This window comes from Ischnura elegans, chromosome 8 (genome assembly GCF_921293095.1).
Source record: "Ischnura elegans chromosome 8, ioIscEleg1.1, whole genome shotgun sequence".
NCBI lineage: Eukaryota > Metazoa > Arthropoda > Insecta > Odonata > Coenagrionidae > Ischnura > Ischnura elegans.
In genome coordinates this window covers 73306530-73377174 of record NC_060253.1, presented here as the reverse complement: position 1 = coordinate 73377174, position 70645 = coordinate 73306530, and the positions used below count along the sequence as shown (strand labels likewise).

The 70645-nt window shown below is 37.9% G+C and overlaps 1 protein-coding gene and 1 non-coding gene across 3 annotated transcripts; both read left to right on the top strand.

The window, feature by feature from the left end:
- The first annotated feature begins 13086 nt into the window (after window positions 1-13086).
- Window positions 13087-13159, top strand: Trnas-gga. The gene has a single exon. It is a non-coding gene; the product is annotated as a tRNA-Ser (tRNA).
- Window positions 13160-27144: 13985 nt separating this feature from the next.
- Window positions 27145-48867, top strand: LOC124164152 (androgen-dependent TFPI-regulating protein-like). 2 transcript variants are annotated; one of them, XM_046541345.1, is made up of 5 exons: window positions 27145-27548; window positions 39503-39649; window positions 42257-42474; window positions 42881-43032; window positions 47966-48867. In XM_046541345.1, the coding sequence occupies exons 1-5, from the start codon at window positions 27381-27383 to the stop codon at window positions 48025-48027; spliced, it is 747 nt and encodes a 248-aa protein (XP_046397301.1). In that variant the 5' UTR covers window positions 27145-27380; the 3' UTR covers window positions 48028-48867. The 2 variants fall into 2 exon arrangements, with proteins under 2 accessions (XP_046397301.1, XP_046397300.1); XM_046541344.1 differs by having other exon boundaries at window positions 42881-43118.
- Window positions 48868-70645: the final 21778 nt, after the last annotated feature.

Below are 70645 nucleotides of genomic sequence, written 5' to 3'. Positions count from 1 at the left end.
TCTCACACCCATAACGAATTTTTGAGGGGGCTCAGGCCCCTTCAGGCTCCATGGAGTCGGCGCCACTGCATGATAATATCACTTAATTAATTTCTTGAATTATTGGGGGGGCTCCGCCCCCCCAAAAGAATTATTGAGGGGGCTCGAGCCCCCTCAGGCCCCATGGAGTCGGTGCCTATGATGATAATAAGTTTGAGAATATGTAACTAATATCAGAAACTGGTGAAAGACCAAACCAGATAGGAGAGCTCTGATGTTACTACCTAGAAATTCTGAATCAAAATATGATTGGGGGCCTTTATCTCTTCTTAAACTCTTATCAGAATTCTCATTTGCAAGGAGTGTATTCTTGATAATGCCTCATTGCTTGGTGATTAATCATAGGATCATTAAAGAGCCATGAATGGGTGGGTTATCTATTTTGGGTTTGGGTTTTGGGCGACCCACCATGGAAGATTTTGCTGGTGGACCAGTAGAATACAGGTGAGGAGGACCAACTAATTTCAAGTTACAAAATTGGGTGTTATTTCTCATGAAATTTCACTACAGTTAATTCTACATGCACAGCAATAACTGGGTATCTATTTAATACCTCCAAATGATGACATAGATATGCATTTGCAAAATATATTTATTGTTATCTAAAATATGAGAATATAGATTTAGGTAAAGGTTTATGTTATATGCTGGGAAAGTTCCTTCATGGTCTTGAATACATTGAACCATTTACGTGTAAGGAATGAATTGTAATTCCATCATTAGCCTTTTGAGAAAATGGTATCTATATTTATTGCTGGTTGCATCCTTGAGATGAGAAATTTCTGAATTATCTTGGAGACTGATGGCTAATTCAAATGATATTAGATACCTCCTATATAGCTCATGGGACATAACAGTGGCAGGATTCTGGAAAGCAGTGGTTATGTTTTTTAATGAAGATACTGTCAGTGCACTTGATTGTGTGGAATTTATTACCATAATTGTTTTTGTTAGGTACTATACATGGAGGTTGAAAAAATTGTACCTAATTATGATGATTCCAATCATCAAATATGCAACCATCTTGATGATACAAAAACTTGGTTTCAATTAATATGCTTATAAGGCTTATTTCTGGTGATTTATTTATTTGATAGTCCACATTTTTTTCCTGAAGTCACCTGTTCTAATATCACATGTTGTTGCGTCATTTTGAACATTTTCCTTTATTGTAACATGATCATGCTTAAAACAGATCAAAGTGTAATGTCCATACCTCATCTGACTCAAAGACCTCAAGTGATGAAGAGAGAACTTTGGTAAATCAGCTGTCCTACTAGTAACTTATAACTTTCAATCCAAAAATAATCAAACATAATGTTATATATGGGATAAATGGTTGGAAACTGTGGTGGAAGTGTTCCATCTAACATTATCCCATAATTAGAGATGATAAAATGTATGATGAAAAATGCAAATCTGCAATAGGTCATTGAATAATGTTTGCTTTTGAGACATAAACAATTAGTGTAACTTACAGAGTCAAAGACAAGTGAAAATTAAGGGGTCTGTATTTTTATATAAAATTATGAATTTAGTCATAGATTTTTCACTGTTGAAATTCCCTTCTGAAATTTTTTTTATATCAGGCCACCCAAAGACATTTTTGGTTCTTATGGGCTAAATTCTTCTTGAAGCCCTTTCCGTGCGGATGTAAATTTTTTTAACATCGATTCCTGTTCATTCATGGGAATTAACCTGGTCTACCATTGAACTATTATATTATGTATAATTATCTTTTGTTCTATGTACTCTGTATTTTGTGGCAGGGGAAATATATGTATTCTATTAAATTATTGAGATATCCAAACAGTTGTAATTTATACTCAAGCTTTTTACATAAAAGTCTAAATAATGCAGACTCTTATTGACGGGGTGAAATAAATTTATGGACAATGCTGAACTCTCGTCTTCAGATCATCTGCTAATACATACTTCATCTTTGTGTCAAATTTCCTCATATTAATGAAATTCTCTTGGAATATGCAATACGTTAAAGAGGTTTTATCTGTATATGCACCAGTTTATCCAACTATGGAGCCTGAGATAACTTCGTGAATACAATTTGTAGGGAAATAACTAAGCAGTGTTCATAACACTCCAGATATTTTCTCACTTTATTTTAAGCCCATTATATGTTATTTGACCCTCATAGTGCCACCAGACTGATTGATCAGCAGGGTTTTTTCACACTTCCACCTTTTAATTATGTATTGTGCTTCATGTAGCCTTTGTTAGTGTTTTTATAGTATCTTTTATGATTTGATATACCCGTAAGTATTAAACGGATATGAAAAAATTAGCTTCAAATATGCATGCTAGGCTTTATATAAATTTTTAAGGGCAAACCTACAAATTTGGCAAGAAAAACCCTGGCATTCTTCAATGCGCCATGCAAAATAGGCTGGCTCTGAAATGGTTAATGTGCACTTGTGCTAATTTAGGGATTTAAACCATAAATAATCAAGACCAAGTAGAATCTATCAATAGTTTATTCACCAGAGGAAAAGACAACTAAGTATACTAAGGAGTGATGGCCAAGAACTGCAGATGAGAGCAATGAGTATTGGCTGCGGTTGAGAAGAGTTGGTCCATAACTGGTCAGCACTTTGACCTTTGCACCTTCTGGTGTGCATCCACCCCACCTACTAGCAAGTGAAGTGTGAAATCCACTTACCATTTCCTGTGGGCACCTACATTTGGAAAACGTTTTCCATGCTACGAGTAGCATGAGAATATTTTTAAACCCTCTGCATGGAGCTCTTTTTTGGGGTGGACATACCATGGTATTTTCATCCCTCAGATTTGAGACCTTTCGCTCAATGCTCAATGCAGCTTAACTTCCTTACCACGGTCACTGAACTAGACCCTCTAACCCTATCATAGCATGAACCCATGGTCAACTTATTGCGTTGCCAGTGATTTTATCAACCAAACATTATATTTGATTTTCAATAATATAACGACAGAGTTAGTAAATACAAGGTAATAAGGATATAAGTCCAGAATTCCATTATTTTTAAAGCTAAGATTTCGTTTGAAAATTGCTTACGCACAGAACAAAGTAAAGAATTAATTTCAATGTATAAAAAATTGTAGTATGCAACAAAATTTATAATTGAAAAAACTATTGACAGTAAAATCACTTTGCAATGGATTCCTGCAGTAAGGATGAGCATAAATGGATGGGAGGGTCGAGCTTAATTGCCGAGGAGTGGACCTAAGGACTGCTAAGCTGGGTCTCAGGCCGGGCCTGAATACATCCGACAATTGCCGCCTCAGCGATCACTCGACTCCATCGCTCCCGTCGGCCAGAGCTGACATCTGGTCGTCTGCATTGAAAAATCTGCGACAGCTATGCCCGACGTCAGTTCTTCTGCATATGAAAATACCTTCAGCTCCACCCAACGTCCGGCACGAAAGGGTGAACATGAACTTGCTTATAAGTTTTCTTAAAGAGGGAGTGACATTTTACCATCAGGGGAGGAGGAATATTTGAGGGATTTTGGCACAGCATTTTTAGATTCAAGACTTGGCTCTTTCTTGGGAAAAATTTAAGTTACTTTTTAATTTCTTCACAAACTTACCTTCAAAAGGTTTGTTTAATTGGTCAGGGAAATGAGGCTCAGGAGAGGTCAGGTCCAGCACAGAAATCCTTCTGACCTGGATCCCTATAAGGCCACATACTTCACTTAGACAATAAAACATCCCCAGGTTGGTTGGAATAAGATGCTCAGGCTTCTAGACTCTCTTACACTCTAGACTTCTCTGCTGCTATCACCTTCATTTCCTTGCTCGCATAAAGAAACATGCTTGATTCATGGCATCTGATGAATTTTTTCCTCACTACTCTATAAGTATTTTCTGCTGTGTGTGGATTCTTATTTATTCAGAATGATTTCTTTGCCTGAGCTGTTCTCCATTTTATTCAAAACTCTTTTACCTCTTCAAGCTTCAGTTTTTCTAGTTTAATGCTTTCCTTGGTTTCTTCTCTTTTGCTGCATGCATCTTTGTTTTCTCATTATTGGATTTTGCTGTTCATTCTCTTTTCTGTATTTATTACAGTCTTCTTGAAATCCTTTATCTCTCCTACAGGTGTTATTTTGTCTGCAAATCAAGCAATACTAACCATTCCCTGTTAGATAATGACTCCTAATTTATCCTATTAATCTCATACATAAAATCTATAATCAAATTTGATTTCATTGATGGCTTTCCAACTTAAAAGTTATTAATGACTGCCAAGTTCTGGGTTATCTAGCTAAATCTGTTATTTATAGTTGACTACAGTTTCAAAAGCCATACTGCTTTCGTTTTCACTCGAAGGTGAGAAATGTTGATTTTTTGCCGCCTTATATAGCACTGGCTGTCCTCCCACTGTGCGCTGATTGGTCAGTACTCTCTTCCACACGTTGCTGATTGGGTAGCCATTGTCCCTGTTAACATTTGGTGTTTTTTTGGATTTCTAATGCTTACCTGATCTGCCTGGGGTAGTAGCGACTCTCTTTTGCCACTATCTTTGCTCTATCAAAATCAATTTTATGGCCCGCCTCACTCCATGCATGCTCTGCCATGGCTGAAAAGTGCAGTTGTTTTTGATTGGTGGCTCTTACATGCTCCTTCATCCTTGTCGCCATCCCTCGGCATGTTTCATCAACCAGGGGCGCAGCTAGGATTTAAGTATAGGGGGGGTTTAAGGCACAACTAATACTTAGGGGTGTGGGGGGTATTGCATAACTACCAGGGTAAGCAGGAGTTGCGGGGGCCCTCCTCCAGAAAATTTTTAAGAATAATGGTTCAAAATGGCGAGTTTTACGGCTTTCTGAGGGATATTTGATTAATACTGACACTATTCTATAAGTAATACTGATCCAAATAAGTAAAATGGATTAAACTTGAAAATTTCTCTGAGCTCTTGGGGGGGTTTTATCCCCCCCCAGAGCTCAGAGAAATCCTTTATCCCCTCGCTGCGCCACTGTCACCAACATATGATCTTCCGCAGGAACATGGCACTTTGTACATGCCTTCGCATAGTTCCTGCAGGATATGATCTTTTGGTACAGATACAATGCCATGCTTCCTTCCATGGCCACAAGATTCAATTGCGTGACCAAGATACAAAACATTGTACCCCACCAAATGATCGTATCCCACAGGAACTATGTGAAGGCATGTACAAAGTACACAAATATACAAATTGAGAGCCTCTATCTGGAAGAGAATGCAACGCACAATTTATTGATGACCTTTAGGCACAGCTTGGCTTCCAGGTTAATATCTAATGGGGAACTTGCATGAATTTTTTTTATTTCACAGGCGGACAGAAAATTATTTTCTGAATACAACAAAGAAAACCGCATGTATATCTGAGTTTTCCTTCGCGAGATATTTAATGATAAATATAACGAATTTTAAAGCGCGGGAAAAACTCCCTCACCCCCCAAGCCACTGCCGACGAAGCCTCGATGACGTCAAAGGTGCCTAAACATCACGCGAAGCTATTGTTGTGATTGTTTGTAATAGTTGCCAGCAGTTGTGAGAGCTTCGTTTGTTAGACGTGTTGATTCTTTTATATTTAAAGATAAATATCCGACGATAGAGGCTTGGAAGCCCTCGTATTTTGCATTATTTATAATATTAATATCTGAGTAAGGGCATAAAATATAAAACTGGAGCAGTTAAACCAAAAATTTTATAATACCTAAATAACATCGTTGCAGGAGTCTGAGCCACGGCCATTGGAAGGGGGATACGTTAATTGTAAGTTGATGTTATCGACGGCATATCATTCATTTAAGTATGTAATTAGAACGATTTTGATGTTTACTAATGTCCGCTTAGCTTTTATATACAATAACTTTATCCGTTTATTCGTAGGTACCGGAGAATTCGTCGTTTAGGACTGTCTGTGCTAGTATTATGGGGTGAATTCCAGTCAATGCAACTTTAGCTCGCTGATTGGAGACATCTAGCAACATTTTTGTGCCAAAATAGTGTTATTTTCAACGTGACGCTACTGCTAAAAATCATAGTGCCAGTGGTTGTAATGCACAAAGTTTGACAAGGTTGAAAAATATCGGCCAAGAGTTATCAGTGTTCCATCGTGATTGAATTGTAAAAAGTGCTATTACGCTATCGATAAATGCCTAACAGTGGTGTAAAAATTGTTAGTGGCGTGCTAATCTCCGTTGCTCACCGTAGATATATATGTCATATGACATTTCACGATCACGCTATTAAAATAAAAACTGTGTGTGAAGTTTGTTATTCCATTATTTCAACGAATAGTAGTGAGAAAAGTCACCTGTGTCACTTGTGTGGGCTAATTTAAGGGTTTAAATCAGTGAATAAATAGTTGTTTTCATCATAACGAGTTCTGCTATTGTAAGTTGTACGTGATGAATATAAGAATGTGACAGTGACATCCAGTTTTTGATAAGAGTATTTGCCTATTTCCCACTATAATTTTATGGTATATGCTAGTATATTGTTTATGGATTTACCTGTATTATTGAAATAGGTTTTAGCTTGTGTGTGTGTTGGCAGCGGAACCGATACGCGATTTCACATGTGGATTGTGTGCAGACTGTTTTGCTGTGAATTCGTACCGTAGGACGGATAGGACTACCTTCTCCGCTAATTCGGCGTTGCCAAATTCAACAGCACAGCTTACTCTAACGTCAACAGCACAGCATACGATCGTTATCCTCCAGTATTACTTACAAGTTTCTTTTACAACTCGATTTGCCGCCGACGTATAGCAATAATTTGTCTTAACAAATTCCATGAGGGTCGTGGCATCAATTTTTGGTGTCCTAAAAAAAGGCTGGTGTCCTAACACCCCATGCCACACGCCTTTTATGCGGCTTGCGGGGTATTATGTAGATGTAAATGAGTTTCAGGTGTACTAATCGAACGAGTGGCAACGTTATCATCCATTTTTCTGATAACTAAAACATACGAATTGAAACGCTTGTACTTCATCATCCCGATGCCGCATTATTAATGTCCCAAGTAATAATCTAGGCACAATAGCAATAGGAAAACTTGCCCAAGAATAACAGAACAAAATAAAGTGACGATGAGCGGCTAAATACTCCCTCAAAACAAATTTTACACCATGCGCTCAGCGTATTTCCCTACTCCCTACGGTTGTTTAGGCACCTATGACGTCACGCCTGGCCTCGGCAACGCTCGGGTGTCTTCGCGCAGTGGTCGGCTCAGAGAAATTTTTCTCGATTTTAAATGCAATTTTTTTATTTCTTTTGATGTTGAATGGAGAAACTGAAGGTATTTTTGCGAGCTAATGTATCCATTTGACTTATTCAAAATAGTTTTTAGAGCAATCTACGACCCATGCAAGTTCCTCATTGATAGCATTACATATTCATTCCTTTTACTAATAGATGCATTCCTTTTACTAATAATCTGCATTCCTTTTACTAATAATCTAATTCAACACCCTCATGGTCTTATTAACCCCATTATCTTCATGCTAAAGGGAAGCAAGTGAATGCATTCACGCAGTAGCGTAATTATAGGGGAGGGGATGACGGGATAGATCCCCCCCAAAGCCTCAGAAAATAAAAATATTATTTATAACTATTGCATAGTTTTGATATTTAATAACTGCGTCTGCTTAAAGCTAAATTTTTAGTGTAAAAATGATGTAAAATGATTTTTCAGGCATGTTGCTTTTTTAAAATTTTCCCCCGGTTGTCTGGGGTGTATGGGGAGTTTTGCCATACCAGGCCATCCCATCCCCCCCAAAGCATATTTCTAGTTACACCACTGCATTCACCGCTTATGGAATGGGAAATTATCATTTGATTGGAATTTTGGCAAAACCAGTGGCGAAACTAGGAGTATGATTTGGGGTGGGAGATTGGGGCCTTGGGGGGCGACCTCCCCCAGGAAGCATGAGACAGTCCTTGAAAAGTTTTGTAGAATTACATTCCTGGAAATACATTTTACATTATTTTGGCACTTAAAACTTAACTTTAAGCAGATGCAGTTATTATACGTCAAAACTAAACAATATTTTAAGTAATTTTTTTATTTCTCTGAGGCTTTGGGGGGGATCTATCTCCCTCATCCCTGCCCATACATCACTGGGAAAACTGTTGTCACAAAGATGAACCTACGCGGAGGACAACCCGGAAGTAAAGGACCGCCTACTGCAGCACTCCACAGAAGCCTCCATCAACATTTATAAATGGCTTTTATTCAATTGAAGTGTTAGATTACCGTAAATTACCAAATGACTATTACACTTAGGGGATGAGAAAAATCCATTTTTCCTCTCTTGCACTCACCCTCAAAAGACAGTACTTCTTATGATTTTGCGTATACATTCCCTTTACTCTTTTACAGGAATACAAAAACTATTAAACCGATAAAAATAAAAAATTTTTTGATAAAATTTGGGGTAAGTCATGACCCCTGTAACCACCCCCTAAATCCACCCCTTCTATCAGGCATGAAGATGTTATAAGTTTGCCGAAACGTCGGGATGGAATTAAATATTTATAGTTGTCCAACAATCCATTTAAATGAAACTATGTATGGAGGCAAGATAGCCATTGCCGGATGGAAAAGATATTCTCGTAGTCATAAGTAGTCTCGTAGTCATATAAGTGATGCAAAATCGGGAATAAGCAGGAAGGAAACTCGATTTAAATGCATTATCATTGACCGAACAATTAAAATTTAATGAGTTCTTACGTTTCTACTGTGATTTAAAAATGTCATTTAAAGTTATTAATCTGAAAAATTATGGGTCTTTCATAATTCACCAAATTTTTTTTTCAACTCTTTAATTATTATGAGCAGTCTTTGCTGAAATTATAACAATTTTAGACTGGACATTCCAAAAATCCATGAACTGTACAATGGGGGAAATGAAAAATTATTTCTGTAGGAACCATATTTTTTAATTCTCAGAATAAATGAAAAGATAAGTCACAATCAGTGGTGTAGCCAGGAATTTCATTCGGGGGGTCCAAAACCAAGGGGGAAATTTTTTGAAAAACAGGGTACTAAGCAGATGGTTTTAAACTAATTTCAGCACTTTTTATAATCGAAAAAACTTCATTTGCTAAAGAAATATTTTGTAAATTCATTATTTTTCAATATTTTGTTATCTTTTATGAAGGAAAATAATTGTGTTTTTATATTTCGGGGGGGGGGGGGGGGGGAGGTGTCCGGACCCCCCGAACCGGACCCCCCGAGCCGGACCCCCCGAACCGAACCCCCCGTCCGGACCCCCCCTGGCTACACTACTGGTCACGATATTTTTTGGAAGGGACGTGAAATATTTAGTTAACAACGTTATTTAATATTTTTTTGGTAATCAATATTAATTCAACGCGGTTATGGGGTTGCATAATCCATTATCTTCATGCTAAAGGCAAGCGTTTATATGCATTCACGGTTTATGTAAACGATTGGAAGCCGTACGAGATCAATTGGTGATTATTTTACGTATTCTAGATGAAGCGCGACTAAGGCTTTCGGTCATACCACTCGTAGCTGGTTTCGTATTGCGTAAGAACTAGCCCATTGAATTTTGCGTAAGAACCAGCCCACAAGCAGTTTTGGTCACCGCTGCGGTCCATTCATTAGGCACTGGGTATAGGTAATGCAATTATTACGTGTCAGAAGCCGTCAATGACAATGCCCGCGCAACGATTCATAAAATGTAACTGTCACTCTACGCTAAAAACGAACACTGTAGGTGTTTCTTTTTTCCATTGTGACTAGCATCCAGCTAAGATGTTATGCAATGATAAGATCGAGCATAAGAATATAACCGCCCTGAATAAAACGCCTATGCGTTTACGCCTAATAAGCTGAATGAAACATTGAAGCAATTCAAGTAAACATTATTTACTGGATAATATTTCAAGTGGATCCCTCTTGTAATTAGTGATTGTAGCCGAAACTCAATGAAAATGTGTTAATTAATTCAAAATTATAATTTTGTAACAAGAGCAGGTAAAATATTTCTTGGAAATTGCTTAAGCCTTTTCAAAAAAAGATACCATGTTCAGTTCAATTTTATGCGAAACGTGCAATTTGGTAAAATACAGGTATGAGGCCATGATTTTATTTTCGTGTGAATTATTTCATGAATTCTGAAGTATATTACAACCATTTTCGGTTTTTCTCAGTTGAACTCACTTGCCCAGAGATGCACAAAAAAGTTGTAGAATGCCTCACAAACATGACAATGTGCCTTTTATTATTTTGTATTTATTGGTTCGCGGAAAGAAGTGACAAAAATGAAATCACTTTAAATCAAGGGTTTTGGGATAAGGCATGTGTTGGATTTTGATAAAGTTATCAGCCGTAAAGAAGGAAATATATTTCAGAAAAGCCTACCGAGAATTAAATACATGTAATTAATTACCGTAAGGATAGCCGGAAGGATAATAGTACGTAAGGATACCCAGGTTGATTGGTAACCTCCACCTCCAAAAGATCGTCGTTTTCATCACTTTCACTGTCACTTACATTAGTGTTGACGTAATCGTCATCCAGATACTCAGACGCACTTTCATCTTTGCTCTCTTCTAAAATGTGAGCCATTTCGTCTGCACTAGGTTCAGATCGATTTCTTTTATTCGATGAAACCATAGTAGAAAACGTGAGCAAACTTGATAGAAATTATTCCTATTCCAAAAGCGAGAGAACTTCAAAACATTTATAAAACATTCACTTGTCATTCACACTCCAAATCCCCAAAACCGCGAAAAACCTTCCAATCCAATGCTCAAAGACATCTGAGGACTATTTAGGTAGCTAAAGATATCCAATTCAGTTACCCTGCTCATAGAGAATAACTGAGCAGACCACCATCGCCACCATCTGCGAAGGATTACAAGGGTAGAGAAACAATAATTCCTTTCGGAAAAAACACGCTGCTTGGTAGAAAAGAGTACGCGATAAAATGAGTCTTTCTTGTTACTCAAGCCGTCGAGATAGCATTCAATTTTCCTTGCCAAGGAAAGAGGCAGTATTTGTATACAAGTAAAGGATTTGTAACACGTTCCTTTCCGCCGTATTTTCGCCGAATTCACCCACTGGAGCGCCGCTTCAGTCATTATAACCAACGCGGAGGCTGCTTATCTTGAGAGAAGGTTAGATTACAATACTCAGTCTCTCAGTTTGGCAACTTCGTTCCCAGATGGTTGCGCAAGCTAATCGTATTCATAACACTTTATAGTTTATCCTGATCTACGGTATGCTACAAGTGGCAAAAAAAGTTCAATCAAAGCGACCAAAGCTGTGTGAAAAGAATGGGATCGGTAATTATGACCGAAGCAGCAAGGAGCGTTTACTAATAGCAAAGCTTTCAATAAAATACATGCAGGAGAGTGAAAATAATAGATACATTCGCATGAAAATCGGTGAAAATAAAGGTACATATAAAAATACGTCAAGGGGCAATTAGAATGCAACCCGCAATGCAGCGACAGAGCTATGCTACGAGACGCATAAGTACATAAAAAAATGTCTGAAGTATCATATGCCGGGCAGAAAGTGACCTCAATGGAGCCATCTACGAGTTGCAGTAGGTGTGTGATGGAATATCACAGCATATCCATTGTAAATGAACATTAAATCGGCGTGGCGTATATATACGGCATACCCAGATGAGTGGTTAATTGACCAACTCTCAAGAAAACATGAAAAATATATAATTCTAAGTAATAGAGAGTTAAAAATATTAAGTTTTAAGTCCTAATTTGGATTTAATTTAAATTAAAAGTTCCTTTTTAAGCATAAAGTATTGCTTTGATATGAACATTTACTTTTTCCCACTCGAAAGAACGCGCTCTAAGACTATGATATTACAATTCTCAGTCGCACAATATTGCGTATCAGTGATTACAAAATGAGTCGACTTCGATCGAAACGGAAAAAGAAAAATTTTAGCGTAATTTAGGAAAATTATTCTCCTTTATTCTCGTAAGGCAAGCAATGAATCATATGGATAATTTAAATACAACAAATTTCCTTAAGAGGTCACAAAAATGTATTTATCTCGTGGAGATAAATTCAAATCGATGGAAATACAAAAAATTATCAAGTATCTATTTAAAATTAAATTCTCACAGCTGCGGGAAAATAGTTAAAAATTATGCAAAATGTGTAGTTTAATCTACACATCGCGAGTATAGTGTATTTAACTAAATACATGGCGTACATTCATGTTTATAGCTGACAATATTCATGCTTCGGAAGATATTGTGGGGTAGTTATTCAGCCTTTTAATGTATTCAAAGTTCTAATAAAGTTTTTAAAAAGTAAAATCGGAAATTATTTCAAAATAATTCCATCACAATTCAAAATTACACAATTAAATCCAATTACACGAAAAGGATGTTGATTAAGTTTGTTACAAGTTTAACTTAAACGCTCCTTGCACATGATACCTTTTCGCCCGTGCGGGAAAAAACCGCACGGGACTTTTTCTAATAGTCCACTGAAGAAGCGTACGAGACCTTTCACATTGCACGGTTAAGACACGGGCACGATTTTTGGCCTCATTGTAGCCGTCCAATGCCAATGGGGCCACACGGCTACCGTATCGTCTTTATGCTTAGTGATCCACGTAAACCATTGCACACTTACACACTAGACGGTTTTAGTCGTGCGGGAGCTGTCTGCAGTACTGTTGAAAATTATCTTGTTGTACGGTTAATTTTTAAACTTTTTTTCCCGCACTTTTTACTGTTGAAAATAATCTTGTTGTACGGTTAATTTTTAAACTTTTTTTCGCGTGGAAGCGTGCAAGGAGCGAAAGAGTCTACTCAGGTCAATTGTTGAGGATTACCTATAAAGACTAAGCACTGCAGGAACAAGTGACTTAGTACGCAATCACGCGCACTGGTGCAAAGTTAAATACACCAACGGATGAAGTTCGCCATGAAAAAATATTTGACTCATCCGGGATTCGAACCCTTATCTCCCGATCGCTGGTCAGGCGTGTTAACCAGTTCCACCACCAAGCCATTTTCCCGACGTTCGCTCTGAGAAAATGGCTTGGTGGTGGAACTGGTTGACACGCCTGACCGGAAATCGGGAGATCCGGGTTCGAATCCCGGCTAAGTCAAATATTTTTTCATGGCGAACTTCATCCGTTGGTGTATTTATCTATGAAGACTAGCTGACCCGGCAAACGTTGTTTTGGCACATAAACTATTTCTAGTGAATATTTTGGTAGTGGGATAAAAAAAATAACTAACTTATTGTGTGTGGGGACGTGGTATAGGTACGACTGAAAGAGGAATGGCGCGGTTTGAACGAAGACGACCTGTATTAATAATAAAACACCAAGCATTTGTTAATTTCATTTTAATTTCATTATCTTTATCAATGAATTTCAAACTGCATGTATCACAAATTATGAAAATTAAAAAAATAAACATTGCCATTCTCCTAGTGCAATGGGATGTGCGATATTTTTTGCGAGTCCATCTTCAGCCGACAAAAACAAACTGGATGGCTTGCCCACGCGAGAACATGCCACATATAATTGTCCGTGTGAAAAACACGGTGTGCCCAAATCTATGCCACTAACAGACATCGTTTGGCCTCGTGACTTGTTGATTGTCATTGCGAATGCCAATCTAATAGGAAATTGAAGCCGTTGGAATGAAACTGGTACATTTGTTGGAATAATGGGGATTCGCGGTATTAATACATCTTCTCCTTGGAACTTTCCATTCAAAATGCTGGCTTCGACCACGTTTTTCATCAAGTTTTTAATTACTAACAGCCGTGGTGGGTTCAAATTGCGAAGCAAAAGGACTGGAGATCTAACCTTTAGTTGTGAATGGTGCGTTGGCGCATGCCCGGCAAATCTAATGAGTTCAAAAACTCTGCTGGATAATTTACAGCTTCGTTGGTATCGCAAACTGTATCGATAGATTTGTATGACACCGAGTCCCCTGGCAAAAACTGTTGTATTTTGAAATTCAAGTCGTCGACGGTCTTATTTTTTGCTGCCTAAATTGCTCTTTCCGCCAGCCACTGATGATTCAAGTGATGCACATGTATGTTGGCATGTATCTGGCCAATGAGAGCATTTTGCGAATTAACGATGGTACAGAAATCGGTCGGCAATTTTATGTATCCAGTATTTTCATGTAATTCTAATTTTCCTAACTTTTAATGTAGCTAATTTTCCATCGCCGATATCTAACAGTTGTTTTGAGAATGTTTCAGCGGATTGATCTTGATCAAGGCATTTGAACGCGCAATGCCTCGAGGCATTTGAACGCGCATATTAACTTTTAGCTGTACTATTTCAACATTGCACCAGAGTGGCGATAATTTCAAGCAAGCGTTGATCTCATCAGCGTACGTTGAACGTGGAATGACGGAAGTGTTTGTCTGAAATCACCTGAAAGTAATAACAGAGTGCCGCCAAGTAGTTTGCCGTTGTTTTTTATGTCTTTAAAGGTCCCGTTCATTGCCTCAAGCGAATGTTTGTGTGCCATAGTGAATTCATCCCAGACGATAATTTTACGCTGTTTCAGCACTGAGGCCATGGACGATTGTTTTTTTTTATTGCACGCTGCGTCTGGATTATTCAGAATTTTTAGAGGCAGCTTAAATGTTGAATGAGCTGTTTTGCCTCCATCCAATAAAGTTGCTGCAATACCAGATGATGCAATGGCCAATGCGATGCCATTATTTGATAGTATTTCGGCGAGAATGAGCGAAATGAGGTATGTTTTGCCAGTTCCACCTGGAGCATCAAAAAAAAAAAAAAAAAGAATCCACACTGTCCTGCCGAAACTGCGAGCATTACGCGGTCGTGAATGATTCTTTGTTCCTCAGTCAGTAGCGGGACATTGCGAGTAACAATCGCTGCCATTTCTGAAGTATTGAAATGCAGTTCACGATTCATTTCAGTATTCACTAAATCAGATGCACTTCCATTTGGTAAATTGGCAATGGCAATGGAAAGATCCTCGATTGCAATCAATGCCTCATTGTACATAGCGTCTCTGAATATTATAGTTAGATCGTTACACCGTGTACGATGTCTATGCAATATATATCATCAGTCATTGAATCTTTCTGATTATGCCACAACGTCTCTGCTCGGATTGGGAAACATGTAGTGAACACTAGCGAATAGTAGACGAAGTTGTATTACTTCATAGTTCTATGCTGCTTCAGTAAACATACAGTCCCACTGTTTGTCGTCTTCCAGCAAGCCTAGTGCAAGACATGCATCTTTATACGTTGGATACTGTTTTCCATTCACTTGACGTATATTTTGAAATGATAATGGGCCGGTGACATAACCAACAACAGTCGCAAATAAAAACATTCAGTCTGTCTTGGATTGACTGTAAATGCTCTCCCCAAGGTGTTTGATTTGAATAAACATGCATCAATCGGCAAGCCTTGCTTGCGGGGCATCCACTTTTTTCTTTGAGCCCATGTGAAATAGCGTGGTACTCATAGGCGGATCCAGGGGGGGGGGCACGGGGGCACGTGCCCCTCCCCAGACCCTTAAAAATATGCTAGATTTTTAATACGGTCCCATTATCAATTCGTTCGTTTTGTAAAACGAGGTATCCTTATGCCCCCCCCCCTGAACAAAATCATGGATACAGCCTTGCTTGTGCCCCTCCCAGAAAGAAATCCTAGATCCGCCCCTGGTGGTACTTCTGAATAGAGTAGTGTTCATGCAAAGACACCAAAAGCATCCGCACGATTACACAATTCAAAAAATTCGGTGAGTGTAGTTTTTGGTGGATTTATAGCACGATCAATCGCTGTCTCGTTCGTAACGCTGGCCGTTTTCAAGGTGGACGGCTAAATGAATAACTGCTGGATCCCGGTCATGAATTTGGATACCAAATAGATACGCCAAACAGCTTCATTTGAGCTGATGTACCGGCCAATTTGGTTGAGCGTATTTTCATCGTTGTTATTGACTTGAGGAGCATTAACATTCGTATTTTCAATACGAAATATAGCCATATCACTTCCTTTATTCGCATACTTGCAAATGTATTTTGATGCTCTTCACCGAACTGCAGAACTCAACATTAATATGAGCATTGAATGGTATACTCATTAGAGGCGAATATGGCACCACCCAACGATTGTCAATGTCAATTTCAATGTCAATTTCTGTGTTGCTGACATTTTTTGAAAATGATTGCCCACCAATGGCGACAATGTATTTCTTCGGCGACATATTGGTCATCCGTCGACATTTGTGATCGTATCGTTAGTGAAATTTTTAGGAAAACTCTTTGTACATTTTCCATCTGCCATGCAAGGCAATGAACCATTCAGGTTACCGCATTGGTCATGAATCATGTTTTTTGTATCAATATCAAACAGTAATTGATCAGCAGACGTATCTGAATTTCCGCGGAAAATATACTATCGATTTCTTCAGGTCGTATTTTGTCAATTAACCAAACCAAAATGTGGGCATGAGGTAATCCTCGTTTTTTCCATTCAACCGGATACATCCAGCAACGTGTGCGACCGAATATTTGTAATGAAGCTCATTAAAGACTTCAATTTTTGTTTGAACACACGTGCTGTAATATCATGACGATGTATTGTATTTTGTCCTGGAAATAGCAAAGATGTTATATCGGGCCATTTTGGATTACTAGTAAACGTAATAAATAAACACGGCCGTCCGGTGGGGGGGATCCAGGATTTCTTTCTGGGGGGCACAAGGATACCTCGTAATACAAAACAAACGCAATCATAATGGGACCGTGTTAAATATCTTGCATATTTTTAAGGATCTGGGGGGGGGGGGGGCACGGGGGCACGTCCGCCTATGGCCGCCCGTATTCGCGAACGAAAGTCATAGCATCCTGGATGTATTCTTGCATTTGATGAGGACTGCCTATGTACGATGATGGTAGAATTATAGAGTTACCAATTTCGGCGGTATTAGCGTTGCTCACAATGGCGTCTCGCAAGTGAATGTATTCTTCAGCACGCAGCTTTTGTTGATTATATCGTAAGCATCGTAGTCGTTCGCTCTCTATCTTCACGTACATGTCGACCATGAATTGTTGGCAAAGCTCACGGCACCGTTGCATGACGTTGTCCTGACCGCGTCTAATCATCAGACGATACGCATAATAATCCTTCGAGCTAACCTTCTTGTTTGTTTCGGCTCCTGTTTCGGGATCCCGTTATATAATATTTATGCAATATCCGTCTTGACCCTTTCAGAACATGAGGGGACATTGGAGAGCGTCGTACGAACGGTGTGTATCAGCAATGAACTCAAGATTATTATTCCTTCTTCGAATCACGATTTCTCGCGTAGCTGTACGGTCGCCAACCATGACTACAGCAACGTCATCAACAACAGGTGCATTGAATCTACGAATGCGCTCTCCAGCTGGTATTCCAGCAGGATTGATGACAATAGCGTGATTGTCACTTTGTAATTTTTTCACGTGTGGTTTAAATAATTTTAACAGTTCGTTAGGCTCAATCAACAAAGCGTCCAGCTTGGCTACTATGCGTCTGGCGGAAGGTGAGTTCAGGTTATTGTAGCTACAACGTGCATCCACGCGATTGGCGAGTGCGCTTTCGGAGTCCTCACCGCCCATAAAGTAAATTTGTAAAAAATTATGTGGTTCATTTGGCATTGGCAGCAATGAGCCCACTTTGTGATAAACTTGGCCTTTAATTTTGAATGTTGAATTCAATTGTTGACCATTTGCAGATTCATTTTTTTCTATTCCTGTTGCTCCGAACGATGTCATTTGGAAACATGAATTGAATGTTCGAATTGACTTCAGGAACAGGTTAGAATCGGGATCCGTACCGATAAGTAAACCGTTAAATGGTTCTAGTGGTGTTTCAGTTTCCGGTAGTTGCACTTTTTCTGATGCGCAGCACATCCTGGCTGGCTCATTTTTGAATTTCAGCGCATTACAATGCGGACAATCCTTGTCTATAGCACCAATCTCCACTTTCGAATGAGCGCAATATTTAATATCGGGCTCGTACTCGAATGCTAGACGACAGAATGAATCGTATGTAAATTCACGATGTAGTTGTTGGCGTTGTTGGATAATTATTCTACGTGTGTCAACTGCCAATTGACGCGCTTGACTTCGTTCTAATCGTCTTTGGTGATTTCGCGCAGCTCGTACCTATTGAGATTGTGATTCACCCTATTTCGCCAAGTTCACACGCGCATCTTACTTTTCCTGTTGGATTTGTTCGTCTGTTATTTGGACTCTTATATTTCGTATCCGAGTAGATTTAGTCGTTTGACAGCCCAAACCAGATCCTTTGCGTCTTATTGGCATTGTTCTCTGTAAAAAGCTCACAACCTAATTGAAGTACATATGCATTATTATACTGTTTTCTAGCATTATAATGCTAAAAAACAGTATGCTGATAATGCATTTGTTATTTTATTATTTTACCTACCTTCATATATTTATATTTTAATTGAAAATGATTCCCAAAACTTTTGCACGCACTATTAGAGTATTAATAATGGCCGAAAACGAATTAGGCCATTACTTTTAGCTGAAAGCGCTTGAACCTTTTAAAGACTACATCAAGGATTTATTTCGGGACTTAACTTTGTTATAAAGAGACTATCTGACCCGGAAAACGTTGTTCTGCCATATAGGTCATTTCTAGCGAATATTTTGGTAGTGAAATAAAAAATAACTGAGTTATTGTGTGTGGGCCTGTGGTATATGACCTAAAGAGGAATAGAGCGCTGTGAACAATGACGACCTATAAAAATAACAAAACACTAAACATTCATTTTTTGAATGCATTGCACTTTTATTATCTCAATCAATGAATTTCAAATCCTACTCTTCAACAAATGATGAAGCATATTCAACTGGAGATCCAACCTTGTTGTAAACGGTGCGATGGCAATCCTGGCAAATCCAAGAAATTCAAAAACTCAAGTGGATAACGTAAAGCTTCGGTGGTATCGCAAACTGCATCGATAAAAAAGGTGTCAAACTTCATAAACAATACTGACGGTCGTCAAGGGGACAGTAAGCCGAAAACGCTGAAATTTCAGCTTTTTTTGAATGTGTTTTTCTAAAGTCACCGTAAATCACGTGGAAAACTAAATTCGATTGCAAGAATAAGAATTTGCATAAATTTTTATTTCCAATGGTATATGTCTCAACTTAATGTGACCATTATCATTAATTTAAATATACTTACTCTTACTACTGTGGCCATTGTAAACCTAAGTGGTCTTTGGCCTCACCAACCATGCGCCTCCATGCACTTCTGTCTTCTGCCATCTCTATGTCTGCTCCCATTCTTCTCAAGTCCTTCGTCACCTCGTCAATCCATCGCATCCTTGGTCTTCCTAGCGGTCTCCCACCCTCTGGCTTGCCTCTACACTTGTCTTATCATTTCTCTCTCATTTCTGCGTTGAATGTGGCCCAGCCACCTCAACCTCCTACTTTTTACTACGCCCACAATATCTGGCTCCCTATACAATTCTTTCAATTCTCTATTCTTCCTTATCCTCCATGTATCTCCTTCCTTTATCGGTCCAAAAATCCTTCTCAATATCTTATTTTCGAAAGTACTGAGGCTCTTCTGAGATTTTTTGGTGAATGCCCACGTTTCTGATCCATATATAACTACAGGTTGTACTATGGTTTTATACATTCTTATTTTTGTGGTTTTTGATAGAATTTTACTTTTAAATAATTTGATTAGGCTCCAGTATGATCTTTCAGCAGCTGCGAGCCTGTTACGAATTTCAATGTCTTCTCTATTATTGTTAGCTATTGTTACTCCCAGATATTTAAAGGTATCAGTTCTCTGGAACCTGTAGTTTAAGACTTCTAAGTAGTCTTCTTCATCATCTTGTCTACTAATTTTCATGTAGTTGGTTTTACTTTCATTTATTTGTAAGCCTACTTTTGTTGCTTCCCTTATTAGTATTTCTGTCAGAGCTTGAAGATTATTTTTGTTTTCAGCTACAACGGCTACGTCATCTGCAAACGCTAGAAGGTTTATTTTATCAGGAATTCTTGCCCCTCCTTGACTATTTCTTGTTTTCTTAAGTGCTTCTTCTAGTGCTATATTGAATAGTAGTGGCGATAGACCATCGCCTTGTCTCACTCCAGTGTTTATATTGAATGTATCTGTATATTCCTTTCCTATTTTTACTTTACCTTTAGATTCATTCAGACACATTTTTGACAACTGAATTATTTTGTCAGGTACACCGTATCTTTTCATTATCTTCCAAAGTCTATGTCTGTCTATTGAGCCGTAAGCTTTACTAAAGTCAATGAACATTAAGAATATATCTTTGTCATATTCCCAGTATTTTGAGGTCAGTTGTTTTAGAATAAATATTTGGTCTGTTGTTGATCGCCCTTTCATAAAGCCTGCTTGATGGTCTCCTACTATTTCTTGTGCATGACCTTTGAGTCTATTTAAAACAATTTTAGATAGTATTTGTTTAATTAATTTAAATTAATTTTAATTATTAATTTAAATATGCAAAAGGAAAAAGGTCTGCAGTCACTAAAAACGAACTTTATGACAAGATCTGAAGTGTAATTTAAGAGATATCATGTTTTTCTATACAATTATTTATGCTGGTGATTTGGCAGAACTTTCAGATTTTTTTATTAGATGGAAATGTCTACTGGAGTGATATTAAGACTTTTGCTCATCCCAAATAATATTTCAAATACTTAAGCGCCAGGTACGGGTACGTTTTAGTAAGTAAGACTGGTCTATACGTAATTTTTCCTTGCATTTTGATTAGTTCAAGCGTAATAATAGCAGTTGTGTCAACGGCCTTATGTTTCACGGGCAATTATCATTAAAAAATCTTATTTAGTTAGGCTCTAGGGCAGGATTTTAAGCGTTTAAGCAAAAACTTAACGACATATATTTTATTTTCGGCGTAAATACTTCTTGCTTAACTTCCATAACAGAAGATACCGTGACAGGTCAATGAATCAGTTATAAAATATTTTCTGTTTTCTGGAGAACGGTGAGGTTATATAAAAAGTGGATTAGACGCAATATTAAGAATCATTTCAGTTTGAAAATATTTCTATTTATGCGTGTATTTCTTCGGAACCCGCAGACTATTTTCTTATTGACTGAGTTTAATAGGCATACATTATCTTTTCATTACGGTGACTGAACCAGCGTCGCAGACAGCACCACGGCCACTTGCTCTGGCGGTAGCACTACAATCAGTGACGTCACATGCCACCGATCGGGCCTTCTCTCTAGGTGGCTATGCTCAGGGCCTATTTCAGGGCGTCTTGGGCGCTGGAATAGAATGAAAAATAGTTTACAACATATTCTCAGTCCCACTGAACACACACACCAAATTTCATAGGAATTGGTCCAGCCGTTACGGAGGAGTTGGAAACAAAAAAGCGTGACACGAGAATTTTATTATTTTATTATTCATAAGAAGAAGTAAAAACAGTCGATATTCTTCACATGGCCTGCAGTTAATATCCTCGGTCAGCGAGAATATTGTGGCTAAATTATTGGAAGTTTTTTTGTTGCCCACATCCAAATATTGGAGTGAATTTTGTTGAGCCATAAGCTTACCGATCAGGTGTGGATTAAAACACCCTGCTTATCTTATCAGTGGTTGGAGAGTAACTTAGGTTATTACATGAACATTTAGTCTTATTTCTCATTCGAGGGCCTACTGCGTCTGGATTAGAGTTTTCGGTACTGGGGATTATGGGTAATGGAGAGGAATTGAAGTTCGCCCTATCAAGTTAAAACGCTCGTAAATCGTGAGCTGAATTGCATCAGCCACTCTAGAAGCGAAATTCCCCGTTGACGCAAATCCGGTATATTTTTACTCCTTTCGGAACTCACTAAAAGTCTTATGGCCTCCTAAACGTCACCCTTTAACGGACTTAGCGTTCCATATAACGAAGACTCGGGATTACGCATTTTGGAAACAGCGAAAAGCATCGGTTCAATCCTCACTTAGAGCTGACCATACTTTTCACAAGTTAAAGTCCTTTAACAAGTTACAAGTCTTTAATCTAGTTTAATTCGAGTAGAATGCTTGAATATAGAAGTCTCTCATATCATAATTAACTTTTTTAATGTCCTTGCTCTAGTTTAACCCATCATAACTCAATGTTGCTTCTAAGTAGCATCAAAAATGTACGTATTTTCAGTTCTATTCAGGAGAGATTTAAGTTACGTGTTATTTTGTGCTGTAAAGTTTAGTGAAATATGTAGCTGCCACAATAATTTTGATTGAGTAGATTATTTTCACTTAAAAAAATGAGAATTCTTCAAATTTGTGTTCTCCCAGAAGCAGCTCTGAGTCAGAAAGCGTTAATACGAGTTGAATATAGAAACGATTGATATCATGATTTTCATTTATACAATTACATGATTATTATTTCTTCAATTTATCTACTTGCACTGCATTTCTTCTTAGCTCAATGAATTACGGAATGAGAGTTTACCCATTTCCTTCACCCTTCACGTTAATATTTTAATGGTAGTATATCACTTTAATAGCCTTTAATTAAAATTTCCAAGTATTTTTTAATGTGATATTGATATGTATTTACTTGAACCGATCACTAAATTAAAGTTTCTTATCTACCCGTATCTTCATTATTGAATGCTATTTGGACGATTGTTGCTAAATGGGTGTGTAATCTCCGGAAAAGTAATTTTCATTTTTGGAATACTTATTAATGCCTAAAAAATTAGATTCATGACTGAAAATACGGAAATTGTTTCTCGAGTACCATATGGAGGCCGTCAAAATCGTTGTATCTCCGTTGGTTATGACCTTCGAGTCTTATTTACATTTTAAAATAATTACGGGTGTACTTTAAAATGTTTGATAGTAATATGACTATTTGAATGAACTCCAATGCGATGACTTCTAACTCTTTATGTTAGATAACGTTAAATAAGTTATTAAAAGGTATTCTACTTTTTTAATAAAATAGTACACCAGAATGTGTTTCCTCGACTAAGATAAAAGAATCACTACAATCGATCACCGAAAATTCGGTGTTAAGCACCATTCAAAAATATTTTTTAAAACAAGTATACTAAACTATTGGTTATATAATAAGTTTCATATTATTGTGGGTTGAAGTGAGTTTGAGGCCCGAGAGTCAAGCTTCCACCACCCAGTATCTAAGGTACATAACAAAATAATTACCTATTTGGAAGAATGCAAAGGACGACCTATGATTAGATGCATTTGCAGACGTGATCATGAGAGGAAAATAAAGGATAAACAGGTAGACCGCAAAACATAGAAATTTTAAACGCCATTCTTACTTCATATTATCAGGGATAGCAAAGGTGTCTCTCTAGATATAATTGATGGCGGCATTCGCTAGGACAGCTCATTTCATAGTTTTATTTTTCTATTGTTTTAACCTTACATTTATATTCATAGATTCAATATAGGAATAACTAACCGTTGGCAAGTTGTGTCTTTGCAAGAATATGCACCTGCTTGTTTACATCAGTGACATTTTTATGATCATGAGATGTTCGTGATTAGGGGGGATCGGGTTGGAGTGGAGGCTAGAGTGTTGGCTTCCCACCCGGGGGGCTCGGGTTCAAATCCCGGCAGCGGCAGAGAATTTTCATAGACTGCCCGATCCCTGCTTGAGTGTTGTGTGGAGGACATTTCAAGCGCAGCACTCCGTCCGTCGGATGGGACGTTAACCCTTTGACTACCAACGGGACATATATGTCCCACAAAGGAGTATTGAGATACCAATGGGGCAAAAGCTTTGGAAAAACCCATATGTTTTTGTCCCAATGGTTGTTTTGGTACCAATTGTTATTTAGGTTGAATTTCCGGCAACAGGTAGCAGCATCTACCTTACTTTAGTGAAATACCTTTTGGTCGTCACCCGTTAGCTCTCCAGTGAACTTACGCTCGTACTGAATATTCTTTATTTTGTAAAGTTATACTTCTCATTTTTATAGTATGCACATATCATAATCATTTGACAGCATTCATTTTACGTGAAGAATTATCAATTTCGCATCCACTGAAATTAGAGTGGCATTTATGAATATATTTTACTGTACAACATGTCATTATGGGAACTCTACATGTCAGTGTGCATCTGTATCTTCTAATCGAGTACCAGTGTGCAACTATATCTTCCTTCCCGACTCCTCTATCCATTTGGTAAGTAAGTTTCAGCAAATATATTGCAATAATTTCACAATATCCAATTTTATAATCAACAGAATTTTTTTATTTTTAGACGTGAAAAATGAGCAATAAAAGGAAATATTCTGAAGCAGAGCTTTGCCAAATACTGGATGAATCTGAAGAAGAATATTTTTCGGACGACTCATCAGATGGGGAATATCAGCCCGAACATGAAAGTAGTACAGAGAGTGATAGTGACTGCTCTGGAGTGAGTCAGGATGCTGAGGACAGTTCGTTAGAAGCTCATGGTGTCAATCTCCTGCACGGGGTGAGTGGCGATGAGGTTCCTTATCCGGCTTCATCTAAAAAAAAGGTTTCTAGTGAAATATGCTGGTCTCCACCGAAGGTATTATTTATTCCTAGACACACTGTGACATTACATCGTAGAACAGCCTCATTATGCAACTTGGATATGTCATCTGACGAAATGGCATACTTTCTAAAAGTGTTTCCTCGAAGTTTGATCATTTTTATCAGCCAGTGTACTAACAAACGTTTGGATATATTACGCAAGAAGAAAAATTTGGTCAATCTCTGTGAAACTGATCCAGGGGAGATATTGTTAGTTCTTGGATGCATGCTCGTGATGAGCTACAATAAAGTTCCAAGCATTTCGGACTATTGGTCGCATACTCCTTCCTTGGGAAATGAGGCAATCAAAGGAGCCATTTCACGAAACAGGTTTCAACTGCTTATATCAAAGCTCTACTTCACAGATCCTGAGCAACCTGCCAGCTCCTCAAAGACATACTATATTGATGAGGTAATATCTTGCCTAAAACATACATTTTCCAAGGCTAGAGATGAAAGCCCCTACCAGAGCATTGACGAATCTATGACGAAATTCAAGGGCAGGTCAGCTCTAAAGCAATATCTTCCCCTCAAGCCTATAAAACGAGGAATAAAAATTTGGGAGCGCTGTGATGCAATGACTGGATATGCATATGATTTGAATGTATACTCTGGCAAGGAATTGGGACAAGACCTACCGGAGAGTTCCACTCTGGGGGAAAGAGTTGTCTTATCTCTAACAAAAACAATCAGAAATCCAGATGTTACTCTTGTTTTTGATAGGTTTTTCACGAGCGTGCATCTACTAAATAGTATTCAATATCCAGCAGTAGGTACTGCTATTAGTACAAGAAAAAATATGCCGAAATTTCAAGGGAAATTGAAAAGAGGGGAATTCGAATTTCTTGCAAATCACCAACGAACAATGGCAGCCCGGTGGCAGGATAGCAAAGAAGTAACTGTTCTCAGTAATTGCCATGATGCAACAGTGAATACAGCAAACCGAAAGCAAAAGGATGGAAGAAAAGTAAAGGTAGACTGTCCAGAATTAATTTGCTTCTATAATAAATACATGGGAGGAGTAGATCTTTCAGACCAGAAGGTGGGCGTGTATGACTTCGATAGGCGATCTAATAAGTGGTGGAAAAAAGTATTTTATAAGGTACTTATGTTAGCAGTGGTAAATTCATGGATTTTGTATATGGACACAACCAAAAAGGATGTAAGGCTATTGCAGTTCATCGTGCCTTTGGCAGAAAAAATGATGGCAATGGGTAAGGAACAAAGCAAAGTAAAACGGAAGCGATGCAGAGGCAGACCATCAAAAATAGCAAAGCTTATGCTGAACGTCGGTGACCACCTTCCCGTTGAGGGAAATACAAGGAGACGGTGCATGAGATGTGCACAGAACAAAGTAGAAAAGAGAACAAAAACTCTGTGCACAATGTGTCAAGTGCCACTCTGTAGACAATGTTTCACTTCCTATCACACATAGCAATTGTATTCCCGGTTTACTCTGTCTTTTGAAACTTATAAATGTAATTCCCTTTTCAGTGACTACAATATAATTAGAACTGACATTGTCTGCTGAAACTATTGAGCATTTTTGGATATAATGAATATTTGTTTTATGTGTACCAGTATAATTACTTTCAATCATTTCCTCTTATTTGTAACAAAATTGTTATGTTGATATTTGAAAGAGATTTGTGGGAGTATCTTTCAGCTTTGAGTATCAATCTACAAAAAAAAACATCAAGATGTATAGCTAATAAATACTTTGAAAACATCATGGTGTTTTTGCTTTTAGAATGGATTGTTACGGGAATATACAGCCAAAAATCTAACGACCATTGGGACGCATGCATCCCACCCTCTAAGACCAGTGGGACACATATGTCCCACCCTGTAAGACCAGTGGGACACATATGTCCCACGCCGTAATACCAGTGGGACACATATGTCCCACCCCTCCATCTCCGCCCCCCCTGATCAAAAGTTCATAATATTGAATGAATATCTTCATTGGAGTAAACAAATCGAAAATATAATGAAAAAGAGCAAGAAATATAAAGGAAAAAAAAGGTAGTCAAAGGGTTAAGCCGCGGTCTCCTTGGCGCCTTTCGTCAAGAGTAGGCTAATGCCGACGCCGGGTTTCTCTCCACCCTTCCTCCCATACCCTTCTCTCGTGGCGCAAATGACCTCAGCTGTCGGTCGCCTTCTCCAAATACCTACCTGTTCGTGACTGGGATCCTCTTCCTGTTTATTTGTGCAGTTGAATAATATTTATTTTAAATTATTACATCATGATCACTGAGTATTCGGTGTCAAACACCGTTCAAACTTTTAAACTCTGAGGGGCGGTAAAAATGATCGTGTAATTCAGAGTTAAATGAGACCATGAAGAAGACGTCATGTAAATAAATCTGATGTGCTCATCGGTTTTATCGGATATCGTATCGTATCGGATGCATCCCCTCCAAATTGGACACGACGCTGCTCTCCGCATATCCTTATTCTTGTGTTTTTTACTCTTCGCGATTGTCACCCACGACACGGACACGTGACTTTCCGAAGCCCATCCTCCCCATTCGCGTTTTCCCACCCGAGCACCTCGGCAGCTATAAGGCTTCGCAACATATAGGTTCCCTCCATTGCCTCGCCTTTCGTTGCATTCACAAAACCTCCGAGTCTCGCAGCAGCAACAGCAGGTAAATACACTGCCGCAATCCTGTGGACCCAGGCCGTTCATGTCATCCGTATACTCCGTCGACACAACTTCTCGCCCTGGTGGTGTCCATCCGGTTGAAGAACCATGAGCCAAATCTCCGCAATGATTCCCAAGATCTTCCATGTGGTCACCTGGGGTTACTACGTGTTCGTCCTGTGCTACTGGCTTCAGATTCATGTTCCCGACAACATGAAGGTCAACATGCCTCACCTGAGATACCACTGGTGGCAGTACTTGACAGTTTGGAACTTGGTAAGGCGATTTCGTGGGTTTTATCATCTCACTTTGAATTTCCTCATTTCCATTTTAGTAGTAGGTATGACAATCAATGGAATATAGATAATTTTTAGATTACTTCTCATTTAAATTTAATATTTATTTTAGGCTAGATATTAGTGCGAAATGCTATTTTCTGTTGATTAAATTTAAATATTTTGTATCGTAAATATATAGTGACATCATGATTGAAATGTGATTATTAAATTTATTTCCTGAATTAAACCAAAATATATTTGCACGGCAAACGTCCCACGCCGTAAATTCAACGTCCAACATCATTGAAATTTAAAATTTAAAAGGTTTCATGCTAATATGCGTTAAAGAGTTTTCGCGGCCTGAAAATCTAGCTTCCAGTGTACTCCTAAATGACCGGATGGCTGATAAGCTAACGCCATTCTGCCGCAGCGCGGTAACAACTAACTCTACGTGATTCCGGAATAAGCTGAGGACGCTTAGGCAATATAAATGAAGTAGGTATTAATTGTGGGTTATTCTTCATACGAACTCCATCTACTCCACTAGCCTTATTCTTCAACTGCTTAACAATATTTTCTATTTCTGAGATGCTAGGCTCGGGAATAAATAGGCTATTTAATACTGACTTAGAGGATGAAGGCCCTAATTTCTTTGAGCATCGCAGTTTTAAATTCGTTACTCCATCAGTGAAATTATTGGCAAATTCATTGCATATGGTACTGATATCCATGTGATTACAAAGGTGTTTAATAGCAATATCATCATTGTCTTTTTTGCTATCTTTCCCCCTAATAACATTGATAACATTCCAAAGTTCCCTTCCATCATTGATTTTCCCAAGGATATTATGGTAGTAACTTCTCTTGGCATCATTAATTTCCTTTATACATTTATTTCTCAGAATTTTATATCTAAGATGATAAGTTTTGTTTGTTTTATTACTTTTCCATTTTTTATAAGCCTTATCTCTTTCCTGCATTTGCTGAAGGAATTTTTTAGATATCCATTTGTTTTCTGGTTTTCTTCCCAAGTTATTGATTTTTTTACTGCCCCTGCGGAATTTCTATATATTTGAGAAAACTCCCAACATATCTTTTCATATAATTTAATAGGGCAAGATTCTTTCAATAAACTATTCCAATTATGGTGCAATATCTCTCTTTTTACTCTTTTATTGTCTATTCTATATTCTACAGACACTTTCTCTACCTTTTCTAAGCTTACCTCACCAAGGATGTTCATGGCACATCCAACCATATGATGGTCGGCTATTTTAGCTTTTATTAACACTCCCTCAATATAGTCAGTATCTCCTCTATAGAAAACATGGTCAATACAAGTTTGGCTAAGTATACCATTTTGTATCTCTTCTCTTGTGTATCTATTAATTATTGAGGCAAAACCGCAACTGGAGAACATGTTAAGATATCTAATAGAAGTAACATCTTTCCCATCTTTAATATTAATATTCATGTCACCTATTACAATTGTACTAACAGACTTATCGCCATCCAGAACCTGTTCTAGTTCCTCTATAAAATGAGTTTAGTTGAAATCCGGTGGTCTGTAAATACCTATTACTCTTTAAGTAGTTTCTTTACTTGAAATTTTTGCTACAATTGATTCACATGACAACATGTTCACATCCTGTACAATCATTAACATATCACACTTAGCATATAAAATAATACCTCCTCCTTTTCTCCCCTGTCTCAAATTATAAATCACATTAAAACCTTCAATTTTATAATTATTAATTTCCTCTTTGCAGATATTAACCTCTGTTAACATAATACCAATTAAATTGACCTTTTTTACAATAATATTTATATTTATTAATAAAGCATTCCAGTCTTTTCTAAGAGATCTTATATTTAAATGGATTAATGTGTCACCTCTAATACTATTTTTGGAGGACATGTCAAATATGGAGTCATATTGTAAACACTTAATTGTTGGATTAGAAATATATGAAAAAGAATCCATTATTATTTTACCATTGGTAAAAAAAGAAAAATTCTCTCAAAAATACCCTTACGCAATAATTTTACAAACGTTATAATAACGAACAAACTGTATTAAAGTTTATTCAATGATTTTCACTAATGATTCCAACAGCCTCTGAATTATCGTATTTTCTTACAAATATATTTCCATTTTTCATCCAGATATATTTATAACTGGAACATTGGTTTTTTGTTTTCCACAATAATTCTCTGTTATATTTGGTTAGATTATGATTAATGTAGACCTTGGTGTTGTTTAATTTATCTTTTATTTCATCAGAGGAAAATTTGTGCTTGTTTTTCATCCAAGCCGTTTTTATTGTGCTGTTATTAAAGCGAACAACAATTTTTTGCTTCTTGTTAGCAATTTTAGAAGTGATTACAGCAATCTTTGATGTCATTAACATCAGTGTTTATTTATTTCACACATCACCGAAAACAGCACTGTTCGGCCTTTACATCGGGGTTGATAACATTTAACAATCACGAACATCAATGCCCTGGATAAGGGTTACTTACACAGGCGGGACTCGAACGCGCGACCTTCGGTTTGGCAGGCGAGGACTTTACCCGAGGCCGGGTATGTTGCTCACCTGTATAGCATTGCCTAAGCTTATTACTTTTTTCTTTAGATCTTCTCCTCTCTCCACTTGAAGCCCAACAATTTCAACGTCATTTATTAATTCCTTTTGTTCTAATTGACATAGCCTCTCCTCTAGACGCTCAATTTTTATGTCTTTTTCTTTTAGATTGATTGTTAATTTATCTATTACACATTTAAGGTCACTAATCTTGTCATCAAATCCTGAGCATAATTCATACAGTTTATCGTATTTATCCGCAAGACTGGATAAATTATTTGATATCTCCGACAGGTTTACATTAATTTCTAGCTTTTCATCACCCAATTCTGTTGCGGATACCTTCTTCTGACGGCACGTCACACATCTCCAAGCCTCCTTTGATTTTTTAGACAAGCATCTGTAAGTAGACTCCTTGACGCCGGCGCATTCGTAGTGAATGTTACCTGCGCAGGAGCTGCAAGCCACGAAGTCACCGTCCGAAGGGAGAGAGTCACGACATCTTGCACATATCATCGCTCAGAGGAGATCCCAGATTAAACTTGTAATTGGCTTGTAATAATTAAATTAAAGCCTGAAGAGTTATTCGCTGCTTTTTTGTTTTCGGCCAAAATGTAAACAAACTGATTCTGCTCGGCAAAACAAGGATAAAAGCAGTCACAACTCACTCAATTATACTTCTGGGGTCGCACCAATGATACACCAGAGAGAACACACACTTATTAAAACTTGTGAGAGCTGATTATATCACAATATGCGTACAATACAATGTATCGGCACTACAGACATAGGCAGAAGGGTAACACACGTCCAACCACCATGACACCCGATTGTAATAATATTAATAATAATAATACAGGTCTTGAAACTATTGGACTGCCGAAAAACTAGTTTATTACAAAAGCAGCAATTTTAAATAATTGCCGAACTGTCAGAAAATTTTTCAACACAGAGTAAAGAGACGAGAGTACTTGGTGATACCCGTACCTCGCCTAAAACCAGCAAAAATGCTGTGAAAATATATTTAAAAAATAATAATAATGTCGTCTTTATTTCACAAGCGAATTTAGGACTAGATAGTCCTCTCTTACAATTAACTTAATTGACAATCACATACATCCATGCCCTGGATGGTGGTCAAACCACCCACGCGGGATTTGAACCCGCGACCAGTTAAGTTAACAGTAGGGGACTTTACCCCGGCGCCACCGAGGCCGGCACTTCGGGTACAATGTAGAAAAATAGGGCATGGACAAGACGTGTTGATGCATATTGTCACCAATTTGTGACTATTAACAATACATACGCTCTGAGAAAAAAATAAGGGGCATCACTTGTTGAATGACCCTCGTATGTATTTGAATGAAATAGAATACATGTACATGGAAATTATGATTCTTGCAAAATATATGTTACAATTAGTGGTTGTGGTTAACAAGCCATCGGAAGATTATAGTCGTTTGCACGATACGGTTTAATAAATAATTCCGAAGTCTGGAAAAGTAAAAATCTTTTATTTGCCTGTAGCCTGTAGAGTGGAGAGAGCCATCAATCGTCGAAGAGAAGGCTTTTATCTAGTTGTGAGCTTATTAAATTTTTATCGCGCGTGTAGTCGGTACCATTTCGAAAAATACGTCGTTGAGTTATTTCTGTCAGCTTGGTAGAGGCAAGTTTCATTAAATTCTTCTCCCCGACTTCCTGTTTATAACATTTTTTTGCAGCGTATTTACGTGACTTGGAAAATGCCCTTTTTTGCACTGGCACTGTTTTGAATGCCGAAACGCCCAGACGTGGAGGTCAAGGTCACAGACGCCTTTCACAATGAAGTTGGAAGGCGCCGCCTCCGTCTGAAGCTGGTCGACCTTCTACTCGACTCACAAATTGGGAGGGTGGCCATAGGGTACACAATAGGGCAACCCTTTGGCTCCATATTCAGCGAACAAAGTTTGTCTACGGAACTGAAATATTTATCGCAATCCTAGCTCGGCGTCTAAAGGATCTTGCGGTTGGTTTTCCTCGGGGAGGCTGGGGGAATTCAACGCCGACCGATCGTTAAAGTTTTTACTCAGCCCATTGTTAACGGCTCGACTTCAATTTCCGTCGAAAATTTTCAAGAACTCCACTTTTTCATTCTGTGACGCAACGGGGGCCTCAGATAAAATTCAGTTTTTTTAACTCTCTCATATTCATCCGCATTATGTCATTACAGACTTTTTTTCATATCTACCCCTTTCACGTATTTCGCACTTATTTCGCTGATTTTTTAATTCATCAATGCAAATTCTAAAGGCCTTGTTACACGAGACATAAACACGTGCGAGTTAATGTCTAAGCGCGACACTGTATACCAAAATGCACCGTGTAACCCACCAACTTGTGCGAACGAATGTACAGAAAATCGAACCTGCTCCAATCTGGTTCATGTATACGTACATGTTACGTTCCGGGCCACAAAACCCTTCTATTTATTGAATTCTCTTTCTGAATTGCGATTGCGGATCTGAGTTATCAAACCCATTGAAAATATCTTTTCAATATTATAATTATTAATTTTTCATCTATTAATTCATTCGATGCATTTATTTTCGTTCACTTGTCCTTCAACGATAACGTCACTGGAGGCTTCTATTTTCCCTCACTCTTCTGAGGACTTACTAATTACTAACCCGATCGATCCATTTAATATTCGTCATTCTATCGTTGCCCCTCACTTTCCTCATTTCCCATTTCGCTTTATATGCTGCTATCAAGTAGCGATGGAAAAATCTCGGTCGAAATCGATTTATCGAGCAATCGATTTTTAATCCAAATGAATTGTTCGACTTTTTCACAAACATCGAAATCTGAACCAAATAATCGAATAATCGAAAATAAATTGACGGCTCGTTAAAAAAAGGTGTGTAAAATATATGTTTATTATTAATTAAAAAATAACTTGAAAATTTACAATCGATTTTCGAATGTAATCGAAATCGATTTTTCCGTCATTATTGCCAACGACCAAAACTCGCGGCAATAACAAAACACTCCCAAAAGTGTCATAAAATGCAACATATGAGATGCTTTTACGAGGGGGGACCCAAAAATAACCGGACACAATTAAAAAAAAAATTAAAATTTAATTTTTTGTGTTACAAGCGCTAGTCACCTTCGAAGTACTCTCCATTTAAACTGATACTTCGGTTAAAAAATGTTTTCCAGTTCGCGAAACACCTTTGGTACTCGTTGTTTCCGATGCCTTGCAGGACCGCATTCGATCCCATTTTCACCTCCGTTATGTGATGAAAACATTTCCCTTTCATCACCATTTTCTTCGGAGGAAAAAAAGGAAATCGCAAGGTGCGAGATCTAGTGAGTAGGGTGGGTGAGATAGCAGTGTCATGCAATTTTTTTTGCCAAAAACACAAGTCGTGGCAAGCAGCGACACGTGCCGCATTTTGATCATGAGTCAGCAACGGGGGATGAATTTCGCCGCGATTCATCTCATTTGCTAATCTTCAGCTTGAAATCACTGCAATGAACTCAAAGAAAGACCAGGTTGTTCAGAGAGTTCGTAAATAGTACGCCTCTTATTCTCGTACACAAGGGCACGATTTTTTCCACATTTTCATCAATTCTGGACCTGTAAGGCCGGCCCGGGAGTTGAATGTCTTCGATCGAAATGTTCTCGCGTTTGAATTCCGAATACCACTCGTGCACTTCAGTTCTTTTTAAGGCGTGTTCTTCATAAGCTGTAGACGAAAGATTAATCGTGGCCGACCAAATTTTACCGAGCAGAGAACAAATTATCAACGCTGCACGCTGTTCTCGAATATCAGCAATTTCAAAAATCGAAGATATCAAAAAACTCTTTGGATGTAAACTGTCACAACAGGGGCTCGCTACAACCGTTTAAAGCCACGCCGTTTCGCACACTGACTCATAAATGATGAAATAACACCCATCTGGCGGGAGAAGCCCAAAGTATAAGAGTTACGTGCGCAGCAGTTTTTGTCCGGTTATTTTTGGGTCCTCCCTCGTATTTACATGCTGTTCTTCCCAGCCACTTGTACTTCAGAGGCTGTCTTCATCAAGCCATTATGCTTCACAATGAGTCCAATTAAGTTGCACCGCTTCCTTCTTAAAAGTTTTCAGAGGATTTCGCTCTTCTCCCAATCTTCTTAGGACTTCCTCGTCACTCACTCTATTGATGCATTTCCATACCTCCGGCGAGGCGAGCGTTTATGCTCCGGACACTGGTAGCTGAGCGCATTCGTGCTGTTGGGCTACTAGATGAGCGGATTTGATTCGGTGGGCGATTGTTTAGCGTTTTTGCAGTGGAGATATCGTTTTAATCTTCTTCATTCTGCTGTTGCAACACATTTAGCATGTTTCTCGTCCTGCCATCTATGCCACTGTTGACATCAAAAACCTATTGCCATAAATAAACATTCTTTTAACGCTAATGTAATGAAAAACTTGTTGTATTCCACGAATTAATTTTAAAGTATGACTAGTTTCGACGCAGCGGCTTCATTAACAGATAGACATATCGGTATCATCATTAGATACAGGTATCTGATGATAACGCCGCTTCGTCGGAACTACTCATACCTTAAATTAAACTGGTGAAATGTTACTAAGTTTTCCATTTCATTGAAGTTAAAATGAACTTCCACAAAGTTGAGCTTGAGATGATGGATTTGAAAGATTCTTTGGATTTTTAGCTTATCGTTCGGATTTATTTCGAGGCATTCTTTTGCCGTTCTTCACATATCCTTGCATTTCAACAATTTCCTTCATCCCTTTGAGAGTATATAGGTACACTTAGAAGAAGTCCTCAACCTATTTTCCGCCCACCATAGCCACATGACTACATCCTACCATTCCGACTCTTAAAGAAACCTGCACTCCTTTTCCCGTCGAATTGAAACAATTACGTTTTTGAAGCTCGTAATAATTTGATCCACTCGTTAGTCTATTTTTGAAGCCAGTCAAAATAAACTAACTTGAAAGAGAAGGGTGCGATATGGAAATTTAATATGATCGGCTGTTGTCGGTAAACGCTAGTATCGTTAAGGTAAACACGAAATCCCCTGTAAATATTATTTTAACTTCCCTTCATCCAAAAATAAGCTTGTCTTGAAAATTCATCCTCACTCGTAAAAGATTGAACAATTTTACATTCTGACCTCATTACCAGCTAGTGTAGCTATATGAATAGGGCTCGTGCTTAAAGAACCAAGTTGTTGTATCAGCAAAATATTTTACTGAATTACCAAAGACGATTATGGAAGTTTTGATTACCATGATATGATCAGCAATTTCCCATTATTTGGTTTTTATTTCTCATGGAAGGCCAGGAAGGAAAAAAGATATTACTTCATTCTCAGAAGCATCGCGAAGCAAGTCCAAAGCAAAGAAATATTTTCTATTTCTCATTTGCGCCCTTGGCGCTGTATTCTTGCTATTTTTTGTATATAAATGAGATAACACATTACCCACCTGTGAAAAGTGTATGAAAAGCTGATAACCTCATGGGAAAAAGTTATACGCCGTACATTAATACCTTAGAAATCGCAAGCTTCAACTTTTTTGGGGCGGAAAACGCGTTAATTGTCTTTCCAACTAACTCTCCATGTGGCTTATAAGCTTAGAAGTTACTTTCTGCCGAAGGATCATTCTTTTGCGAGTTTATTTTTGCGCACGTTCGGGTGGGCTGCGTGAATATCAGCTGTTTATTGGTCTCACGTGCCTTCGGAAAAATAGCAAAGCCAGACATGGGGGTCAGATTGCCTGAAAGAAGCCTCAAAAGAATAATTCCTCCTTCCCTACGCACGGCCCCTGCATGTGTTGATTTTTCTTGAATGACGTTGCTACAGGTTTCACGATGATTCATTGCTCCTATAGGATAACTTACAGAAATGCCCTAATGGAAAATTTTATATTACCATATGCACGATCACCTAATCCTTATTAGAAGTTTTTATTTCAGTACAAGACCATAGGGTAGTTTCCTTCATCAAAGAAAACGAAAGGCATTGATTGCGATTCGTTACCCACCATTTGTGCATTCATAATATAAAAATTATTTGGTTTTAGAAATCCCAGTTTAGACCAATGGCAATGGTCAATTTTAACCTCATTTGAAAAAGGCCAGATTGGCGGCCATGCGATGTCACTCCACGTGACGTAACAGGGGCTCAGATGCTATACGAGTATTCAGGATTTTACATCGTCTGAGATTGCCAATGCAAGCATGGGGCTCAGAGCTCAGGGAATTACATTTTCCATCTTTTGATAGGGTATTAATAATCCTTATTTGAGCCAAGCGCTACCAGCTAGCAGGGTACTCCACTACCTGCTAGCATCCTGCGTCGTATCAGCGCTCAAAGCCTCGCCCCAAGATCATCTCACTTGCGGCAGCGGGAACCAGAAGGACGTCACACGGGGTTTTCCCATCATTCATACTTACCCGTCGCGTTTTCTCTTTTTTCACTTTTGAAAAATGTTCACTTTTCATTTAATCGCGAAAAATAGATATCGTCATTTAAAAATCTAAAATCGAGAAATGCGTACTTCAGGAGTAATAATCTTTCGATTTAGGTAATAAAAAACCACCCTATTGTCCTATTAAATTTATACATTCACGAAAAAATATCCAAGGTGGTGAATTAAGCATTGAGATTCAAATGTAATGGTCGATCGTTGTTCGCATAGAATTATGATATTATAAATGGACTTTGAAAGAAGGGAGTACCTGCAAGCATTTGTAAGACCTATATTTAGGACTTTTTCAACTAAGTATGCAATTTAATATCTTGCGATTATTGAATATTTATTTCAAGTATAATATATAAATAAGTAGACCTTAAGCTTGAAATTGGCCTCGAATGACACGATATGGTATAAAGTATTCAGGAATCTGCGGTTTCAGCCCTCACGCAGTACCATCGCCTTTAAATACACATGCCCTCACGCTATATTACGCGGATTATCAATTAAATACGTAAGCTAGGTTAAATAATTTTTGCGCAGGCTGGTAATAGTTGAAACTTTGCTAAAAAAATTGAATACTTGGAAATGTACACATTGCTATAACGTTGGTATGCTACAATTTGCTTGAATATTTGAAAATTTTTCGATTTTGTCACCTTTTGAATCAGAATTTAAACTTCCTCCTCTCTACAGTAAAAACTAGAGGCAACCATCGCCAAAGCTTGAGATAAGTTTTGTTTACCATGATATGATCAGCAATTCCCCATTATTTGGTTTTTATTTCTCATGGAAGGCCAGGAAGGAAAAAAGATATTACTTCATTCTCAGAAGCATCGCGAAGCAAGTCCAAAGCAAAGAAATATTTTCTATTCCTCATTTGCGCCCTTGGCGCTGTATTCTTGTCATTGTGTATAAATGAGATAACATATTACCCGCATGTGAAAAGGGTATGAAAAGCTGATTACCTCATGGGAACAAGTTATACGCTGTATATTTTAGAACCTAGAAGACAGGAACGGAAATTAGATATGGAATAAGATAGGAGAGGGACGCAGCTGATTCCGTGGGTCTATTTGATTTCATTTTTTACATTTCTGTTGGGAAAAAGGCACGTTTACGATGTAATATTCGTGAAATGGGTCTTGAGAAGTGCAAAACTTAAATGAATTTCTTCCCCAATTTGCAAATGATGAGTGATTTGAGAAAGAAATGGCTTTAAATCACTGAAAAATGGCTTCGCATGCAATTAACCCACTTAATTATCGTGGGCCCAAAAATCGATGATTTCTTAGGAATGTTAAATCTGATGCTATCATCAAGAGTATCATTGTTTTGCCAAAAGGGATTAAAAGGTTCTAAGCATACATTTTTATAAAAACTTAAAAAAACTTTCAATGAAAAAATTTATGGCGCCATAAAATAGGCATTAAGCATACATTTACAAAGCTTGGAAGATTGCACATAATCTGGCTAACAAGATTGGTCAAAAGTGGTGAGAGATGCTACAAATTCTAGTACATTATTAAATAATTTTTGATTATCAGTTAAATGTAGTTATGCATTTTTATTAAGATGCTCTCCTATCTTAGTGAGTTTAGGGATTAACGGTCAGGGGAGAGGTGGTCGGAGATCAAAGAAAATTGTGTGAACAGGATTCATGGGAAAGAGAAATTGCCTTAGAAGAAAAAATGGAGTATCTGGAAGTAATGCAGATGTAAATATACTGAATGAGGCAATTTTCCGTAATGATAAAAGGCCAGAGAGCTGTTTTAAGGAGTATGGGAAAGATAAAAAACCGTAGAAAAGTTGGGAGGAAATTAGTTATTAATACGGAGTGAATAAGTAGAGTAGGTTTGTGATTTCTTAAATTTAAAAAATATTATAAGCTACTCACAACTATCTAAAGATAAAGGTTTCATAGGAAACAGGTTTTGTTTATCTATGCATATCATCATCAGACAATGACGCATCTCTTCATAATTGTACATCGAGGAAATCATCTAACCTGTTTTGTTACTTGTAGATTCTGCATTTTAAATATGGGTGTAAATTCTTTTAGCTCTTATTTTGCAATGTTTTTGCTAACTTCACTTGAGATTTCGTTCTCTGTTCGGTCAAAATTTTGCAATCGATTTTTTTTACCACTTTCCGATTAGCTAGAGCGCTAAAATTTTCAGGATAGCTAAGAACTGGATGGCGATGCAATGCAATTACACTTATACCAGGATCGGAACAGTATCTTGAGTAATACTCAGAAATAAAAGTCAATATTACGAGAGAAGTTAACAAAATTGCCACAGAAATCTAATGGAGGCGCTACAATCATTGCAAGTGTCAAGGGGACTGCATAGAGGAGGCCCAATTCCATCCCATAGAAGGCTAATTTCCGTCGCCACTTCGGTCGCTTTTTAATAGGGTTTCAAAAATGTCCGCGGCGCGGTGATGAGTACAATGCGATCCACTTCTATGCAATATTTTGAAGTATAATGTTTGTTATTGTGAGGCATAACATTGAAATGTTAGGAATTTGATAGACCAAATCATCATGAATAAAATTTTGGTTAATACCCCTAATTAAATCTTATTTCCCCATGAAACTCGGATCAATTTGTGAGTCAGGGACGCGAGTGGCGACAGTAGTAAACCTACTTAAATGCGCGGTGGGTTACAACACATTTAGAGACCGATTTGATGATCCTCTTTTATAATATTCCTGGCAAGTGATATGTAATCTCTTCAGAATGCAATTCCCTCAGGCGATATGCTATTCGGCTTCCACGACAAATGAAACTGACGCACTCGACACAATCGGTTATTCCTAACCGTGATGATGATGGAATTTGTTAAGCGTGGCATTTATCTCCTGTCTTTGATTCTTTTGTTGCAGATAATCCAAGCACTCAACGTCCTCCTCTGCGTCATCAGCGACTACCTCGACAGCGGCAACCCGCGAAAGGTTTTGCTCGAAGCCAAGGAGAAGTTGGAGTGGACGAGAGACACGTTGTTCCAATCGCTCACCTTTCCTCTTGGAAATGTAAGCTAAAACACACCCTTGTATGTGTAACAAGTTGCATTAGAGTGTGAAGACAGTGTCTGGTATGAATTTTGGATTTTTTGACCGTAGTACTTGTCCGAAGAATTTTCTAAAGCTCTTGTTTGTATTAATGCATTCCTGCGCACAGACATGAGATATCATTTTTACGTAACTTTGTATTCGCACACTAAAACTTCGTCATGACAAGCAAAATTCCCCATATTTAGAGATTGGATTAAAATCTAGAATTTGGAGAATTGATTTAGGTTATTTCTTCAACGAAGAATGTTTTTAGCCCGATAAACCAATTTTTGCACCTGCACACAACTAATGAATTTTAGGTTGGCGTTTTGCATTAAATTACTCATTAAATTCTATGTTGTAGTGAGGTCCATAGACTTTTGCTATGAACGATGATGTCGCGCAGCGATGAAACTGGTCGTGCCAATAAAATTCATGTGAAATTTACAAAGTTTTTTCATTCCATTTTGCTATGAAGTTATACGGGGGTTTATATTTGAAAATCATGTGTGAAATCAAATGTATGGTTAAAGCATTTCGGAACTTTAAATTTTACAAATCAAGCAACTGGGTAACGCATTATATTATTTATTTAATGTGTGAAAAATGAGGTGAAAATTTTGGAATTCGTGTCAGGTTATTATTGGAAGAGATTTTTAAAATATTCATTGAAAGCATATAGAATATTACATTTAATTTATTTCACAAATAGAAAAACACAATATCATATAACTTTTTGAAACAGGTATTCGAGGTTTCATAGCCAAATCAATGCAGGGTGTCGAAATTCGTCTTCACGCACTTAACTTTTCCTACCTAAGAACTCGTTATCTCTGCTTGAGTATTGCGAAATGAGCATCTCGAAATAAGAGACACACGGCGAAGTCAGCAACACCTTGAACTCTTTTCTCACAAAAAATGACAAAAAAATCTCAATGATTATATACTGCCATCCTTGGTGTTACTTGTGTACTCGGCGAAGTTTTGTGATTCATTGGCACGTTCAACGCGTTACTCCATTAGTAATGCATCTTGCTAAGAGATACGTTCTTATTTAAGAACAATTTTTCCCAGAAGGAAGGTGCTATAAAGTCGAACTTATCTCATGTCATGTAAAATAACGTCCATTCATTCAGATTGGGGTGAAATGTAAAGAAAACATAGAAAAAGATGTTCAAATAAATTAACCGAGGAATTTCCTAATGATATTCCGTTATAAAAACCTGGTCCTCAAAGAAATTAAAATGTGTGTCCTAAGCGTTTGTCTTTCATTGGGAAATGTTGGCCTGTGAAAGAGAAAAAAATGTCGCAATACATTTTGAGGCTTCACCGCATTACCGCTGGTGAGTCAGGTAAATATTTTTCGTTTTATTTTTTTTTGCCTAGCGGGATTGCGAAAACGCAGAGGATAAAAACTGAAGAAGGTATTTTAAGTTATCGTAATTGCTGCTCTTGACGGCAAATTTTTTCCATACTTTTACTGTTCTTGTTTACTGGACGAAATTACGGCCAGTTTCTATTTTTATGTTACTACAATTAATAACTATCGTGCCTAAATGCAGGATTAATGTTGAATTTTATCATAATGCCACCTGAGATACTTATTAATTTTTATCGAGAAAAACCTTGAGATTATCGGAAGTGATGCTAAAATTCTCCCTATTAACTGATGACCATTGATTACGACCAAGATATCACTTTTTCTTTTTCTTTCTTTTTCTTGAGGTCTTTTCCCACCTCGGTGTCCTTTCCCAACCAATATATTCTCTTGTCTTTGCTGGATAAAATTACCTCAGCTGCCACACACCAAAAACTTATATATCCAATTAAAAGCTGAATTAAGCTGCCTTTAGTTGATTACGAGAAGCTTGTGATACGTCCTCCATTGCAAATATCTGCTACTTAATCGTCGAAGACTAAATTGGGCTCTCAAGTAAATGTCTTTTCATAGATTAATTCACTATTAGAATGAAAGCCATCAATCGCTATTAATATTGATTCGATACCTAAATATTGATGATTGGTGGGAAATTTTTATCCCTGACTGACATGCGCTTGTCCATGAAAAATTCTTTTCAGCAGCTTTGAGAATCAATGGTTGCAGGCTATACTGTTTGGAAATCTTTGATATTAAAATAGTTATCATTATTAATATTAGGGTTCTACATAATTTCAGATCAATTTTCACACGTGGTTTCTGCGCTGAGCGGTATCATCAATAGTATATTGCTTTCATGGCATTGAATTAAAGAATCATCAAATTAAAGATTGCATATATGTATTCCATCAGAGAAAAAGCTTGCCAGAGTCTCAAAACCTTTAAAAGTAGTGACTATTAGGATTTTTTATTTCAACTTGACAGAGATTTAAGATAATATCACATTATAAAATAAAAAAGTATTTTTTAAATTTGCCATAATGCTCTGTAGTCTACCAGATCATTTGATCATCTGGTGATTTATTCAAATCCGTACGGGAATCCAATGTCATTTCTCTGACCTTCCCTAACACATTTGAGTCTAGCTGTGAGTTCTTACCATGTTTCAATACGTTTATGCGGTGTACTTTTCAATACGTCTTTTGCAGTGCGTCTTCGTAGTGTTCTGGGCCACATTCGCTTATGATCGGGAACTCATCTACCCGGCTGGTTTCGATGCATTCATCCCCTTCTGGTACAACCACGTATTGCACACAGCCGTCGTGTTTTTCCCATGGGTGGAGATGATCATCTGCCAGCGGCCCTTCGACGAACTCAAACTGCGATACCTCTATGGGTTGGCTGTCATAGCTGTGTACAACGCATTGTGAGTATAAATTCCCGAGGTATTCCGCGCCAAGTAGGTCTTGAACCGGGCATCAATGACTGGAAATTTCGATCAGCTCCACAATATTCCTGCAAATTATCTTTGAAATTTCCCTACATTTTCCCCACATTTGCATTTTTAATTAAGGTTAAGTTGATTAAAAATGATTTTAATCGTTTATTGGGTTAATATCTGTTAAAGATATTGCTTGAAATGCAATTTTACGGGCCCATTTCCCTTCACGAGTCCCCAAAGCTCATCCAAATACGATTACATTGTTCAGGAGAAAAATTAATAGTTCGAAATTTTAAAAAGTCTCTCTTATAACTTTTTAGAAATATATAATGGTAATGTATCTTCGTTGTGTAAGGGAAAGACTCTTACATGTCTCGTTCTTTCTTTGCAGATTAATTACTGCCGCCTGTGTGCAAGGCTTCTGGACCTACCCTATTCTTGGAATGTTGACTCCAGTTCAGAAAATGCTCTACTTCCTGCTGGTTTACAGTATTTTCACAACCCTTTATATAGTTGGGTGCAGAGCTAACGACAAAATTTGTGGTAAGATATCGAGGGAATCGGACATGGCATCTCTAATCGAGCAAAGATTTGAAATAGTTCGTCCTCGTAACGCCCGTGAGGACCAGGTAAATATCCGCGGAAACTTTGTGTCCTTTTGCCGTAGAGGTGTGAATACCCACCCTTATCATGACATATCCTAGTATATTGAGCAAACTTCAGCCTCGACTCTTTGCAGGCCCGCTGTTATCGTTGCCTATCGTTTATTTGCTTCCGTGAATAAGAAATCATAGGTAAAAGCGAACTTTTTCAAGATTGAATAAGTGCACATGAATAAAATATAGTATTGTTTTTTCACTTACAAGCTGTCCAAATAGTGCTTGCATCTCATATCTGTCGCCATGGATTACACCACTTAATTGTTTTCGAGAGAAAACTGGCTTGAACTGGAAGTTGTTGCCTGGAAATTTCGATCAGTGCCACACAGGACCAATGTTCCAGCAAAGTTTCCAATGTCAAAGATAAATAGTTAATGATAGCATTGAAGTGGATTATCAAACCCTCCCAATATTTAGTATGCATATTATTTAATATCCTGTTAGGAATATCGAAATCGTACCAAATGCTCCTTTACTTCGAAAGTTTTAAAACTAGGAGCACAATGAAGAACAGCCAATTGCATTAGAATACATCGCCAATAAATAATTTACATGAATTTCCACGAGAGTGCGATGATGAATGCAATTACCAGAGCTTGAAATGCTCCATGGGGTTGGACTAGTAATAGACATCGACAGAGTTCAGCCTAGGTATTCGATTTATTCTTGGTGAAATGTATAAAGAACAATTACTGTAAGAGATCAGCGTTTCCAGATTGTAGAAGGTCAAAGTGGTTCATCTACATCTACATTACATAATACCCCGCAAGCCGCCTAAAAGGCGTGTGGCAGGGGGTGTTAGGACACCAGCCGTTTACAGCTAAAAAAATTAAGTGCTCAAACGAAGTTGGGACTACCGTTTATTAAAGTCCTTTATGGTTCGGGGTAAAAACGAATTCGCATATCTATCCGTTCGGCAAAACATCTCTCTTAATTTATCACTTCTATCGGACCTGGAAATATAATGTGGCTCTAATATTATGTTCTCTGTATCGCTCTTAAAGATATCCATTCTCAATTGTTCAAGCAATCTAAGCCTAGCGCGCAGCCTCCGAGTCTCCAACGGCTCCCAGCCTAACTCGCTTAACATCTGGGTAACACTGTCTGTACGCCCGTAGCAGTTTTTGACGAAACGCGCAGCCTTTCTTTGAATTTTATTCAGTTCGCGGATTAAGTCTTTCTGCACCGGATCCCATATGCTCGCTGCATATTCAAGGTGCGGTCGGACGAGAGCGAAATAGCACCTTTCTTTTACTTTCTCATCCGAAAATCTTCCCACAATACGCTTGACGAATCCTAATTTCTTCAGGGCTATGCCGCAAATATTCTTTATATGTGTTCCCCACGAGAGGTTCGAGGTTATCGTAACTCCCACGTACTTCACTTCGTCTGTTGCCTTTATGTTAATGCCATCCACTGCATAAACATGGTTAGAGTTGGACGAATTCCGCAAGAAATGTAACGCAAAATTATATTGTATATAGCGATGGCCAAAATATAAGCTAAAATTGCAGTGAAAATTCGAAGTAAATTTTTTTTCTCTGATGATGTGTAATGTATTCTTCACTTAGTGTCGTACTAGGGTGGACGAGATCAAGAGAGGAAACTAATTAATTATGAAATAGAGGAGATTAAAAATGCCATTTAATTAATTGAATTGCTTTCGCTAGGATAGTTGAAGGAGTGTCTATCTTTTCCTTGGTATTATTTGAAATTTGTTTTTCCTTTATTCCTTCCTGGTTTTACTTCGTTTGAGACTATCCTTAATGGTTAAATATTTGTTATTCTTAAAATTCTTTAGATAATTAATCTCCCTATAGAAGTTTATCTGTCCTGTATATCATACGTAGTACGGCTCAAGGCGTGATTGGTGGGCTTATATGAGCAATATATACTATCATTTTTCATTGCCAATAAAGGCACATTCATATTATTACATATTTGTACAAAGTCATCCCTTTCTAATCGACCTTGAGTTAACTATTAGGGCATTGTGTTCATCAATGGATAATTATATTATATAAATTTTATTCAGTTATAAATAATACATAAATATTTATGACTTAATGGCTAATATATAAAGGATTTTATGTTATTCTATCTGGTTAAGTTCAATCTCATAATGGATTTAATTATATGGATGAAATATTAAATTGATGATCTGATTATCAATGGCGATGTAGTCTTATGCAATCGACTGTTCATCATTTTGCACCAAGAGTTAAAAACACCCAAAGTAGCATTTGGCTAAACCTCGAAGTTGCTATCAGAACATTAAATAAATATGCATACTAAAGATTGAGAGATAAATTGAAGATTTAAAAATTAAAAAAAAAAAATTTCACTAACAATTAATTTAATTGATATTTTATTGGAGAGCCAAATTTTAAATTTGAATCTTACGATACATCCATTTGCTCATTAAAAAACTTCAGTTAATTTTATTCTCAGTTTTTTCGCGAATCTGTACAAGGCCAAAGTTTGTCTCATGGACGTATACGAAATTCGACAGTTTTCTTCATTCTCGCAGAAAACGCATCCATGTTCCAATGCTTCTGTGGAATTGGGCTGAAAATTAAATCCGAAAGATGACGCAACCATTACCTTAAAGTACGGTGTGACTATTGTTTTTAGGAAAACCTACCGATAAGTAAATAAAAAGTGACTCTAAACTTAAAAGTTAAGGTTCTACAACATTATTCTGCCAGCAAATTTTTGGATGAAATTCATGTGTCTAATGAAATTTTTAAAATGCCGAATTAAACTATTATCAGTAAATTTCAAAAATGTGTTTTCCCAACAGTGTGTTTCCATCGCTGGAGCATATTTTCACGATGCTCTTGATGTAAAAGAAAAAAATCTATCAACTGCCATTCCAAGGGTGGATATCAGGGATTTTGAAACGGTCGCATGATTGCACCAAAAATGTCGGAAAGGTTGGGGATTAGCAGCTTAGTCTGTTAAAGGGCTTCGTTACCATGGTCTCTTCGCTGCTCTGAAAATTCTGCCTTGCTTTGGGGTGGAAACGGCTGACAAGAGATTGGTATCGATGAACGGTAGAGAACGTGCCTAGTCGTAAGCCTGAATGAGACCGTCATTTTTACCATCCCTTTCGTGGGACAGCTACAGACCGTTTCACATTATCATTTTCCGCGATGGCTCGAGGGACGAAAATCCCATCCCTTTTTCCATCACTTGGCAAGTCCCTTTTTCCGTCGCTGAAACCATCGCTGGCACGGTCCTTCAGCCAATCAGAACTCTCGGCTGCTATTATTATTATTATAGTATTCTACCAATTAAGGTAGGTTTCCTTGGAATACTAAAGAAGTAATCTGTGAGGCTCCCTTTCCTTCTAGCACTGCCTTCTTCAATTCACAATTGGGCTTAATACCTTTAATTCTATTACTCTCTTCCTTCCCCTACCCCGTTTACCTAACATTCTACCCTCTAATAACGTTTTCAACAACCCCTCCCCGCTAAGTACTCCCTCCATCCATACCTTCTGTCTCCTCCGTATCTCACACGGCCGCTGTGGGTGATTGAAACGCCACGCTTGGTATTTAATTGAATGGCATTTGTAAATTCGGAAAGTGACGGAATAATCGATGGAAAAAAGGAGGGTTGGAATGTACGTGTGATTAAAAAAATGATGGATCTAGCGATCAATCTTTCGGTCCCTTGAGCTATCACTCTGAGACTCTGAGAAAAAATGATCGTATGTTTCAGGCTTCATGTTCGACGGCTAAGCATAACACAAAATATACTGAATAGCCTTTGGTGTTTTTGTTCAAAGCAATCTCAAATCTTGACGCATGATAAGTATACATTTCCTTATGATGGGTGTATACAACAGGAATACATTTAGGCGGCCACTCCGTTTCTTAGAAGCATTATTTTTGTTAACAAATAGGGAATATTTTAATCGGTATTCAAAAAAGGCCTTAGCGCGTTAATGAGTTTAGTGCGATAGATTTATTCCCAATATTTTTGACATAAAATGTCCATCGCATTAAAAAGTTATGAATTTGATAGATCATACCATCACGTATATAAATTTTGGTTAATAGCCTTAATCGTAGCTGATAACCATAATGTTAGGCTTTATTATAACGTCTTAACTATTATAATTCGTTGCCCACAAAACTGATGGTGCTTCTCGCTCTTCCATGGTAATGAGTAACTACCTGATAAATAATGTGTAAATATTAAACTTCGAAGTGAGAAAGAAGTTAACTTCGTGGCTTCAACCAAAATGAGTAACGCGCTATTACATAAGCTCTAATAAGTTGTTTTTATAAGTTATGATGTAGAATTTTCGATTTTTTAGACCTTACTCGCTACATTATGATATTTATTGACATTAATTGTCAGTGCGCGATATAAATATTTCTTGTCACCTAAAAAATCACGGTGTCGGCGGTATTTTATGTATAACCGAGGTATAACGTACCTAAGTATGATTTATGCACTGGAGTGAAAGGGGAATAAATAATTTGGAAAATATTAATACTTGGATTATGAACAGTGAAAAAAATATGGGTATAAGCGTTTGCTTTCCCAGAAAAGGAGGCTAAGTACTGATCTATCTGTTGCTGCAAAGATACTATAGGCTGAAGTTTTCTCCTGAACGAAGATACAAATAATTTATTCCAAATAAACCCTGGTCTATGTCAGAATAGATTTTCTGAAGAGTTTACGAAAAAAAAGTGTAGAGTTAATGATTTCGGATTTAAATATGAAATATTATGATAATTTTATTTCATAATCATAGCATGAACATTTCTATTCCACTAACTTATCTTTAATGCCTTTTTCAGGGAATGGCTTAAGTGGTTTGGTGAACTCATATCGTCGAAAAATCGATAAAAAATCATTGTGATCAACTCGAAAGGAGCTGAGCGCAGAATTCGGAGATACTTCACCCTCTGAGAAGATGAACAGAGGGAGAAGTAGCCAACGCACTTGATCACGTATTCAAATACCTGTAAGAATACTCTCAAATACTTGCCATGGAGTCAAGTAGCTCAGCTGAGCAGTGAGTACTTCTTATTTAGGGAATTGTGGGCAAGATAAACATTTCGACGAATAGCTGCCAATTTGTTCTGAGACTGGTGATCATCAACATCAACGCAACATGGAATGCTAGTAACTGCAGTGATATCCTGCTTGTGGCGAAAAAAGATCGGGATGTCATGAAACAGAATAATGAAGCTATGCAACATTTATTTTACCGATTACTTTAATGCAAAATTATCTGTTGGGTAAATTAAAACACTGTTGGTCTTCCTCCATTTCTAAACATATACAGGCATGTGTGAATATTATGCTTAATCTATTTGTCTATGACCAAAAAAAACTTATTGTAGCGAGTACGTATAGTTATGCACTGCATCTATGAGCAGTTGCGAGAAATCTACTTTAGTTTCAACTTGTTACTGCGTTTTACTAAGTGATATTGTTAGCCAATAACTACTCTAGTACACACTACACATGGTCACCTGAAAAAGTGATTAGTCCTGATCTAAGATAACTATGCCATCACCAGAGTGGTTTTACTCAAGTATTTGGTGAATTTTAATATGAAAGTGTATATTATATTTTTACTGAAGTATTTTATATTTAGTGAGTTGTATGGAGTAAACTTAAGGATATGACTCAATGAACTGTAAGACAATGAAAATCATTTTTATACTGAAAATAAACTGTTTCAATGAGTCTACTTCTAGCAGTACAAAACAAATTCTTGTTCTCAACGAAATTGAGGGTCTTCGGCATCTTATTTTTAGGTGCTGAATACTTGTTACTGTCATCTAGCTGAAGTGCAAACACTCTGACCTGTCGTGCTCGATTTTTTCATGATGGTTGGTATTCAAAGGATATTGATAATTTAAAAAAAAATCCTTGTAGGCTTCATCGCTTTACACGATACTTATTAATGCTTTAGAGGAAAAGATATAAGAGGAATTACTTGTTACATCTAAGCCCACATCTCACTGCTTCTTCCACTTAAGAGTCCCCAGGCTACTTAAAATTAGTGTGGTACTAAATTGGCGTAAGCAAGTGACAAATCTCGTCGTGGAGTATAATCAAGGCATGAAATAAGATGCACCAAAGATTATCCATGACCATTTTAATTATTAATTAAGGTACTATCTTTTAAGATGCTTAAGATAAGGTCGACTTCACGCATTTGGTGTGAGTTTTTTTTATCGGAATATGAGTATATGTCGGGGTTAAAAGAACTTAGATGGAGATGCAATTGAGGTGTATTATGTCCCGAGGCGGAGTCCGTTAGTTGAAATCCCAAAATCATATATGCGGCACGAGGTCGATAATTCGTCCGTCAAAGGTCAAGGCAGACCTCGCCCAATTCTTTTAGCCTCTTGTGCTAAACAGTCTCCGTACGCTTTTGACTAGGGATGTGACACACACACAGTAATGGTTCAAGGTGTATTTTCCCCACGTGGCTAGAGTTGAAGGTGGGATTAAGACGTGTCCAAACCCAGAGGACGAGAATACGCTGCTCGTTGCCGCCAGAGGAGTTGCAGCCCGATTGTCGTGGTGACGAAGCATTGAATTTCTCAAACTGAAGCAGAACATCGAAAATAGAGTGAAAAGAAATTCTCTCAGGAACTCCCGGAATACAACACTGGCATGTTTTCCGTTCTCTACATTAATTGGATTGTACCCTGGACGTTGAAAGGCGGTTGAAGGACGTGGACGGTGAGTACTGACAAGCAGTGGTATCCAATTTACACAAGATAGAATGTTAATTTTTTCCAACCCCCACTTCTGCCGGAATTTCAACTCCCACGTAGCCCCCCCGTCCCTATCCTGGATCCGCCACTAGAGACAAGTGTCATAATTACTTATATTTCACTGCTAGGTTTTGTCAAGATTCTTTCTGAAACCATATTAGAATAAGATCTTGCGTTTTCCGGGTCCATAATGTTAACAACTCTTCTCGCAATTTCCATGGAGCAAGGTTCTACATGTTCAGCAACGTTTCGATTCAAAATCCTTTTATTATCTTCAAAGTGTTTACCCTGGTTATTATTAGCGGACGCTAACTGAAGTTTGCGAAAAAAATTGGCGACTCTCGCAGCTATGGTTACTTTATCTTCATATAGTAAGATGTTGTGAGGTATTGCTTACCAATCGACGAAAGAGACCCAGCGATTGCGTGTCGAAACGTTGGTGAGAATGAATAACCTATTCCACCGTTCAAGTGTAAGTCCCGAGAAGATACTAAGCCACCTTAGTTTGGAAAAAATAAGTTAAAACACTTGGTGCAGTTTTATTTATGCCACGATTGAGTCAAATTCAGTATCTTTATTTTACCCCATTTATTCTCCGCCAATATGCAGGATAAGTCAGTGGTGCAGCGAGGGGGGTTTTTGGGGGATAAACCCCTCCCCAGAGCGCGGAAAGTTTTTAATTTAATCAATTTTACTTACTTTTAATTATAGAATAGTTTAAGGATAAAGAAAGTACCATCTGAAAGCCGTAAAACTCGCCATTTTGAATGATTTATCTTAAAAATATTCTGGGGGAGGGTACCCGCTTACGATCACCGCGCTTTATGTATGCCACCACTTATCCCTAAGTATTACTTGCGCCTAACCCCCCTCCCCCTTTTCCCTTATTTCCTAACTGCGCGCCTGGGATAAGTGAACATTTCATTTAGATCCAACTTCAAATATGATTTTTATCATGACTTCATGCGTGATCAAGGTCAGTTGGACCCTTGTCTAATCAATACAACGATATATTGCACGCACAAAATGATTCCTTTGAGGGTGAAATGCGGTGCAGCTATGCACTCCTACAGCTTTCTTTGGTCTATGCGAGGAGTTAAGTGTATTATTTATTTCACTACATATATTGCGAACATTACCCTAAACCCCCAGAGAACCTGAAGGTATTGCTTCACTACGCATTTTCTCACTTAAAAGGATGAGATCACCCTCGCGCTCGCCTTTAAAATCGCATCGGTTAGACATCGAAACCCGCGTCATTATAATATTATCAGATTTTGGCCTTTGACCATACATACCGTAGAGGTGGCATTAAAAATCCCACCAATGCTTTGGAGTCTTTGTAGAGGCAGATGCCTGTTCTGATGTTATACGAAACGCTTGGAGAGGCATCTCCCTCTTCTAATGTTACCGGTAACGTGAATGCCTCTTGTAATGGTAATATCATTTGAATAGTTCGAATTCCATTCGGAGTATGCCTCACTAACTCAGTGACTTTAACCTGTAGATTGATTTAGATAGGTGAAGGTAGGCCTTACCCTCAACTCAGGTTCAGGCATGTGAAAATAACATGATCAGGGTTGGAGGAGTCATTAATTTCCATGGGTCATCTAGCAGTCGAGGATTTGAAGTGGGGTGTCCGATGGCTTCAACGGTGGTCGAGCCCGGGACCCTTCATCTTCATTTACATACCACTCCGTGAGCCGTCTCAATAGGCGTGTGGCAGGGGGTGTTAGGACACCAACCGTTTACAAATATAAAGGCACTTATTAAAGTCCTTCATTGTTCGGGGGAAAACCGAATTTCCATACCATTCCGTTCGGAAAAATATCTCCTTATCGCTTCTATTGGACCTAGAAATATAGTGAGGTTCTAAAGTTATGTTTTCCGTGTCGCTCTTAGAGATATCGATTCTCAGTTTCACAAACAATCTAAGTAACCTTCGGTCAGCAGCCAAGTTCACTACTCCCTTGGCTACCCTATTTTATAGGAAAGTTCATCGATAGCCCGTTAAGTTATGGGGGAAAGGAAATAAAAACTAAAACGGTTTTATATCTGGATATTTTTGCTAGGACGTAGGTTATGATGGCGAAAGGCGATAGGAACATGATTTTGGCTATTTCAGCTTCATGAAAACTTAACTTAGTCATCATTTATCACTCCATTTCGATTTAAGCGGTTGATTATTCTAAATTTGGCGGGTAGATGAAATATTTAGTTAGAAGAAATGATGCAGTTGCACCATCTCGTACTTTACAAGTTCATACCTTTTATACGCCTACACCTTAGTAGGGGTTAATATTATTTTCGTGGATATATCTTCCATCCCCACATCAAACACTCTTCATTTATATTTTATAGGAATCATCTCATCACCATGGGAGTCATTATCATCGGCTATCATTTTATGAGTTTCATTTGTGCCAGGGCGACTAGAAAACTCTGGAATGCCCAGAACAGTTAGACTAGAAAAAATGTTTCAAAACTGAATAGCTCAAGTAACTTCAACATTATCAATTTTTTTTTAGTCCATTGCAATCGATTTATTTGCGCTTGATTTGCTATTCCAAACGTTTTAATATTAATGTTGTACTTTAACATGCTGAGGAATAGGTACACTAAACGCATGATTTATGCCGCTGAAGAGTCGGTGCTCACGTAGTTACTACTTTCACCACCAGGTTGTCCAACTGCCGAGGACTCTGCTCCCTATCGGTATGCTCAGAACTACCTGCACTCAGTCACACGCTTACAGCGCGCACTAGCCCCACGAACTTGAACTTCGTGTGCAGATTATTGGTACCGTTGATGAGCAGTTGTGTTGCGCTTTTATTTATCAAGGTGATTAAAACCAATATATTTCGGCGTACAGCTGATAATTTTGACGCAAAATTTCATCGATAAATCTGACATATGTATTAAAGAAGGTTGGGAGAGACAGAACTAACTGATGGGTAAAATATTTTTTTTCGGAGGTTAGGGTTGGTGTATTAGATTCCCATCTTTTAAGTCCACGTTCAAATCCCGGCAATGGCGGTTATGCCTTAGAGAGTGACCATCTGTACTTTGAAGCACAATACTTGGTCCGTCAGATGGTATGTTTAGCCGTGGGTCCCTTGCCACGGTCTTTTAAGAGAAAAATAATGCCAACACCGAGTTTCCTTCCATACTTTTCATTCGTTGAGGAAATGATCTCGGCTTTCGGTCGTCTTCTCTAAATACCATACCAATTAAATTCTCAATTTACAGTAAATACATAAGTAGAGTTAAACTCAGTGCTGTAGTTGGAAAAAAAATTGGCGGTACTCATCATATATTTTCAACAGCTGAACATGTATTATACATCCGGCCGCGATTGAAATGTCAAACTCCAACTCTTATATTAGTTCCAAGTTGTGCCACGAGATAACTCTGAACAGGTGAATAATCATTTCCGATTTTTCTTTCTGAAATCCATTGGGCAATTTACAGTAGGGCTATTTTTTTTACAGATTTACAAAGATAGTTTAACTGGTGTGCTTATAAAAAGTTTGGATTTTATGGGGTTCGCCGTACCGGCCCAGCTACAGCACTGGTTTAACTTGAAATGCATTATTGACATTTAATGGATCTATTTTATCAGCGTTGTTTTAAAATATACGTTTTGTTAATCACCTCGGCCAATGTCTTTCTTTCGTCAAATATCATAGCTGAAATAAGGAGTTTTTACGCAAGGCGCAAATGGGTCATGGATATCAAGAAAATACATAACTCATCAATCCTTGCAACTCATGTCATACATAATATATAACTCGTCCGGGGTCCAGGGGATTTTTTTCTCATCGCAATTCGTGTATATTTCACCGCCGTTCTCGCGACAGGCTTTGAAATATTACAAATACAAGTTTCTTCTCTTCATGGGACTTCCCCATTTCTCACTTGGTAGATCCAGGGGAAAACACCAAATTGTAATGCCGAGTCAGAAATTATTATCGCAGCCAGTCCACTCACTTCTATATCTCTATCAAGATCTCGTTGTTATTAACCCTTTATAACCCAATGTTCCTTCTAAGCAACATCAAAAATGTTTAAACTTTCAGCTCTATTTAGGAGATATCTAAACTAAATATTATTTTTTTGTGTAAATTTTAATGAAGAAATATTTAGATGCCAGGATAATTATCATTGAGCGTAAAATTTTCAAGTTTTCAAATTAAAAAATATTGAAATTTGATTTCTCCCAGAAACAGCTCTGGGTTAGAAAGGGTTAAATTCTACATGCATGAAAAGTCATCGATACTCCGCTGAATTCCGAATTTTACTGACACCAATCCAACCGGCATTACATGAGAATACATCTCTGTCAGAGTAAACTACCTCTCTCGTGTGTACCTATTTTCCAATAGGTTCTGATGGGGTTAATGCGTTGACATTCCCGTCGGCGTTTTATCCGTTACCCCGAATGGGGATTACGGCGCGGCAAGTGCGCACGGAATGCGAGGTATTGGATCGCCATTGCCTTTTGAAAGTGACGGCAGCCGTCGCCAATTCCCTGTAGGGTGTCGCAGAGGCATGCGACGCTCTGAATTGAATATACATGAACTTCGAAGGGCTATTTCCGACTGTACTTCATCGGAACGGTCTCATTAACCGTTTCCCGACCTGTCACCCGTCAACCTAATCCGCTCAATTCCTTTTCGCACGGAGAATTTACAATCGGGATCCCCATTTGCGGGTTCAACGCAATACCTAGAATAAACACTGCCCGCCAAAAATTACGGAGGCACTAAACGGTGTTACCCTTTGGTCTCATCATATCGTTCTTTCAATAAGGATTTGCAAAAGGTTCAAACCAGAGATATGTGGTTTAACCCTTTCTAACCCAGAGCTGCTTCTGGGAGAAATGAAATTTAAACATTTATCACTATGAGTACTTGAAAATTTTGCTCTCAATCAGAATCATCGTGGCAGCTAAATATTTCGTCATTGCAGTTTACATCACAAAATAATGCGTAGTTTAGATATTTCCTAAACTGAGCTGAAAATTTACACATTTTTGATGTAACTTAGAAGCAACATTGGGTTATAATGGGTTAAACACTTCCCGTGAATCATTATTTTGTACGTTCGAACGTATCAGTACCGCAAGATGTTAGAATGATGAGAGAATTTAAATTGATCAATGATCTATTGCTCAGCTTTCTTTTTGCGGGACGAAACTTTTTTTCTTGAAATAAATGCTGTGATACAAACAGTAGCGGATACAGGGAAAACCCAAGGGGAAGGGAGGCGGAAAATATATCTTGAGCTATCTTTACTTGTATCGTAATGAAAAATAATCAAGTCACATGCAATGTTTAAGATAGTTTTATTTAAACAGATTATTCACATACAAGACAATGCCATCTCATTATATAAAAAGTTACAATTTAGGTTCTGCAATGTTAGGCAATGTAAGCGGATCCGCAAGGGGGGGCGCCCCCCATATTTATCCGCCTCTTGATACAATTAGATTAATAACAACAGGCAATCCAAGGCCACTTGGTTTAATTTAGGCGTTTCAGATTAAAATTCTTCTCACGGTTACAAAAAGTCAGAAAGCTATTCTAACTGTATATTTTGCATGCCGCAAAAGGTTCCCTTAGTTAAATTTTTACTGTTTTAGCCCATTTTAGTTTGCGCGGCACAAACATTTTCAATTTTAACTGCAAAAAATATATAAAATGTTAGCTTTGCCTTAAATGGGAAGAAAACGAGCCCGTATGAATAATTAAACTCTATGCTTAGCATTTGACGCATAGTGGATCAGAAGCTCATTGGAGATTAAAGTAAGTATACACACCGATATCATATTTAAACGTACCACTACTTACAATTGTTGTCAGTGGCGGATCCATGGGGGGGCTATAGCCACCTAAGTTTAGATGAATTCTTTGACAAAAACACTATATGCCCTTAGTTTAAAACTAATTTGTAATTCAATTCGTAATAGCAGGTAAATTTACTGGAAAATATAACTAAATATTTTTGTGCAAAGTTGTTACCTCCAAATATTTCGATTTTATCTAGTGTATGTTTCGACACAATGGGGGGCTATAACCCCTTTTGTCCCCCCATAAATCCACTACCGTCTGGATACATTTACATGGATCCAATTACGTCGCGTCGTCTTCTTGGCGTCAGTTGATGTATCTCCTATTCTTACGTTTTTGGATACTGCTCAAATGATTTTACCTCTCGGGCGCATCCTCAAATATCAACGACGACTAAGCCAAGACAGCAAATATATTTCGAAAAATAACTTTTTTGAAAGCGTTGCTCCAAAAATCTATTAGGTCTAGAAACTTTATTAAAAAGCTCCGGTTTTGAATGGAAGTTGTGCAGGAGATTCGCAGGCTAGAAGGGGTCACATGAAATTTAACGATCTCCGTTGCATTCATTCTACATTCTGGGGATAATTTTTTTCTTTTGAAATCGAATTTCCTACTCGGTAATGAATTCTTTTACTCGGATAACGAAAAAGAAAACCTGCGCTGGAATGAAAAGCGCATTGAATAAGGGATTCAGGTAACCACGATTATTACGAGTTTTCCCGCAAAATTTCGTCGAAATTAAAAAAAAGAGGAATGCGATATGGGTATGTACAATTTTTTCTATTTAATTTTCACTTTATCCCTTCCTGGGTCGAAAGGTGAAGGGTATAAGGCGCTTGAAGTTGCCTTTATGTTTCACGTGAAAAAAACTGGGTTTCTGGGTCGAGCCATATTTCCAAAAAGAAAGATGTAGGCAACTTTAAGATCGTCTTCGTCTTCGGAAACATTGCGCCTCACAATGCTTAGTTTTCATCCCTTTATTCGGGGAAGATTTTCATAAAAAAATTTACGCCCAGAGCTCTTTTCTGCTATCAGGTTCCAGTCTTTATTCACCTCGAAGGAGGTCGATATTTATATATTTTCCAGCATCCGTGTGGGAATATAGCGTCAGATCCGAGAAAGTCAGCACCAAGGGGACTGCATAGGAGAGGACCAATTCCATCCCATAGAAGGCTGATTTCTGTATCCACTTGGATCGCATTTTAATCGGCTTTCAAAAATGTCCCCGGCGCGGTGAGGAGTGTCATGCGATCCACTTTTATCCAATATTTCGCGGTATAGAGTTTGCAAATGCGAGGAATAACATCGAAGAATTATGGATTTGATTCATCACATTATCATGAATGTAAATTTCGGTTGACACCCCTAATTATCTTAAATTACCGGCGGCGCGGTGATGAGTGCGCAATGCAATCAGCTTTTTTTCCAATATTTTGTAGAAAAATGTTTGTAATTGTGATGAAAATCATTGAAAAGTTAGGAATTTGATAGACCACATCATCACGAATAAAAATTTTGGTTAACACCCCTAATTATACCTTATTTTCTCGTGAAACTCGGATCAATTTGTGAGTCAGCGACGTGAGTGGCAACTTTTGTAAACCCATTTAAATGCGCGGTGGGCGACAACACATTTAGAGGCAGAGTTGAGAATCCTCTTTTGTAATATTCGTGGTCAGCACATTATCTTGCCTGCGGAATTAAATAACGATTAAGTATATTAATAAATGTACGCTAATTTTTTAAATCTCATTTGGTATAATTTTAGGATGAACTCACTACGATGAAAAAGTTTTCTCTCATCTCTTTATTTTCCGCACGCAAGAGCCATATCCATCTAAAAATAAAATTACTCTATATTTTGTTATTTTTTTGGCCTGTCTTTAACAACTGTATTTGCGTTTTTGTTGTCGTTGCACAATGGATATAAATAGGACCCTCTCAATCAAAGAGTGAAAGAAAAATAGCAATAATTTTTAATCGGGTTTGTTTTTGGAACACTCGGTGCATTCGTGATAAAATAGGGATTTTATGACGAGCCAATCTTAGCGTAAAATTGAAATGCATACAACACGTACCATTTATTACAATTCAGGGATTTTCATAATAAAATAAAAAACTAAATTTTAGCGGTGAAAGAATGATAATAATCTATACTGCGTCGTATAGAAGTAATTGGAGAGAATTATAAACCAAATATATCATCGTTATGTATTTTGAAAAAATATAAGACACATCGTATATTCTCATGCGCTGTGCAACAGTTTTTCATGCCTCGGCAATTGAATGAGTTATCTCTTTATTAGAATATGAGCACTTAGTAAGAAAAATGGTGTCACAAAGCAGAAAGAGGGAATCGAAACAGGTGCAAATTACTCAAATTAACTTGTCCCTTAACGTAAAATCGCAGATTTGAACTTGGCTCCATGTCTAGTGTTTGTGTACAGTGAGAAGGACTTCTGTTTCGATTCAACCAAAATAAGTTAATCAATAGAAAATCACACTTAAATTTATAATACGGTAGTGTTCGAAATATTTAGAACTATTTGCGGAGAGAATGTTTTGGCTATTGAAGTTGCGAATTAGCATTCATTCTATTTCCAATTTTCTGCGACATCTATATGTTATACGTAGTATAAGTGTACTAACGATAGCGGCTATGACGAGAGTGTCCTTAGAAATGAATCAACGTTGAAAAACCCGTAAAAAATGCCATGTCAATGGGGAACCTTCCGCAACAACGTATCCCTTATCTGGTAACATGACTTATTTACGTGAATCTTCATCTTCATGTAGTTAGCAATTTTACCGTACTTCTCCATCATGATGCCTTTAATCATTCTGCGCCTGATTGCCCTTACTTTTATTTGTAGTGTACCGACTTAAGCCTTTCAGTGAAATATATTTTTTCTCCATTTTGATAAATATAATTTTTTTTGCTATTTAGCTTTAATCCCAGCCACATTAACACTTATACTGAAATGTTTGGATATTTTTCACGCAATACATTTTATGGCGTTTTTGGCCATAATAATGGACGATCACACGGTATTGGACGATTAAAATCCCCGAAAGGTCATTTCCATTTTAATTGACGTTATAAATGAGAGGGCTAAACTCCTTTTTCCCACTGGTCATTTAATCCTACTTTCGCAATCCTTTTAACATCCTTGCAATCAATGAGCGCAATTCATTCGCGTTTTATTTCGATCTTCTTCTGATTAACTTATTTCACTCATTAGCAATTACTCGTGCAGAGGAATATACTACGCAAATAATTTCAATCAGCGAATATTTCCACAGAGGCACACGTGTATGAATTTCAGTGGGTATTATTGTGATTATATGGTGAAATGTGAGTTCAAATTTGAGCTTTTGGAATTATTCGAAATTGAACTGAATCCAATAGAATCTCGTATGTACCTTCATTTTGATTCGATTCGTCAGATAATTTGCAATGATTCGGCAGGAAAAAAATCGAATTTGTGGAGCTCCTTTTTTTTTAACTGCAGCATCTGCCACTCTCTCCTGTGAAATTATCCTTATCAAAGATATTTTCTGAGATATTTCACTCCCAAGAAAGCATTTCACTCCTATGAATGAAAGCGGGAACAAATGCAGGCGGATTTATGGGGGGCAAAGGGGCAACCCCCCCCTAGAAACAAAAAATGACAAAATTCTTAATACGGTTATCGTTAAGTCGTTTTTTTTATATAACGCAACCTCAAACGTTTAATTTCATATTAATAACTTTCATTTTAAAACAGAGAGAATATTTCGTACAGTGATTGTGTTATCTTTCTTTAGATCTCAATTATGAGAAGATCGTTTGCCTGTCAAACCCTTTCGCCCCTCCCCTTTCAGAAAAAATCCTGGATCCACCCTTTAGGAAAAAAACCTTGATATTTTGTTAAAACGGTCAAAAATTATTTCCTTTTTGAGCTCCGTAATAGAATTTTAAGTACTGGTTTCGAGAAAAATCATTTTTATTTTGATTTCATTATAATTTTTTGACCAAGCTCAAAAATTGCCGGCCTCGGTGGCGGCGGGGTAAAGTCCTTGCATACCAATCAGGAGATCGCGGGCTCGAATCCCGCCTGGGTAAGTCATCCCTATCGAGTACCTCGAGTGTGGTTGTTTGTGTTCTACCGATTTGATAGATAGATTTTTCTTCCTCATAGGAAAATCTACTAAAATTGGTAGCATATTAATTGCGTAAGCTTGGTTTCGTTAGTAGTAGGACCTGCCCGCCTTTGTGACGGTGCAGGATTCCTCGTCCCCTCCCCTTCTTCCCCGTCCTACCCTTGGAGGCGTCATCGGGCTCCCATCGCGGCGGCGCCTCCTTTCCTTGTTCCTTCCCGTCCTTCCCCTTCTGGTGGCAGAGGAGAAAAGCTGATCGCTTATAGTCCCTGCCCCAGGAGTGTATCCCGCGAATCCGACCCAAGGGTTTCGTTCCTATTGTGGTTGTTTGTGTACGTTAAACTGTGGACATGTTAATAACCTGTTGTAAAAGGCCGCATAGAGCAGTTTTCCGTGGTATGAAAATAAATAAAATAAGCGAAAATTGGTTTAATAGAAAACTCAAATTTGATAAGAATCCCCGATTCTCATAGCTTCGATATGTAGTCATTAGTCTGATAAGTATTCTGACTGAACTCGATGCGATTCAGATTACCTTACCAACGTGATATCGTTTTTAAAATTTGGTGGACTCATACATCAAAAGGATGAAAAATGGCCGAAAATGCGCCAAAATAATGCTTAATTACGTTTTCTAATGAGAGAACGACTCGTTCGTGGAGTCGAGATGGTTTTTTTATTGGTTATCGCATCATAACTGGAAACACAAGTATTTTGCATTGCATAGAAAAAGAATACCAGAACGTTTTATACTTAACAAAATAAATCGTATACCAAATCACTTGAAATAGCTAATTGGGTATCTGAAGTTGAAATAGGCTAAAATATTGGGTGATTTGCGGAACTGGAATCTGTAATATTTTCAGATGTTCATGATTAATTATTAAAAGCACTGCTTTACCTTTGTAACTCCCCTACGAAGTTTTTATTATATTAAAAATATATCCATGTAATAATTTAATTATATTTATAGAGTAACTTATAGCATAAAAATGTATTGTGCCACTATGTATGTGTGTATATATGAGGGACCCTCTGACATGCAATTTAGCATAGAGGGATCATTTTCGTCCACAAAAGATAAAGTTTTGAGAAAAAAGCAAAGAAGTAGTAGATATTCGAAGCCCTCCAGGAAACCTGCGGTGGATACGACGAGGTGTTCGAAGGATCTATCAGAGTTGCTGGACCGCGAGAACGGATTTCTCGGATTACCTCGGGATAGGCGGATTTAGTCTAGGCTAGAGTGATCTAATTAAGCTCACGGAATCCGATTTGCTCGATCCCATTGGCAGTGATAACAGTTCAGATAAGCCCACTCAGTGGGTTCTTTTTTTTGTCAGCAAGGAGATATGTAAATGGTTCCTCTTGCAAAAAGATATAAAAAGGATGTAACTTGGTATGAGTATAGTTATGAAGTGAAGTCTAGGTAATTTCTAATCCGTAACACCAGCGGGAACAAATTAATTAGCGTAACGGGTGCATGACCGCGACGAAAGATTGAAAAATCTGAAAGGTAATAGCAAAGATTCGTGTACAAGTCCCATAATTTTGCAATACTGCTTCCATGCTTAGGATGAATAAGCGGAAAATGTGAAATAATATTGTTTTACATTCCAAATTTTAACATTCATTTGGATAAATGCGGGATTGCAGTTACTTCTGTGCGAATGCAAAGGACGAATCTACGCTGATATTGCATATGTTTATTGTTTATGGGGTCAGAAACTTAATGGGAGCACAGTGGAGAAACATATAAAAACATATCTCTGCATTTCTTGAAACCTACGTTCTACAATATTAAAACATAACTTGTCATTCTGTTTTTAGTAGCACAAATCTACCTTATTAGCAGAGAGGTAATGCAATGACTCCTGTAATTAGCACAGAAATTGTGGAAAAGGTCATATAGTCCTATGAAATCAAATTTAAAATACGACCACCCATATTTATTTTGAAATAGGAGAAATTTTGGAAGGTTAGGTGGCCTGCTTGGCTTCTGATCGAAGGGTCAAACCCGGGTGAAACCATTTGCTCTAGTTCGAATTAATTTTTTAATTAAATGAAAAGTTTTCATATGGTTTGGAAATTTGAGTTTCCATACGTATGGTTCCATTTGATGTCAAATCCGTAATTATTCCGTTTTTACTCAATGTATCTCTTCTTGCGTCGCAATTGAAGTGAATCATTTCATACCCTATATAAATGCCAATTTTAGACTACCTTCCAAGGTAAGTGCTTATATTAGTAACCCATTTTTTGGGTCTTGGATACTAAGTGGCACTGCTAAATAGAATAACCTTAGTGAAAGAGCACAGTTGACAAAAGCTAACGTCATCTCTTCCAGCTCTAAGTATTTTGAATGGCACTTCTCCCTCATAAACATCCAAGATGTTTTTGCGTGCCTTTACATACGCTATATTTCCTCCGCTATAGAAAAAGCAGTATCAAATAAAATAATCAGTGCCATTATGACTTCAGAAAATATTTGCTTTCCTCTAAGAGGCATAAAATGTGCATGCCCTACGTTATTAATTACGTAATATTACTTGCCTCTTCTTTGAAGAAATAACTTTCCATCTCTTCCAACAAGTTTTTAATCTACATGCTTCTCTACCGTCAGTTCTAAATGCCGGATACGGATCAGAAAACGGAAAACATACCTATCTTGGTTTTTTAAAATCCAGTATTTAATTAATTTTAAAGCAATGGTAAATTTACCTATTGTAACATTTATTTGACGCATGAGATCACAGATGCACACAAACGCAACTAATTTTATGAGTCACTTTTATTTATACGATCTCTACAAAGAGTGAAACACGAAGACAACTAAATCCCGCAATATCAATTTCCTAGCAACTCATATAACTGTATTCCAATGTCATTATTTTTATGAATCTATTATATTTGGTCTGAGAAAGGTAAATGTAGAAAAAACTTATCCATTTGCATTAAAATAAACGTGATGTAACGGAACTGTAGGCGAAATTTTCGTTATGAATCCATATATTCAATTTTATGAATGCAATAAAATGAAATTGTTCTTTTAGTAGCCATTATTTTCCGTGAAAATTTTCTGTTTTTGTAAATTTTGAGGTCTTTTTATGTTTCTAGAGGTCGTTTCCCCAGACATTTCATTTATTCCGTAATAATGCGAGGCGAAAATAAATAGAAAGCATTTATGATAAAGTGACAGCGTTTTTACCGTAATTAACTCAGGCATGAGGCCTCTTTCGGGGAAAAGCGGACGCTAATTTCCTTGTCAGAGATTTTCAACGTTCTCCGAATTGCTATATATAACCCAAGTCACGGTGGAGCGCAAATATTCACGGAATAGAATAATTCACTCAATTATTCGTAGTACATTTTTTGTCCGCCTTCGTTGATAAACTCGATTAGCTGAAAGATGATCTTCCGTGAGGCATGATATTTTATTTTTAATGTATTGTATGCAAATACACAGGATATATATTATGATTATTATCCTGTATGATATATAAAAAATAATGAACTATATTGGATTAATATTTTTATTTGAATGCACAGTGAGAACATGCGATGTTTTCACATATCTCTATCATATGACGCTTTTTATGACACGTCTACAACACTACAACTGTCTATTATACTTCTGGTAATTCTATATTTAGCATGTAATGAATTAAAGCAGTTTTATGTGATCAAAAATCGGACAGCATAGTGCAAATTATATTGCCACCACTGCTTCAGAACTAGCCTTCAAATAAATTGGTGGAATATAGCAGGTTTTTAAAAAAATTGTTAGCACTAAATGAGATATATAGCGGGGAAATATCATTTGTGACGGAATTACTTACCTTTAGAGAAAACTATGCAATAGGATATTTGGATAAAATTGTAAAATACACAAAAATTGCAAAGATTCTAGGCATGCATGATGAAAAAACATTTATAAAGGTGATTTTTATATAAAGAAACAAAATTAATTATCGAAATACCTACTAAAAATGCCAAAAATTAACATGTGACGGAATTACTGCCAGGTCAACCGCCTAAGTGAAATGATTTCTAACATCTTCAAAACTCTGTGAATCGAAGTATAATTAGAAAACTTTTTATAAGGCTCTGAATAATATTTCAAGTTCTGATTTCATAAAATCCAATCATTTAGTTGTTGATTTATCAAGATAGAATATATTCAGAGCCTAAATTTTAATTTGAGAGAAAAAGTTGACATTTTCATGGAAATGCCCGGAGATAAAAATGTTCACATTTTCTCCAGAGGGGGTCCCTTTCACCTGACCCCCAGGGTTGTGCCCCCCTCAACACATCGTCCTGTCTACGCCACGGCTTCAAACCTTAAATCGAGGAAAAGAATCGGGCATAGCGAGGATCGATACGTATCGCATGCGCTACATCCGCGACTCGCTTCGAGGGAAGCTGGTAATGCCTCGTTTAGATAACGATTGTCCCAGCAATCGTCCTAACGATAGTTGCCGTGTGAATGCATCTCCGGACAATAGTTCGCGTAGTTCCTGACGTTGCCACTTTACGATGGTTAGGCGCTGCGGAACCGGGAGAGGAAGCGACAAGAGAAAGACGAAAAGCTCCCATCGCTACATTTTTTCATGATATAGGCTGCATTTTCCGGGTTTCACCGCGTCGTGGTTGTGTTGGAGACCAGTGGCGCAGCGAGGGGGGGTTTTGGGGTATAAAATCCCCCCAGAGCTCAGAGAAATTTTGAAGTTTAATCCATTTCACTTAATTGCATTAATATTACATATTGAATACTGTAAATATTAATAAAATATACGTCAGAAGTACGCAAAACTCACCATTTTGAACCATTCATATTAAAATTTTTCTATTCCACACCCTCAGACACCCCGGTTCTTTTCGCTTAAAAACCCCCCCTAGCCTTAATTCCTAGCTGCGCCCCTGTTGGAGACAACAGTCTTCGCACCAATTTTTTCATGATGTTATCCCAGTACGGAAGAATATGGGCTTAAGAAGGATTATACGAAAAATAAACGTTGAGCACAATGATATATTTACCCAAAATATCTCAACAGCTTTCTTAACCGTTCAGTTTCTCGTTCACTTTAGATTTCAGGATTTCAGCACTGGAGGTCAGCACAGGTCTTACGGTCGTAGTATGTGAATGCACATGGTTCAAACGATCGCTGGAACAATCGTAATCTGAATGAGGCATAAGGGAGTACAAAGCGAGCACTTGAGCACGTGGGACCCAGTCAGCGGGTGGAGTGGCCCTCTCCCTGCAATCTTCCAAGGCAGTCGACCGGAAGAGTGGGCAAAAGATGACTGGAAGGGGCAACAGCACCTAAGGTACTTAAGACGGGGTCGCGACGTAAGCAAAAAGAGGTTGGAATTTTGTTATGGAAGGGCATAGGGAAGACTATAAATATGCAATCATTTCTGACTTAAAAGTGCACATATCTCTCAACAAGAAGTAATGAGGAATTTAAGTATACCGGGACTAGCCACGGTATACTTAAATTCGTCAAAGAGAGAACATCTATATGTGTTCAAAGTTCGGACTTTACTCTCCGGCTGTGGCGCCGTGCGCACGATTTGGACTGCTCGTCGCATAATATGCTCAGCAGTCCATACCACCTTGTCCGGTATAGTCCACAAATTTCCATTTTCGCACAATTGTGCATTGCGGGTGACTCCCGTAAAAGTTATCACCGTGGCTAGTCCCGGTATACTTAAATTCGTCAAAGAGAGAACACCTATATGTGTTCAAAGTTCGGACTTTACTCTCCGGCTGTGGCGCCGTGCGCACGATTTGGACTGCTCGTCGCATAATATGCTCAGCAGTCCATACCACCTTGTCCGGTATAGTCCACAAATTTCCACAGGGATGAATGACGCCTCGGTAGCTTAACTGGCTAAAGCACTCGGCCGGAAATCGAGGGATCCGGGTTCGAATCCCGGTCAAGGCGAATGATTTTTTCTCTGTGGATTTTTCGCACAAGAAGTAATGAGGGCTAAGGGGAACCCTGCGAGGGTACAACGCACCGGGGCCGGAACTCTGCAATTGCGCTGATTCGCCCGATCACCTGGACAGGGGGAGGAAAGGAAGGAAAAAGGAAAGAGGCGCCGCCGCGATAGGAGCCCGACGACGCCTCTGGGGTAGGGAAAGGGTTGGAAGGGATGGGACGGGGAAAAACACCTTAACGCAAAAAGCAAAAAGGACCCACTGGCTAGCGAAACCAGGCGTCAGTCATGACATTGCCAGCGATTATAGAGGATTATCCTATGAGGAAGAATAATCTAACGATCAAATCGCTAGATATATGCCTCTCAATACCATGGGTCCTTTTTTGATGACGGATTACTGCTTAAAGGTAGGTAAGTTTTTTGAGGAGGCGACCGACAGCTGAGGTCATTTGCGCCATGAGGTAGAGGTTGGTTAGGAAGGGTGGAGAGAAACCCGGCGTCGGCATTAGTCTGCTCTTAACGAAAGGCGCCAAGGGGACCACTTCTTCGCGTCCCATCCGACGGACGGAGTGTTGCTCTTAAAATGTCCTCCACACAACATTCAAGCAGGGACCGTGCAATCTCTGAAAAATCTCTGCCACTGCCAGGATTTGAACCCTAGTCCCGGGGGTGGGAAGATAACACTCTAGCCACCACACCAACCCGTTCCCCTACTGGCTTAAAACTTAGGCTTTCATGTGCGAAAATTCCACAGAGAAATATCATTCTCCTTGACCGGGATTCGAACCCGGATCCCCTGACTTCCGGTTGAATGTAATTTGGCACTTTCCCGGCGAATAGCATGCATAAACTTTTAATATTTATTTAAAGAGTAGCCATGAGCATGGGTGAAGAGACGGAGCCGAAACGTCGGCTGCTTTATATTTTCTTACCCGCGAGGGTACCTGAGAAAGGTTCATTCATTCCTGACGAGTGTTTTAGCCAGTTAAGCTACCGAGGCGTCATTCTCGCAGTGCGCACGACTTAGACTGCTTGTCGCATAATAACCTCAGCAGTCCAGACCATCTTGTCCGGTATAGTCCAGAAATTTCCTCTGTGGGGAATTATGTCTCAGTATATTAACTGGCTGAAGCACTCGACTGTAAATCGAGGGATCTGGGATCAAATCCCGCTCAAGGAGAATGATTATTTTCTCTGCGGTATTTTCGCTAATTTGTGCAGTTCGGGTGACTCCGTAAAAGCTATCACCGTGGCTAGTCCCGGCCTACTAAATTTACGCTATCATATTGAATATTTCATGGCATGAAACATTAGATCATTTTCTTTATTTACCTGCAACTCTTATTTGAAAATTATAAATTTTAGTAATTATAATTAAATTCCATTTTCCCACAATAATTTTAAAACGTGAGGCTAGTTTTGGCCCACAGAGTCATCATCTTGTACAAGATATCAAAGTACATGTCTTGTACCAAATGATAGCTCTGTGAACCGAAAAGCGTCGTACGCATCAATATAATTGTGTAAAAATGCAGTTATGTTTTATTAAAATATGTCGAACTTACTCTATATTCCGTCCGAATCGGTTGCATTTATAAATTTTCCCTGACAAATGTGATACAGCGTCCACTAAACTAACCATGCAATTTCGTGGGTGATAGTGTGAGTTTAAGCGGGAAAAAGAATATCCCATACAATGCCTGATGAAACTATATTTTGCATGAACAATTTCGTAGATTTAGTTTATTACAGATTCAAGTAATTTAATTTTAGTGATACTTTGTTTATGAAGTTTACTGAAGAGAAAGGTATTGGCTTCTTTCACCAATTTTCTACAAAATTCTTCATAATATAATTCTGTAAAACTAACTGAATTTTAAATGATTTTAATGTCTTTTGGAGAATAATATTGATGAATTCTTCTCGGATTCTCTGCCAGATTACTTCTATCGTATGATCCGGCGTTTCGAGAGACGACTTGTCTCCCATCTACAAGGTCATGTTACCCTTTGAAAGTCCAATTTCACACTGAACCGATACGACCGTTTACCGAGGACAACAATACGGCTCAGGTGACGTGCTATTGGCTGTAGGTCTTGCATTTATGCAAACATTTAAGGATTTCAAAAGACCAACAGCCAATCGGACGTCACCTGAGCCGTATTGTTGTCCTCGGTAAACGGTCGAATAGGTGCAGTGTGAAATTGGACTTTTAAAGAGTAACGTGACCTTGAAGATGGGAGACCAGTCGTCTCTCGAAACGTCGGCTTATACGACAGAATTAACCTGGCTGAGAACCCGAGAAGAATTCATTGACTGAATTTACTCTCGTTTATCCTAGGGAAACGATTTCATCTATTTTAACTAGATATTTTGAGAATATCTTACGTTTTTAGCTCTCTAATTATAAGTTCAACAAATTCAGGCTTCAATTGGTGTAAGTTAGACATATTTAAATAAATAAAAGATCGCAGCACTTTTCCACAAAATTTTTTACTGCGTACAACCTAAACGCGTACAATTATGTACACTCAGTTCACAGAATTTGTGTAGCTCTGACTTTTGCACCTTAATTCGGTGATGGCGAGGTGGAAATTCCTCCCTCCCTCTTTCACGGCACCTTAATCCTCCGTGATGTGGAATATTTAATGACCGATTTTCCTTCCGAGATAATTTCAGTGCGCGGGCGCCACTTGTACCTATCTTGGGAACCCTCTGGCGGGGAGGCTTGCGAGATTTTCCCCTCGTGTACCTCCCTTAAGTGATCTTGATGCGCTCGTTACTGGAAACAGCTTCCGCCTGGATCCCGGGGATCGTGCTGTAGATGGCCCAACGGTACTGATCGCGATCTTAGTAGAGAGACGCGCGCAGTGGGAAGGAAATGCGGCCCTAAAATAAATGGGTCTTTGGCGAGAAAAAATGTGGAGATTGATATTCCACGAAATATGTCGTTTAAAGTTAAAATTAAGAAATGAGGCAGTGAAAAACGAGAGAATAAAGAGAAGAGACTGCAAGTTTTTCCATTTGTGCAACTCGGTTCATGATATTTCCGGAATATCATTACATGATATTTTTTTACTTCCAATATTGCCTCGTTCTTTGTTATTGAACTTGTTTAATTAGCATTAGAGGGAAAATATTACTCATCATCATCTGATTCCAATCATCTTGCAACTCATTGCAATATCTCTGGGAAGCAATTTTGTAAAGTTATTCTTTTCAAGTTTTGATTTTCGATTATACCCGCGATTTAGATTAAATTCGGTCAATGACCAATGAATGAAAGTTTATGAATGGTTTATTTTTCATATTAATCATAAAATTTGGACACGCACTTTTTTGTAAAAAGTTTTGGCCATAAAAAATTATGCTCCGTGTTTCAGTTTTCAGCTTTATAAAATTCCTAACAATAGAGTGGCAGGACTCGACCCCCGTTCCCCCTAACCCCCAGAAAAAGGCCTGCGGGCTTTTCTGATAACCCTGCCAGTTCTTTAAATTTTTGTCAGTCGTAAGGATGGTTTTTTTAGGTGCTATATAACCTACTTAAATTTAATCCTAGGAATAACACACAGTTCTTAGCTTCCAAATTTTCTGACTGTTACAAGGTGTGGACTAATGGCTGTCCAAGTAGCAGTGGTGCCATCAACAAGCTTCTCCGTGAAGTACAAATTCCTCATCACCATCGATTTTTTAACTCCCAAACACGACCAAAAAGCAGGGGCATAGTGTCAGTCGGTAACACTGTAAAAGATGGAAAATTTAGCGTTTCGACACTTTTTTTCTGGTATTTCAGACGATTTTAGACGGGGTCGATTGCATGACTTTTTGTCGTATCGCGTCTCGTTCACCCCAAAAATTTGTAAGAATCAGTCAGTCAGTGGTCGGAAGTGGGTTTTATAGTATATGGATAAGAAATTTTGGTTGATGTATGGTGTAATGAAAAAGATGAATTTAAGCAGCTCTTATTGAGTGATTACATACTGATATTAAATCATCATGATGATTTAATTTCATGGCATCATGCCCTCCGCCAAAGGCAAACTCGTGTTAAATTTCAGCAATGTTTCAGCAAGGTAGACAAAACTGCAACTCAACTTATGATGCTTGCAGCGTCTCTTGTGCAAACAAGATTACCAAGGTTAAGCTTTTCACGAATTGCCCCTCCTTCTCACAGTCGCGCTCGTGCTGAATAATACCTCCGTAATTTATCTGCCTTGAAGTTAATTATTCTCAACGCGACTTCACGCTGAGGCGGGAAATTTTGCGTTCCAGTTTGAAGAAGAGACGTAACTCCACTCCACGAAGTATGCGTCATGAATAGTTAATACGTAAAGAGAATGTTCATAAGGTCATCCAGTAGTCTCGCTTCTCCATCCTTTAAGTAGTGACTGACGATAATATAACTATCGAGGGGCAGTGATAATACCAAGTGACATCGTAGGTAAGGAGGAACCATAATGCAAGGTGAATATGAGAATAAGTGCATTTATAAGTTATTTCAAAAGGCAATATTTAGAGAATTACGAATTCATATAAGGTGATTACAATATAGCAATAATATAATAATAATTTATTGATTATTAATATAAATACATTTTTTATATTATATAACAACATCATTTGTGAAAAAACGGAAGCTTTAGGTGGCCTCCAAGAAAAAACTGTGCTGATACCACCTTCACAAATATAAACGAGCACCACTTGATTTTCATATTTGTATAATTTCCTTTCGTCTTCTTTTCTTTGGTATGCATCCTCTTTTCTCACCTTATCCGTTTGATCTTCAGTAATCCACTGTTATCAC

What these genes read in the sequence shown, in the direction of transcription:
- LOC124164152 (XM_046541344.1), top strand. Translation starts at nt 27,381, where the DNA reads ATGAGCCAAATCTCCGCAATGATTCCCAAGATCTTCCATGTGGTCACC. An exon ending in ACTTGACAGTTTGGAACTTG is followed by an intron (nt 27,549 to 39,502) that starts GTAAGGCGATTT and finishes CTTTTGTTGCAG; the next exon opens with ATAATCCAAGCACTCAACGT. An exon ending in TCACCTTTCCTCTTGGAAAT is followed by an intron (nt 39,650 to 42,256) that starts GTAAGCTAAAAC and finishes CGTCTTTTGCAG; the next exon opens with TGCGTCTTCGTAGTGTTCTG.